Source organism: Pipistrellus kuhlii, unplaced genomic scaffold, assembly GCF_014108245.1.
Source record: "Pipistrellus kuhlii isolate mPipKuh1 unplaced genomic scaffold, mPipKuh1.p scaffold_m20_p_57, whole genome shotgun sequence".
Classification (NCBI taxonomy): domain Eukaryota; kingdom Metazoa; phylum Chordata; class Mammalia; order Chiroptera; family Vespertilionidae; genus Pipistrellus; species Pipistrellus kuhlii.
Genome location: NW_023425559.1, coordinates 413,654 through 477,497, shown reverse-complemented (window position 1 = coordinate 477,497; position 63,844 = coordinate 413,654). Strand labels below are relative to the sequence as shown.

The window sequence follows — 63,844 nt, the reverse complement described above, 5'->3', positions numbered from 1 at the left end:
TGCTCCCCACCCCGGTCTGCTCCCCACCCCGCCGCCTGCTCCCCACCCCCCGCCTGCTCCCCACCCCCGCCCGTGCTCCCCACCCCCCCGCCTGCTTCCCACCCCGCCCTGCTCCCCACCCACCCCCCCGCCTGCTACCCCCACCCCGCCTGCTCTCCCCACCCCCGGCCTGCTCCCCACCCCGCCTGCTCCCGCACCCCCCCCGCCTTCTCCCCCAGCCCGCCCCGCCTGCTCCCCACCCCGCCTGCTCCCACACCCACCCTGCTCCCCACCCCCCACGCCTGCTTTTTATCCCACCAACCCGCCGGCTCCCCCCCCCTGCCGCCGTCCCCACCCCGCCGGCTCCAGCCCCCCCCTGCCTCTCCCCACCCGTCTGCTCCCCAACACCCCGCCGCCTGCTCCCCCCCCCCCACCACACGCCTGCTCCCACCCCCCGCCTGCTCCCACCCCCCCGCCTGCTCTCCCCACCCCGCCTGCTCCCCACCCCCCCGCCCTGCTCCCCACCCCCGCCTCCTGCTCCCCCACCCCGCCTGCTCCCCACCCCCGCCCCAACTTCTCCCCACCCCGACTTTTGCTCCCCACCCCCCCGCCTGCTCCCCCCCCGCCGCCTGCCCCCCCCCCCCGCCTGCTCCCCCCCCCCGCCTGCCGTCCCCCCCCGCCTGGGCTCCGCCCCCCGCCGTCTGCTTCCCCCCCCGCCTGCTCCCCCTTCCCCCCTGCCTGCTCCCCCCCCGCCGCTGCTTCCCCCCCCGCTGCTCTTCCCCACCCCGCCTGCTCCCTCCCCACCGCTCCCCACCCCCTGCTCCCCCCCCCCCGCCTGCTCCCCACCCACCCGCCTGCTCCCCCCCCCGCCTGGCTCCCCCCCTCACACCGCTGCTGCCCCCCCCCCTGCCTGCTCCCCACCCCCTGCTGCTCCCCCCCTGTTCTCCCCCACCCGCCTGCTCCCCCCCCCCGTCTGCTCCCCACCCGCGGTCTGCTCCCCACCCGCCTGCTCCCCCCCCCCGCCTGCTCCCCACCCGCACGTCTCCCCCCCCGCCTGCTCCCCACCGGGACTGCTCCCCACCCGGTCTGCCCCCACCCCGTCCTGCTCCCCCCCCCCGCCTGCTCCCCCCCCCCCGCCTGTCTCTCCCCACCCGGTCTGCTCCCCCACCAACGGTCTGCTCCCACCACCGCCTCCCGCCTTGCTCCCCACCCCCAATCGGCTCCCCACCCCGCCTGCGTCCCCACCCCCCATCGGCTCCCCACCCCCCACCTGCTCCCCACCCCGCCCTCCGCTCCCCCCCCCCGTCCTGCTCCCCACCCCGTCTGCTCCCCACCCCCATCGGCTCCCCACCCCCAGCTCTGGAGCTGGAGCTGCCCTGAGCGGGGCCAGTCCGGGCCCACAGGCCAAGGGAGGGGGCCCATCGGCTGGCCTGGCAGTGGTGGGAGCAGTGACCTCTGACCTCAGTCCCCCCCCCAGGTTCCTGCAAGAAGGAGCTGTGACGGCCCACCTCCTCGCCAGCTCTGCTCTGCACCCCACCTCTCCCGGGAGGAGCGGGGCCGGGCGGGCTGAGGGGTCCTCCTGGGTGAACTCAGCCCTGCACCCAGCAGCCCGCCTCGGGCCCACTGAGCCGCAGGGTGTCAGCGGGGACCCCCTGACCTTCGTTAGAATAAAGAGACTTGAAGAGCTGCCGTGTCTGTGTGTGATTGTGGGGGGCGGGCGCCTGCTGGCCGGAGGGAGGGGTGTGGCCACGGGGCTGGAGCCCCCTGGGCCCACCTGGGGAGGGGGAGTCTTGGTCCCTCTCTGAAAGGGGCTGGAGCAGTGGCTTCTGGGAAAGTGACACAGGCCAGAGACGCTGCCTCCTGGTGGTGACAAGGTGCCTGCCCCTCGCCAGTAGCCAGACAGGAACCTTCAGCCTCCTGCCCCATGCCCGCCATGCCCCCTTCACCTGCGGGCCCAGCCCGGGGGGTGGGGGCTGGAAGGCTCCAGCCTGGGAGACCCCGTGCGCCGCCGGCGGAGCCATCCTGTGCCCCGCCCGCCCTCCGAGTGACCACACCTCACCAGGCACTTGCAAGAGTCCATTTATAAAAACAACCCTGTGCGCCCGGCTGGTGGTGCAATGGTCAGCGCGCCGGCCCCTGGACGGAGGAGCCCCAGGTTCGGGTCCCAGTCAAGAGCGGGCACCTCCGTTCCAGGCTCAGCTCGCAGCCCGGATCGGGGGGCGTGTGGGGTCGGGGGGCGTGTGTCTCTGCCACCCCCCCCCCTCCGGCTCTCGGAGAATCAATGGAAAGAAAATCCTGGGGAGGATTGACCACAACGGAAAGCCATGTGCCGTTCGGATTCAGTATTCGCGCCCCGGGCCGCCTGATGCAGGCGGGGGGAGTCCCACGGCCTCGGGGCTGGGGAGCCCGGCCCGGCAGGGACACCGGCGGTGGAGGCGGGGGGAGGCCCGCGCTGGCAGCCGGAGAGCGGAGCCGCTGGTCCCCCGGCGGCGGTCACTGGGCGGCCGGCTCCGGGGCCCCGTTCTCCTGCGGGGGCTTGGACAGGCGCAGGAAGGCGGTGCGCATGGCGCGGTGGCAGGTGTCTATGAGCGCCGGCACGTCGTCCACGGTGAGGCCGCTGGTGGGGATGGGGTCCAGGACCTCCACCTGGATGGTGCCTGCGGGGGGCTGGCGTCACGTCCCGCGCCCCCGCCGCCCCAGCGCTCCCCACCCCCGCCCCCCCCGCCACGGCTCCCCGCCCCCCCCCCCCCCCGGCCCCGGCTCCCCACCCCCACCCCGGCTCCCCGCCCCCCCCCCCCACCCGCCCCGGCTCCCAGCCCCGGCCTCCCCCCCGCCCCGGCCTCCCCCCCCGCCCCCCCGGCCCGGCACTAGCCGGACCCTCCCCGCCGCTCAGCCCAGCGACCCCCTCGTGGCTGGTTTGCGGCTCCAATAACTGACCCGCCGCCCTGGCTCCTGAGCGCACACCGGGGATGGGCAAGTGTACCCCCTCTCAGCACCCCGACCCAGAGCTCCTGCCCCGAGGGTCCCCGTGCCCCTCCCAGGCCCCCCCCCACTGCCATCCTCTGCCCCCTCGCCCCCCGCTGCCCTCCAGCCTTCCCTTGGGGGACCAGGTGCAGGCAGCAGGGAGGGTAGAAGCCCAGCTCTGAGCCCCATGGCGCGGGGGTGGTGCCTGGGAGGCTGCTGCCCTGGGGTGGGCCCAGCTCCAAAGCCCCCTCTGCCCGGAGCCACCCACCCTGAGCCCCGAGCGGTGGGCACAGCCTGGGCCTGGGCGTGAACTTGGGCCCAACCCAGCTGCCGGGAGCCTCCGTACCCTCCCCTGGACCACTCACCTCAGCCCTGCCGAGACCCCAGACTCGGCCCTCCCACCCCATCCCTGTCCCGTCCCTCCCCCGTCCCTCCCCATCCCTCCCCGTCCCTCCCCCATCCCTCCCTCCCCCTTCCCTCCCCATCCATCCCCCTGTCCCTCCCCCATCTCTCCCTCCCCTTCCCTCCCCATCCATCCCCCTGTCCCTCCCCTCCCCTCCCCCGCCCCCATGGTCACTGCCTGGCAGCGGGCCCAGGCGCTACCTGAGGTGAAGAGCTTCGTCCGGGAGTTGTAGAAGGAGGAGAAGCTGGAGTACACCACGGGGACCACGGGCACCTGTGGGGAGACGCCTCCTGAGAAGGGCCAGGTCCCCCCTCCCCAGGGCGAGCCCCCGGGGCACCTGCCTTGCCACCTCGCCTGGGGATTGCCCCCGAAACCCATGCCGCAGCACGTGCCCCGTCCCGCCTCAGCCCTGCCTGGGACACACAGTCCATCAGCTCATTCTGAACTCTCACCCGAGTCGCCGCCTCCAGGAAGCCTTCCTAGGTTGGCACACGCCCACCTGATTCAGACCTGTGCCCCCACTGGGTCCTGAGGTTTCCTCCCCGCTTCCCTCCCCCCACCCCGCCCCGGGAGGGGGGCGGCACTGGCAGGGGCGGGGCAGGGCCGGCAGGTGCCCCTGGATAGCACCAGGTCAGCGCACTGGCGCCTGCAGTGGAGGAAATGGTGCCTGGGCTAATCATTAACCCTGCGGTTACCTCTCCGGGGCAAGGCCACGGCAGAGCTCTGGGCGGGAGGGGGGAGGGGGGGGCGGGCTGGAACCCAGGGAGCCAGTCTAGCAGCCCGGAAGGGAGGTGGAGGTGACAACAGGAAACGATGCCCGTCCCCTGGCCGCCGAGGCCCAGGCTGTGGCTGCCCCTGTCCCAGCACCCCTCCCCCTCCCCACCACCCCTCCCCCACGCCCCCAGCCAAGGGAAGTGACTTCACCCACCTGCCAGCGTCTGCACCCATGGCATTAGCCGGCGGGAGGGGGCTGGCAGGGCAGGGGGTGGCTTTGCTCAGGGCCAGCACTGGGGGGCGCTAGAGGCCACCTGTCACCGGTGGAAGACAGACCAGCTGTCGCCCCCACCTTGGGTTTCCCTACACGAACCCCAGCATGGGGGGGCTGGGCCCCCCACCAGGAGGCCCTGCCCACCAGGGCACCACCTGATGCCAGGACCCCTCTGGACACACCCCCGCCCCGGAAGGACCCTCCTCCTGGGGCAGGCCCAGGGGGGAGGGTGGTGAGGCCCTGCCCCGCCCAGGAGAGGGTCCCCGCCTAACCAGACCGACACCCCCGCCCCCGCTCCCGGGGGGCGTCCCGCGCACCTGGGCCTGCACAGCCAGGTAGAAGGCGCCCTTCTTAAAGGGCAGCAGGTCCCCGTTGTCATTGCGTGTGCCCTCGGGGTAGATCCACACTTTGAGCTGCGGGAGAGAGGAGGAGGCTGTGGGGGGCGGGCGAGGCCGTGCCCTCCCTCCTGGGGAGCCCTCCCTCATGGGGACCCCTCACAGCGCAGCCCTGCCCCCTGCCTTCCGGCGTGCAGTCTGCAGACACCGATGGCGTGGGGTTTTTCGTTGTTGTTGTTTTTATTTAATATATTTTATTGATTTTTTACAGAGAGGAAGGGAGAGGGATAGAGTCAGAAACATCGATGAGAGAAAACCACAGATCAGCTGCCTCTTGCACACCCCCTACTGGGGATCGAGCCCACAGCCCGGGTACATGCCCTTGACTGGAATCGAACCCGGGACCCCTCAGTCCGCAGGCTGACGCTCTATCCACGGAGTCAAACTGGCTAGGGCTGTTTTTAATAAATTTGTATTGATGTCAGAGAGGAAGGGAGAGGGAGAGAGAAACATGTATGATGTGAGAACCATAGACCGGCTGCCTCCTGCACGCCCCCCATGGGGATCGAGCCCACAGCCGGGTGTGTGCCCCGACCGGGAACGGAACCTCTTGGTTCACAGGTCGATGCCCAGGCCCTGAGCCCCGCCTGTGGTTTTCCCGCCCAGGGGCGGCCTGTGAGCTCTGACCCCCCGCCTCCCGCCCGGAGCCGCCCGCCTCCCGCCCGCCGCCGGCCACTCACGTTCTCCCGCAGCATGAGCTCGCCCACGTCGGCCATGACGCTCATGGCGGTGCTGGAGCGCTGCCGGTTGATGAAGAAGACGCCGCCCAGGTACATGATGAGGCCCACGGGGCCCGTGAACAGCAGCTCCCGCTTGGCGATCTGCACACAGCGCGGCGGCAGCACCTCCATGAGGCCTGGCGGGGTCACGGGGGCGAGGGGGGGGGTGGGCTCAGCGCCGGGACCCCCCCCCAGGAGCAGCGCGGCCCTGCCCCGGACCGCCGCCCCGAACCGCCGCCCGGCTGCCTGGAGTCTCCCCCACTCGCCCGTCCTTCTGCCCGCCCGCCCGTCGGCCACGAGGGCAGGTCATCCAGCCCCAGCCGGGTTCCCGCCGGGAAAGGGGTGTGGACAGGGCGCCCGGCGGTCGGTGAGGAGGGCGGCCCGGTGGCAGCCGTGGTCTGCGGCCTGTTCCCCAGTTGGAGGCTGTGGCTGGAGGGAGGCAGCCCCCTGGCCTGTCGCCCCCTCCCCTGCCAGCTCCTCTGGGCCCGCCGCGGCCCCCCGGGGGACCAGGCCTGCCCGGCGCCTACCCATCATGTCCAGGATGCTCTGGTGGTTGGACACGATGACGCAGGGCCGGTCCTTCCACAGCTCCTCACGCCCCTTCACGGAGAAGCGGAGGCCGAACAGGTACTTGAAGGTCCGCACGAACCAGCTGATGATGCTGGGGGGGGAGGTGCCGGTGAGCGGGGGCCACGGGGACCCCCCTCGCTCTCACGGCCGGCGCCTGGCTCCGGGGCCAGAGCGACCTTTCGCCCCAGGGGCCACGAAGGCTGCCTGCCTCCCGCCATCGCGGCCAGACAGGAGGGAGTGGCCTCCGGGGACAGACGCCCCACGGAGAGGTGTCCTGCTTCCCCCCCCCATGTCCCAGGAGCCGCCCAGCCCTCAGCTCGCACCCCCTGCCCGCCGGAGCCCCACAGACAGGCTGGGGGCAGTTCTCAGCCCTGGCAGCCAACCCCGAGAGGTCCCTGCGCCCCTGGAGGCCGGGCCGCACACCCACACCGTCCAGGGGCCCCCCAGAGTGCCACACCAGGAAGTGAGGGCTGGCACCGAGTGGAGGAGCACGTGAGCAGCTAAAGCTACTGCTGAACCCCTCGGAGGCCCGGGAGGTGCTCACACCCGGAGGGACAGGCGCCTGGAGGGGCCGGCCCTCTGGTGACAGCCCAGGGCGAGCTCCCTGCGCGGCGGGTCCCTCCCACCCCGTCCCGCTCCTCCCGGAACCCCCGTGCCCGCGCCCGCGGCCCGGGTCCTGCCGGAAGGAGGGCTGCCCGCTGGGCCCAGGAGCGGCCCCCTCACCACCATCCTCTCCAGGGTGTCCAGCCCCAGGAAGCACCCGCCCACCCTGCCCAGCCCGCACCCTAGGAACCAGGAGGCACGGCTCCATGCCCGGCGAGGGCACAGGCCTGGGTTGAGGGTTCAAGCCCCAGTGGGGGGTCACGGGGGGGCATGCAGGAGGCAGTTGATCAGTGATTCCCTCTCCTCATTGATGTCTCTCTCTCCCTCTCCTTTCTCTAAAATCAATGAAAACATATTTTACCAAAACAAACACGTCGATGCCCAACACACGGGGAAAGCCCGTCTCCCGTCAAACAGGAACGCCTCCCCCTCGCCGGGCACCCCCTCGCCGGGCACCCCCTCGCCGGGCACGGAGAACAGGCGGCAGGCAGCGTGGGGCTGGGACGCGGACTGGGGAGATGCTGGCAGAGCTGGGCGCAGCAGATGCCCGGGGCAGCTGGCAGCACGTGGACGCCCTCAGGCCCCCTTTGCTCCCAGGAGGGCTGTCCAGCGCGGGCGGGAGGGCCGGAAGATGAGGGATCTGGACCCCTGTCCCGGGAGGGGAGGGGGGCGTGACCGTCACAAGGGTCCATCTCGCAGCCCCTGCACCACATGGGGCTCCGCCTGCGACCCCCTGGATCACCAAGGGCTACCCTGCCGCCCCGCCTCCGCACCCGGATCCTCAGCCGCTCTGCCCCCTGCTCCCCGCACGCAGACCCCGGGACCCCCGCCTCCGCACACGGACCCCCGGGCCCCCGCCTCCGCACACGGACCCCCGGGCCCCCGCCTCCGCACACGGCCCCCCCGGCCCCCGCCTCCGCACACGGACCCCCGGACCCCCGGGCCCCCGCCTCCGCACACGGACCCCCGGACCCCCGGCCCCCGCCTCCGCACACGGACCCCCCGGGCCCCCGCCTCCGCACACGGACCCCCGGACCCCCGGACCCCCGCCTCCGCACACGGACCCCCGGACCCCCGGGCCCCCGCCTCCCCACACGGACCCCCGGGCCCCCGCCTCCGCACACGGACCCCCGGGCCCCCGCCTCCGCACATGGACCCCCGGACCCCCGGGCCCCGCCTCCGCACAGGGACCCCCGGACCCCCGGGCCCCCGCCTCCGCACACGGACCCCCCGGGCCCCCGCCTCCCGCACACGGACCCCCGGACCCCCACCTCCCGCACACGGACCCCGGGCCCCCGCCTCCCGCACACGGACCCCCGGAGCCCCCGCCTCTCGCACACGGACCCCCGGGCCCCCGGGCCCCCGCCTCCGCACGCAGACCCCCAGCACAGCGTTCCTTCCAGAATTCCCAGGGGTGACGGGCGCCCCCATAGCAGGCCCTTCCCCACGGCCTGGGGCCCGGCTCCTCGAGGCCCTTCCTGGTTTTGTTCAGGAGCCGCTGCTGCCCGCGGCCGGCGCCTGACCCTTCTCGCCAGCTGGGCCTGCGGGACCCAGAGGGCCTCCTGGCACAGGTGCGCCCGGCAGGACAGCTGGCCCTCCGCGCGAGGTCAGACAGCCCTTCTCACCGGCTGGGAAGCTGGGCAGTGCCCTGGGCCTCCCTCAGTGCGTAGCCAGAGGGACTGAGCTCGCTGAGGCTGGGGTCCCGGGACATGGGGTCCTGGGCTGTGAGGACAATGCCCCGGGCAGACAGGAGCACAAAGGAATGACAGCAGATCCGCCCTCACAGCCGCAGGCACCCCCTCCCCTCCTCTGCTGCCCCCCCCCCCTCCACTCAGGCCAAGCCAGACGACCTGTGACCTTTGTCCTCGGCCTTAGTGGCTTTGGCCAACATGTGCCTGCCCTGGGCCAGCCCCCAGAGCTAGGGATGGGGGGGCAGCCCCGCCAGGAGCCCCCGTTCCGCTCCGCAGACAGGAGGCCCCAGCGAAGCTACCTGCCAGAGTTGGGGTGTTTTCCAACAGGTGTCATGTGAGCTGGGGCACCAGGAGGGGACGAGAACCGGGCTGTGTGGGGTGCAGAGGCCCAGGTGCTGAGAGGGGTGTGCAGAGCGGAGTCCAGGGAGCCCTCTGGCCTGCATTGAGGAGCATCTTGGGGGCCACTGGGAGCTCTGGCCCGCAGGCCCAAGGGAGAGCTGGTCCCAGCAGGGCAAGGGTGGCCGCCCTCCACGCCCCGCACCCTCCCTCCCCTTCGCCCAGGGCCACCAGGCTCCGGCCGCGCTGGCTCAGAGCAGGCCATGCGGAGGTCAGAGCCAGGGCAGCACACACCCCCCTCCTCGGTGCTTTGCGTGGGCACAGCCTGCACTGGCCGAGCCCCGCAGCCCGCCACTGCGCTCAGTGCCGAGCCCAGCTGTGGCCCTGGCATGGCCGCAGAGCATGTGGCCGGGCCTCAGGGCGAGAACAGCGGGCAGAGGGCTGGAGCTGCCCGGCCTGGGGCCGCCCGCTGGGGCTCCGGTGGTGTCTGAGAACGTGGACCCGGGTTCAGCTGCTCTCGGGGTTTCCGACCCACCACAGGCTTCCCTGGCCTCACCTTCCTCTGTCACACGGGGGCGCGGACACTTGACTCCCAGGACAGCACCCCCAGCCGGGCGCCCTTGGTCTCAGCCCGTCACTGCTCCCAGCACCCGCAGAGCACACAGTGGGGCTCAGGACACGGCTCTTGGAGGACAGCGAGCACAGCGAGGGCTGGGGCTGGAGACCGGCACCCGGGGACTCAGAACCGAGGCTCAGCCCCCCACACACACCTCTACCTCCTCCTCCCCCGGGCCAGGCCCCGAGAGCCACCCAGCACCTCTCACCTGTCTCACTGCAAACCCGGTGCTCAACCCCCGCCCTGCCGCGGCTGGGTCATCCCTGCGACGTGCCTGTGGAGTCTGGGGCACAGGCTGTGGGGGCCCGGCCCAGGCCCACCTTCTCCCTGGGGAGGGAGGGGCAGAGGGCTCCCGCCAAGCACCATCAGGGCCCCAGGGCCCCCAGGGACACCCGGCTGCACAGAGCCACACGTGTGGCCCGGGGCTGAGGAGAGCCCCCCAGGCAGCCGCGGCCAAGGCCGGCCAGGCCCAACCACCGCTCAGAAACTTTGGACTTGACCTCTTGACCCAGGAAAGCAGCTCTGACGTACAGGTTCCTCTTGACAGAGCCAGCGGGGCTTTTTTTTTTTTTTTTAATATATTGTATTGATTTTTTTACAGAAAGGAAAGGAGAGAGAGAGCTAGAAACGTCGATGAGAGAGAAATATCAACCAGCTGCCTCTTGCATACCCCCTACCGGGGATGTGCCTGCAACCAAGGTACATGCCCTTGACCGGAATCGACCCTGGGACCTTTCAGACCGACGCTCCACCACTGAGCCAAACCGGTTTCGGCCCAGCGGGGCCTTTTAACAGACAAGGGAGGCAACAGAGGCCACCGGATGGCACGGCAGGGGAGGAGGGAGGGGGGTCACCTCCAGGGCCTGCCCTCACTCTTGCTGGAAACCAGCTCTGAGCACAGCTGCCCTGCACCCCAGGGCCCCTCCTGCCTCTGAACCAGACAGGCCAGCCCTGGACCCAGCGCCCCCTGACCTCCAGGCCCAGGCCCGCCGTCCGGGTGGAGACAGCTGGGGCCTCTCCCTGCGGAGCCCGGGCAGCACCGGCCAGCACGGGCCTGCTGTTTCCGAGAACAGCCCCTGCCCGCCCGCCCGCCCGCCCGGAGGACTCTCCCTGGGAAGACGGCCTGGCTCCCTGGGCCGCTCCCTAGGACACTGCCTGGGCCGCGGGCGGGGGGCCTAGTCTCACTGAGCACCCCTACTTGGAGGCCCCCCACTTGGAGCCCCGTATCAGTCACTATTCCCTGACCATGGGGCCGGGGACCCTTGCAGCGGGTCCGGGAGGGGACAGAGACGGCAGAGGCCAGGCCACTGGGTGGTGGGGGGCACGGCCAGTGTCTCCACACAAGGTCACAGCCAAGAGGCTATTGCAAAACCCACATGTCAGCCACCGCAGTGCCGTCCAGAAAGGGGTGAGCAGAAAGGGCAGTATCGTAACGGCAGCCAATGAGGTTTATCGGAGGCAGGCGCGTTTATTGCTAATTGAAAAGTAAAAGAAACGGGGTGAAAGGGCAGCCGCCCTGTGCACCCCGCCCCAGCCTTTGCCCAGAAAGGCCTTGACTCCGGGGTCAGCCCGCCAGGGCCCTCCTCGCCCTGCCCTCGCCCAGCCCTGCCCTCGCCCAGCCCTGCCCTCACCCAGCACCGCTCCCGGCCCGGCGGCTCCCGGAGGAAAATTCCAGCCGCCACCCCTTCCTTCCCCGCGCTGAGGCCGGACCCCAAGGGCCAGCCCTGCCCCCTCCCCTCCCCGTCCCAGGCCTCCCCTTCCAGGACGGAGGAAGGACGCGGGAGGAAGGACCTGCCGGGGGAGCCGGGACCAGGTGCCAGGGACCAGGTGCCAGGTGGGCGGGCGGAGGGTGCAGAGGCGGGACGGCAGGTGCCCGGGCGCGCGCGGCCCAGCAGAGGGCGGTGTGGCGCCGTCCCGGCCTCGGTTTCCCCGCGTGGCCCGGCCCTTTCCTCCCGCCAAGCAGCTGCGCCACCTCCGCCCCGCGCCCCTCGGCCGGGCGCAGGGACCGGGCCGGCGGCGGCGCCGGGACCTGTTGGAGCCGCGAGCGCCGGCCGGGCCTCGGCAAGGACGCGGGGACATTGTGACGCCGGGTCCCGGGGACCCCGCCCCCGCCGCCTCCGGGGCCGCCCGCCGGGCCCCCGCGCCCCGAGCCCGGGAGCGGAGACGCGGGCGGGGCAGGAAGGAGGGGGAGCGGGGAAGAAAGTTGGGGAAGCGGAAGCCGCGGCCGGCGCTCCCTCCCTCCCTCCCCTCGGCGCCCGCCGCGCTCCCGCCGCCCGGCCCGGCCCCTCCGCCCGCCCCCGGCCCCGCCGGCCCGGCCCCCGCCGGCCTTGCCTCATGTTGTCCACGGTGCGGCCGCCGTGGCGCAGCAGGCAGACGGCGGCGGCCAGGATGGAGACGGAGAAGCAGAGCGCGCAGTACAGGCTGATCTTGGCGTAGAAGCGCGCCGCGCGGCTCAGCTGCAGCAGCAGCAGCAGCAGCAGCAGCGCCGCCGTCAGCCACGGCCACGGCTCCATGGCGCCCGGCCCGACGGCCCGCGGGCTCCCTCCGCTCCCTCCGCTCCCGCTGGGCAGCGGCCGCGGGCGCGAAGCCGACTCCTGGCGCCGGCGCCGCCGTCCCGCCCCGCCCGCGCCCCTTATTGCGAGGCCGAGGGGCGGGGCGCGCGGGGCGGGGAGCAGGGCGCCTAGGTGCGCGGCGGCCTCCGCTCCCCGCCGCCGGGCCCGTCCCGCCCCGCTCCCCGCCCCCGGCCCCCTCCGCCGCCCCGATCCCCGCCGCCGCCGGGCCCGTCCCGCCCGGATCCCCGCCCCCGGCCCCCTCCGCCCCCCTAGCCCCGCGCCACGCCCCCTCCGCCGCCGGGTCACCTCGCTACGGGCGTGCGGCCCCTCCCGGCCGGGCCCGGGCGTCCTGGCCGCCGGGTGGCTGGATCGGGCGCCACCCCCGAGGTCCGGCCTCTCTCCGCCCGGCGCCCTCTGCCACCGGCGCCCGCGCCCGGACCACAGCTCCCCGGCGCCCCAGGAGGCGGCCCCCTGGCCACCGGCGGCGACACCAATGGCCCGTGGGCCGCGCCCTGGAGCAACTTCAGGGACCAGCCGGCCTTTGGGGACCTCCCCTGAGGGTCCTGGGGGCACCCCTTCAGGAGGGGGAGCAGCTGGAACGGCGTGTGTCTGGGCGGGGCCGGGTCCCAGCGCTGGGTGCCAGGAGCAGCGTCACCCGCCGCTCCTGGGGCCGGGCCAGGGGCAAATATCAGGCGACTGTGTGTCCACACAGCCCGGGCCCAGGAGGACGGGGCAGTTAGCGGGCGGGCGGAGGGCAGGCCTGGGCCGCGGGCTCGCAGAGCAGATTGGAGTTCTGAGACCAAGTCGCCCCTTCCCCGTCCGGCCACCGGCCACCGCGGGGTGGGCCCAGCGTTTGGGGGGGCGGGGTTCACCGTGCCCACCTCTGGGGCATTGGCACTGTCCCGCCCCTTCCTTCTTCCGGTGACCTGTGGCTGGCATGAGTCACTGCCTCCCCCACCTCCAGCGAGTGGGGACTCTGGCCGGGCAGGTGGGGCTCCTGCGGGCTGGCCGGGCTCACAGGTGGCAGCTGTTCCGGGCGGGGGCAGGCCTGCCGGGCACCTGCGGGTGCTGTGCCGGGCGGCTCCGCGCCTTCTGGCCGCGCTCGGTACCGGCTCAGAGAACCGCTTGTTGAGATCAGTCGGAGGAAGGCAAGGATCACATGGTCACACTCACATGTGGACTCTAAGGAGTGGATCCAAGACGTGGGGGCTGGGCCATGGGGAGGGGTCAGCGAGAGATGATCAGCGATAAGGAGCCGTATGTGGCGGCCTGTGGCCTCAGACCGGGGTGGGGAGGGCCGGGCGGGCTGGGGGTGGGGGAGGGCGAGGGGACATACGTAATGCTTCCAACAATGGAGAATTCTTTTTAAAAAAATAAAAAGCATGCCGGCACCGGTTTGGCTCAGTGGTAGAGCGTCGGTCTGCGGACTGAAAGGTCCCGGGTTCGATTCCGGTCAAGGGCATGTACCTTGTTGCGGGCACGTCCCCAGTAGGGGATGTGCAAGAGGCAGCTGATCGATGATTCTCTCTCATCGATGTTTCTAACTCTCTATCTCTCTCTCTTTCTCTCTGTATAAAATCAATAAAAATATATTTTAAAAATAAATAAATAAAATAAAAAGCAAAAAAAATAAAGAGACTGCTTGTCCCTCTTTCCACTGCCGCCCCTGGGGGAGCCTGGGGAACCCCGGAGGACTGCCGCCCCTGGGTCACGGCGGGGGGGGGGGGGGGGCAGTGCCCTGCAGCCAGTGGTTCCGGGGGAGCCCCACAGGCCAGAGTGAGGGCCGGGCAGGCAGGCTTCCCGCAGAAGGGGGCGCGGCACCTCAGGTCTGCCCGGGATGGGGGGGCCAGGCCTCATCAACCCCAAAGGACAGCACCACCAGCCACCCCCTCCCATCCCTCCCTCCCCACCTCACAGTCGCCTCAGCACTTCCGGCTCCCAGGTGCACGTGTGTGTGGGGGGGGTGCTTGCTGCCCCCCTCCGTGGGAGGGCCACCCCGTGGGGACCGGTCTGTCCTGTCGCTGGTGACCAGCACGGAGAACCGTCGAGGCCTGGCACACAGCAGGTGCTCAATAAGTGCTCCTCCAGAGCCACTGTGCTCCCGCTGTACAGAGGGGAAGCCGGGGCTCCGGCGCTGACCATCGCCTGGCAGGAAGGGTCTGAGGACGCTGACCCCATGGCAGCGCCCCACGCCCACTGCCCTGGAGACATCCCGGCCCCGGGCACCAGCCGTCCTGGCGCGCCCGGGCGGTTCTGACCGGCGGTTGCATCCTCGGACGGGGAGAGGCTGTTGCCCAATGCCAACTCCTCCCCAGCTCCATCCTCCCCGGGGGCGTGTGGAAAGAGAACGTCCACTTTCCTCCGACCAGGAGGGGAGAGGCCGGGCGGGGGAGGCGCGGCGGGCCGGGGCGGCCGGGCCGGGGTCTCGGCCTGAGGCGATAAGATATTAAGGGTCTGACCATCAGGCTCCGTGTGGGGGCGGGTGTGCTCCCGTTTCTAAAGCTGGGGCCTGGGGGCCGGTGGAGACGCCGAGAGGAGGCGCCTCTGACCCTGTGACGCTCAGCTGAGCAGGGCCTGGCGTGGGCTCTGCCCGCCTTCCTCCGGCCGCCCTGGGCCTGGGCACCGTCCGTCCGTCTGACCGGCCGACCCGCTCAGGAAGCTGCGTGCGTGCGTGCGGGTGGGCTGGGGGGCTGAGTCAGCGCCCCCCCCTCCCCCAGCCATCAGCTGAGAGCCTCTGGGCATTCGCTGGGAGGGTGCCAGGCAGGGCATCCGGTGACACAATGAGGCTGGGCAGCACCACGCCCGGCCCTGGGGAGCCCGAGTCCCGGGGGGGTGGGGAGGCACCCGGGCACAGGGCACTCGGCTCTGCGCGGGGATTGGCCGGAGGCTGAGCAGGCCACCGCCTGTCCACCTCGCCACCTCCTGCGGCCGGGCAGGGCCGTGGGGCTGGTGGGGTGTGGAGGGAGGGGCAGAGGCTCCCATTCCTAGAAGCGATGGGTGACCTCCCGCCTCCCACGTGGCATCGGCAGGGCCGGTGCCAGCCTTTGAAGTCCCCAACTTCCTTCCTCTCGGGTTACCCGGTTACCGGGCTCAGGGCCGCACCTGAGCCCGCCGCCGCCTCCTCCTCGCTGGGACGACAGGAGTCCCGCCCCCTCCCCGCCCCCTCTCCAGGGCCACACCGGCCTCTCTTGTGCACGGGGCGTGGCTCTGCTCCCTCAGGCCTCCCCAGAGAAAGCGAGGCCAGGACGGAGGCCAGGAGGGAGGGGGCTCAGGGCCCAGAGACCAGGGGGTGTGGGCGGGAAGCAGCGATCAAACGGCTGGTGGGGGGCAGAGGTGGAGCCCCGGGGAGCCCCTGTGGCCTCTGGGCCTCTGGGAGGCTCACCTCCGGGGTGAAGGCTGGGGAAGCCAGGCCTGGAGGCTGAAGGGGCAGGGAGGCGGCTGGGGGGGCCGGCCTGGGGTAGAGGCCGGAGGGGGGGTGCTGAGCCCGGGCCCTGGTGCTCCTAGCCTGGCGCCCCCCCCCTACCCCCCCGCCACCTGTAAGTAAAGCGCCGGTGCCTCTTCCACCAGCTCAAGGCTCGCGTTGCGTTTAAAGATAAATGAGGGGAGGCCGCCCGGGGCTGGGGCCGCACGCTCCCCAGGGAGGCAGGGAGGGGCTGGCGGGCACACAGCAGGGAGCACGCTGCCAGTTCAGGGGCCGAGGGAGACCCCCTGGGAGGGCGGCTGCACGGCTGGCTCCCAGGCTGGCAGGGGCCGGCGAGGCCCTGGAGCCTGGCCATCACGGCCCCCGGCACCCTGCTCTACAGGGACGAGCACCCAGCCTGACGGGTCCTCGGAGATGGCCCCGCCCCACCCACTGCCGCAGGGCACAGGAGGGAACAGGGGCCAGCAGGTTAGAGGCCCCGTGGTGCCTGGCCAGCAGGAAGGGCGGAAAGACAGGGTGAGGGCCTGGGCGCCCAGCACCAGACCCAGGGCCCTGCCCAGCCGGCCCCCTCCACCCCCGCCCCCGGGATCTCAGCCCAGCCTTCCCCTCTGGGCCTCAGTTTCCCCATCTGTGCCAAGGGACAGCGGCCAGCTCTCGGGGCTGCTGAGGTGAAAGGGTCAGCTGTGTGTGAGATGCCAGCCGTCAGCAGCTCTGCCCAGGCGGCTGCCCTCGGCACTCACCCCTGGTCCAGTTGGCCTCCAGACCAGTCAGCTGCCCAGGGCTCCCCGGCCAGCCGGGCTCTGCCTGCCCACCGCCCGGTGTGGGCTGCTGGCGAGGGGCCGCCTCCCTGCGCCAAGGGGCTCAGAGGTGCCGCGCCCTCTGTCCTGCCTCTCGCCGCTGGGCAGGCAGGGCCACACGCCCGGGGCCCGGCTGTCCCTCCACTCGGAGGCCATAACCTGCCTCTGACCGGGGTGGAGGGTGGGGGGGCCCTCTGGGCTGACCAGCCTCCACCCCCCCCCCCAATTCGCTCACTGTCCGAGAGCTCCGAGCCGCCTGCCGTCCCCCAGGACTGTGGCCGGGCAGGACATCCTTCCCCTGGCACTGCCCGTGGCACCACACGGCAAACCCAGCCTGGGGGCCCGGGCTCGCCAATCTAGGGAGCGATGTCCCCTTGGTGAGGCGAGGCAGGGGGTGGGAGGCGGGACGAGGGTTCTGCAGGGACAGGGCCGGAGTCCTGCCCGCCTGTGGCCGAGAGGCTCCCCCTCTTCTTCCCCCCCCCCCCCCCCGGCTGCGGCTCCTGGCCACTGGGAGGCAGGGACTCGGGAGCCAGGCCCTCACCGGGGGCCAGACTTCACTTCCAGGGTCTCCTTGGCAGCAGTGTGTCCTCAGTCCCAGAGCCACACTCCGGGGGGGACCCGGGGACCCACAGAGGCCTTCCCGGGTGCCCTCCCTGCTGAAAGCCAGGCGGTGACGTGAGACACATCCAGACCTGAGGAGAATTCTAACGAGAGTTTATTGGGCCTGGCTGGTGCAGCTCAGTGGTTGGGCATCAACCTATGAGCCAGGTCACGGTTCGGTTCCCAGGCTGTGGGCTCGTTCCCCCGGTGTGTGTGTGTGGGGGGGGGGGTGCAGGAGGGAGCTGATCAGTGATTCCCTTTCATCACTGATGCTTCTTTTTTATATCTATAGCACAGGTGGGGATTTATTGAAGAACAAGTACAGGCCTCATCACTGATGTTCCTCTCTCTCCCTTCCTCTCTGAAATCAATCAATAAATAAACAAAATAAACATTGTAGCCGAAACCGGTGTGGCTCAGTGGATAGAGCGTCGGCCTGCAGACGGAAGGGTCCCAGGTTCAGTTCTGTTCAAGGGCGTGCACCTTGGTTGCGGGCACCTCCCCAATGGGTCGATGATTCTCTCTCATCGATGTTTGTAACTCTCTATCCCTCTCTCTCCCTCTCTGTAAAACATCAATAAAACATATTTAAAATAAATAAATAAAAATAAACATTTTGAAAAAGGAAGGCCGTAAGGAAGGTGACGTGGAGGCGCGGACGACGGGGCGGGAACAGATGCGGTGCCGGCCAGGGTGCCCCCTCACCGGGTGCTGTTCCTGGCACCCTCCCGGAGCCGTGCCCAGGCCGGCTCAGCACACGGCAGGCCCGGGCGCGGCCCCTGTGAGCTGGGCCGCAGGAATGTGAGCATCAGCCGCGAGCTGCTTCCCACACAGCTGCCTGTGCCCACAGGTGAGTGACCGGAGCCAACCACGCTGGCCGCACTGCCCCCGCCCCCCGAGGGGCAGGCCTGGCCTCTGGCCTTTGGCCTTCACCACACCCTCCGCCCGGAGTCCCATGTCACAGGCGTGAGTGACGGGTCAGCAGGTGCCACCGTCAGCTCACCTGACTCAGCAGGGCAGGCGGCCTCCTGGGGACCATCCGCTCATTAGTCACCGCTAATGAGCGTGGCACGCTGCAGCCTCCGCCCCACCCCGCGCCCCCGCTCACGCTGGCCCCGAGGAGGGCCCATCCCACCTGCCCTGAGGAGGCCCCCGTCCACCCGCCCCGAGGAGGGCCCGTCCACCCGCCCCGAGGAGGGCCCGTCCCACCCGCCCTGAGGAGGCCCCCCGTCCCACCCCGCGCCCCCGCTCACGCTGGCCCCGAGGAGGGCCTGTCCCACCCGCCCCGAGGAGGGCACCCCCCGTCCCACCCGCCCCGAGGAGGCCCCCCCCGTCCCACCCGCCCCGAGGAGGCACCCCCCGTCCCACCTGCCCTGAGGAGGCCCCGTCCACCCGCCCCGAGGAGGGCCCGTCCCACCTGCCCCGAGGAGGCCCCCCCGTCCCACCCGCCCCGAGGAGGCCCCCCCGTCCCACCCCGCGCCCCCGCTCACGCTGGCCCCAAGGAGGGCCCGTCCCACCAGCCCCGAGGAGGCCCCCCCATCCCACCCGCCCCGAGGAGGCCCCCCCATCCCACCTGCCCCGAGGAGGCCCCCCCCGTCCCACCCGCCCTGAGGAGGGCCCGTCCACCCGCCCCGAGGAGGCCCCCCCCGTCCCACCCGCCCCAAGGAGGCCCCCGTCCCACCCCGCGCCCCCGCTCACGCTGGCCCCGAGGAGGCCCCCGTCCCGTCCAGCAAACCGGGCACAGGGGCAGGCCATGCCCACGGGAGCTCTTCCAGCACAGACGCCGAGCACCGGGACACACTTGTCCTGAGAAATGTCAGTCTCGTGTTCTCATGGAGGGTGAGCCCCTCAGTTTTGATCTGCCCCCCCACTGCCGCCCTCCTCCCTCCCTCCCCCCGGGCCCCCCCATCCTGTCTCTCCCCGGAGCCCTGTGTTCACGCAGGTTCTCTCCACCCGGACCGACTGGGCGGCACTGCCCCCTAGTGGGCAGTCCCGGGAGGGAGGGAGGAAGCGGGCAGTGGAGGAGGGTGGTATTGGGTGGGGGGCTGGGGCGGGGGGAGGAGAGGCACCACCTGGTAATCAGCGCCTCCCCTCGCCCAGGCCCGCTGCCCTCCATGAGCACATGGCCCGGGCGCAGGCGGGGCCGGCCCAGCGCTGCCTGAGGCCTGGAGCGCCCGGCTCTGCCCGGGCCACTGGGAGGTCAGCTTCAAAGAGGCGCTTTTCTCCTTCTCTCTGTCCCGCTTCACTTTCTCCCTCCGACCCCGAGTGCGATCTGGGGTCGGAGCAGACTGCCCTCCCTGTCCCCTCAGGGCTGGCCCCTTGGGGCAGGGAGCAGGGAGCCCGGAGAGCAGATCTCTGAGGCCCCCTCCCTGCCCCAGGCTGCGTGTGTGTGTGTGTGTGTGTGTGTGTGTGTGTGTGAGGGTGTGTGTGTTTTTATGTTTTTATTGATGTCAGAGAGGAAGGCAGAGGGAGAGAAACATCAGTGATGAGAGAGGATCACGGATCGGCCGCCTCCTATACGCCCCACACGGGGGATGGAGCCCGAAACCCGGGCCTGTGCCTGACCGGGAATCGAACCCTGACCTCCTGGGTCAAAGGCCAACGCTCAGCCGCCGGAGGCTGTTCCCACAGCACGTGAGCGGGAAGCCCACACGGGGTCTTAGGCTCCACGGGTTGAGACCCACAGGCTGAGAACGGCCAGCAGGGCCATGGGAAAACACAGACATTTACATTACCATCCAAACCGGAGCAAAACTACATTAGGAAGTAGCGACGAAAGTGGCGTTACGGCTGGGGGTCACCACAGCCTGAGGAAGGCGGAGAACCGCTGTCTAGTCTGATCCGTCTGTAGAGCCGTCTCTTCTGAACACGTTAAATCCGGGCAAACAGCCCCTTTGGCGTCTGGCTGGTGCGTGTGGGAGCGCGAGCTGGAATTCCACTCCCTCGGCGCCGATCCTCCAGAGGCGCCGCCGGGAGGCTGGGACCTCGGCACGGAGGACGCGGCTCGCCGGTCCCAGCCCACCCCTGCTCAGCCCCTCCCCCCCTTCGGAGCCCCTCGTTCGGGCGTCAGTGCCGCGGTTCTTGTCCCAGCCTTCAAAGGGTTCAGCGCCTGGAGAGGGGGCTGCACATTGATGATTAAGAAGGAGTCTGTGGCCAAAACCGGTGTGGCTCAGTGGATAGAGCGTCGGTCTGAGGACTTAAAGGTCCCAGGTTCGATTCCAGGCAAGGGCATGTATGTTGGTTGCGGGCCCATCCCTGGTGTGGGGTGTGCAGGAGGCAGCTGGTTGACGTTTCTCTCTCATCGATGTTTTTAGCTGTCTCTCTCCCTTCCTCTCTGTAAGAAATGAAGAAGGAATCTGTGGACAAAAGGTAGTTTTGAGAGGCATTGGGGGTCAGAGGAGCTTCAGCTGGAGGAGCTATTAGACTCTCCTTGTCTAAGGACCCCGTGCTATTTATTAACACAATTTGTCCCAAGGCAAGGTGGAAATACACACTTCAAAGGGTGAGGTATCGAAGGGTACAGGGATGGCCGGTTTGGGGAATAGCCCACAGCTGTTCTGTGTTTGGCTAAGAGGAGGCAATAAAGGCCTGGGCTGTCTGGCAGCAGACACCCCATCCAGGTTGGCAGACATGCTTTGTAGCCGTTCCAACAAGTGAGCTCCATGCGACTCCAACCTGTGACTCCCCGAGCTTCGCCCATGTCATCATTACCTGCTGGAAGTGGTTCCTGGCACCCACCCCCTGCCCGGCGTCCCCCGCTCCAGCGGGTCCGAGCCGGCAGGGGCAGGCGTGGCGGCCGAGGGGTGGCCACGGCGGACACACTAATCGAACAGTGGCTCACGTCCTGTGTGGGGCTTGTCCAGACCTCGGGGTGCTGACCTGCACGTACGAACATTCACGGCACAGAACACAGGGTCCGTGGGGGCCCACGGTCTGTGGCCTCTGCTCGCCCCGTCCCTCTGCTGGACCTGCCTCCCTCCCGCTCCCCCGTCCTTTGGGTCCGAATGCCACATCGCCTTCCCCAGGCCTGAGGCACCCCCACCACACCTGGGGCCCCATTCTCTTCTCTCCCCTTTTTATTGATTTCAGAGGGAGAGGGAGATGGACGCCCCCTACTGGGGATCTAGCCTGCAGCCCAGGCCTGTGCCCTGACACATGGACTCCTGACCTCCTGGTTCCTAGGTCAACGCTCAACCACCGAGCCAGGCCTCCCTGAACACCTGTCTGCAGGGAATGTGTGACCTCTGACCTTAGCCTAAAGGTCATCATGGTTGGGGCAGCGGGCATGCGGGTTCTGAAGGGCACGTGCCGGGGCCTCTGTCCCCGTTTCTCGTTTGTCCTGTACACACGGGGCCTGAGCCCGAAGGCACCGGACCCTGCAGTGTCACCTGGATGCCTGGCTGCCCAGAGAAGACTGGTTTCCCGCCTTCTCTGCAGCGAGTCAGGTCATGTGACAAAGCTCTGGCCAATGGACTGTGAGCATTTCCAGGCCGACTCTACAGAGTCCGTTGGGCGCAGTGTGGGCGGCTGCTGGGTGCAGTGGAGTGCAGTGCCCCTCCCCCGCTGGATGCAGTGTGTGGGGCCCACTGGGCATGGTGTCCCCCTCTCCCCCCGCTGGGTGCAGTGGGGCCCCCTCCTGCTGGGCGCAGTGGGGGCCGCTGGGTGCAGTGCCCCCCCTTGCTGGGTGCAGTGGGGCCCCCTCCTGCTGGGCGCAGTGGGGGCCGCTGGGTGCAGTGTCCCCCCCCCCCCCCCGCTGGGCGCAGTGGGGGGCGGAGCTGGAGCAGGGACTGTGCGCAGGGTCCGGGCGGAAGGACTTTCGGACATAGCTCGGGCGGAGACTCGGCTCCTGGCCGGACTGCGCGGCCGTGAGCGCCTCTCGGGCGGTGTGCCGTACCCACGCCTCCTGCCTCCTGGGCCGCTGCCGCCCGGGCCCTGGGACTAAGCGGCGGCCTGGTGCCTCTTTGATTGCAAAAGCCTCCCCGGCAGGGCCAGGGGTCCGGAGGCTAGGCCCCCCCTCACCTCCACCGCCCCCAGGCCCTGGGCTGCCCAGGCCTCCTCCCCCCACACACACACCTCCTGGCCTTTCTCTCCCCCGGGCCTTCCCCTCCCAGCCCAAGCCCTCCTCCCCCCCTCCCAGCCCCAGGCCTCCCCCCTCCCAGCCCCAGGCCTCCCCCCTCCCAGCCCCAGGCCTCCCCCCTCCCAGCCCCAGGCCTCCCCCCTCCCAGCCCCAGGCCTCCCCCCCCTCCCAGCCCCAGGCCTCCCCCCTCCCAGCCCCAGGCCTCCCCCCTCCCAGCCCCAGGCCTCCCCCCCCCAGCCCCAGGCCTCCCCGCTCCCAGCCCCAGGCCTCCCCCCTCCCAGCCCCAGGCACCTTAGCATCAGCAGGCTCACTCCCAAGGGCTTCTGGCCCTTCCGGTACCTCCATACCTTGTTTCCTAAGTCCATTTCTGAGTTACTTTCCTTCCTCTGTGATGTACCCCCCATCCCATCGGAAAAAGAGAAAAAGAAAACCATTTCTGACACCCCATCCCCTCCTCCTAGGCCCCAGGCCTCGGTCGGCCGAGCAGCTGTCCAGAGGGGGGCGCTGTCAGGGGGCTGTCTGGAGGGGGTGCTGCCAGGCCCTCCGGATGTTCCAGGTCCCCCTGACCCTCCGTGGCCTCTCCAGGGGACCAGGCAGCCTTGGGCCTGAGGATGGCCGCCCCTCAGTCACCTTCAGCCACTACAGCCTCGAGGACAGGGGGTGTCAAAGTGTGGGGCTCACAGGTCTCCGTCAGCAAACCGGTGTGACGTCTGCGATCGGACACACGCGCGCGTGCACACACACACACACACACACACACACAATGCACAGACCGCAGAGGACACGAACGCAGGGCCCTCACCAAGACCCAGACCCTGAGCTCCAGGAAGGACGGCGAAGGGATTGAGGAGCCCTGGCGGGCGGCTCCGCGGGCGGGGGGTCCTTGGCCCCCCCAAGGTTGCCGGCCTGATTCCCACGGGGCACAGGCCCGGGTTGCAGGCTCGGTCCCCAGTGCGGGGCGGGGGGAGGCTGCTGGCTGGTCCATGGTTCTCTCATCATGGATGTTTCTCTCTCTCCCTCTCCCTTCCTCTCTGACATCAGTAAAAAGAAAAAGAACCCGGAAAAGACACCACAGACCGGGAGAACGAAGGCCTTTCCCGCCACCTGGCGGCGTGGACTGGCATCCCGCAGACACCAGCACCGCACCGCTCAGTGATGGGAACCGGGACGGAGAGGGAACGGACCGACACTTTGCCAAGAAGGTGCACAGGCCGCCTCTGCGCCGGAAACCTGCCAGCGCCCCGGGCGGCTCAGGGCCGGGCGGGGCGCGGGCCTCGGGATGTGCGGCCAGGACCGGGCTCGGGCCCCCACCCCGCCAGGACGGACAGGCGGCGGCTGCGCGCAGACACCCCCGCACCAGGTCCGGCCGCTCCTCCTCCGGGCCCAGGCCCCTGGGGGCAGGGCGGAAGGAGCCCGGCCTGTGCCAAGGCCGGGAGGGCAGGCGGGACGCAAGCCCCGGGGTCCCTCCGCGGAGCCGGGGCGGGGCGGGCGGGGAGCCCCGGACCCGGCGGCCGCCGGTGCGCGCGCCCGGGCTGCGCGGGGCGGGCTGCGCGGGGCGGGGGGCGTTCCGTCCAGACCCGGAGAAGCGGGGAACGCAGCCGGGCGTCCACCGCCCTCCGCGCGGGTAGGCGCTGACCCCGACCGCACTCGGACCGCTCCCGGCCCCGGCCCCGCAGGCCCCGCCCTGCGCGCGGCCCGCCCGCCGCCTCCTCTCCCCGCCCCCGAGCATCCTCCCCCTCCGCTGGGAGCCGCGGCCGGGCCTGGGCGCCCTCCTCCCCGACCGACCGGGCGCGCCGCGGGGGCGAGGGCACTGCCACCCACGGCCCCGTCCCCCTCCATCTCCCCAGGCCCCTGAGCACCCCCTCCCCGCCGTCCCACCCTCCCCACTCCCTCCCGCCCGCCTCTCCGTCCCCATCCCCCCTCCCCCCCCCCCCCCGAGCACCCCCTCCCCGCCGTCCCACCCTCCCCACTCCCTCCCGCCCACCTCTCCGTCCCCCTCCCCCCTCCCCCCCCAGCACCCCCTCCCCGCCGTCCTACCCTCCCCCCTCCCTCCCTCCTAACCTCCCCACTCCCTCCTCACTCCCTCCCGCCCCGCCTCTCGGTCCCCACCCCCTCCCAGAGCCCCCTCCCCCGCGTTCCTGCTCCCTCCATCTCCCCGCCCCTGAGCACCCCTCCCCGCCCTCCTACCCTCCCCACTCCTCCCCACTCCTTCCCCTCCCCGCCATCCTACCCTCCTCACTCCCTCCCCGCCCCGCCCTCCTACCCTCCCCACTCCCTCCCGCCCGCCTCCCCATCCCCCCCCCCCCCCCCGCGCCCCGGAGCACCCCTCCCGCCCCGGAGCACCCCTCCCGCCCCGGAGCACCCTCCCGCCCCGGAGCACCCCTCCCGCCCCGGGCTCAGGGGGAGCGCGCTCACGAGGACGCGGCGGCGGGAGCGACCGTTGGGAGCGGCCCGCGGCGGGGGAGCCGCGCTCCGGCCACCATGCGGCGGCTGCGGCGCCTGGCGCACCGGCTGCTCGTCCGGCCCTTCTCCCCGGGCCCGCAGGTGGGTGCGGGGCGGAGGGTGCGGGCGGGGGGTGCGGGCGGGGGGTGCGGGCGGGGGGTGCGGGCGGGGGGTGCGGGGCGGAGGGTGCGGGCGGGCGGTGCGGGGCGGAGGGTGCGGGCGGGGGGTGCGGGGCGGAGGGAGTGGGCGGGGGATGCGGGGCGGGGGGTGCGGGGCGGAGGGTGCGGGCGGGGGGTGCGGGGCGGAGGGTGCGGGCGGGGGTGCGGGCGGGGGGTGCGGGCGGGGGGTGCGGGGCGGAGGGTGCGGGCGGGGGGGTGTGGGGCGGAGAGAGTGGGCGCAGGGGGTGTGGGGCGGAAGCCGGTGCATGAGGTCCAGCCCGGGAGGGGGGCGGGGGCCGGGCTCAGGCCGCGGGGTGATGTCTGCGGGAGGCCGGGCCCTGGGCGGGGGGAGGGGATGGGGGCGCCACGGTGCACCCGCTCCTGCGCTGGCGAGGCCCATCCTGGGGCTGCAGGACCTGCGCCCCGAGGCCCAGACACCACCCCAGCCGCTCTGTCCTCCACCTGGAGACCGGCCTGCTCTGCAGCGGACACTCGGGCACAGAAACGCCCCCAGATGGGCCTCCCCCCTCCCCAGGCACCCCAGCCTGGATTCCGGTGTGCCTGACCCCGGGCTGACCTTGGCCAGGCCCTGTCCTCCCAGAGCCTCCGTCTGCGTCTGCCGGGGAGGCAGGCTGCCTGGGCGCAGCTGGGTGTGGAGGGGCTGTCACCTCTGCAGGGGTCCGAGCCAGGCCTCCCGGGGGCGCCGAGGCCATGCCCGCAGGCCAGCCCTGGCCCAGCCTCGGGGCCCAGCGGGAGGCCCAGGCCCGTGTCCCTAGCTGCTCCATGTCCCCCGCGCCCCCCCCTGCTCTGGCCCAGCTCTGCTGGAAGGGCGGCCAGGCCCTGCAGAGCAGGTGGGGCACAGCGGCTAGAGGGGGAGGGACCCAGGGGGGGTCCCCCTGGTCTGCACCCGGCTCCGCCCGCCTCAGTGCCAGGGACACCCTCCACGCCTCTGGGTTCTGCCAGGGAAACCCCTCGCGGGCGGTGCGTGTGGGCAGCCCCCTGCGGGCAGCCCTGGTGCTGGCCTGTCCCCTGAGCACCCTCTCCCCTCCCCCTTTCCCATGGCTGCGCACAGGAGTGAGGCCGGCCCACCGGGCTGCCTGGGGTCGGCAGGAGGGTGGGGCGGGGCTGCCCCTGGAGGAAGCCCATGGAGACCAGGACCTGGGTTGGGTCCTAGTTGGCCAGAGGGGTCAGTGCACTGGGTGACCGGCACCTGGAGGGCAGGGTGGGGAGGGCTGTGCGGGGCCCTGTGACACCTGCCCCCCCCAATCGGGGGTCCAGGCTGTCCTGCGCCCCAGGACCCCGATGCTGAGAGCCCCAGCCCCTCCCAGTGGGAAGTACCCAGCGGCCACTGCCACCCAGCTGCCCCCCCTGCTTTCCTGTTTTTTCTCGTGAACAAATCAGACGGAAACAGGCGCAGGGGCAGGGGCCAGCGGCCGAGGCCCAGCCTCCTCACCCGCTCCAGGCCCCTCTTATCCCCCCTGCTGCTCCTCAGTGGCCGCCAAGGCGCCCAGGCTCCCCCCGGAGCCAGCAAGGCCCTCCTGCTGCGGCCCTCCAGGGGCTGCCGGGATGGAGGCCGCCGTGCGGGGGGAGGCAGCCAGGACCTGCCTCTCCAGGAAGAGCCAGAGACTCAGTTGTCTTGGTGGGAGCTGGTGCCCCCACGTCCCTGGGTAGCCCCACCCCCAGCTGACCAGGACTGACCAGGACCCGGGACCGACCAGGACCCAGGACTGACCAGGACCAGGACCCAGGACTCAGGACTGACCAAGACCCAGGACTGACCAGGACCAGGACGGACCAGGACTGACCAGGACCAGGACCCAGGACTCAGGACTGACCAAGACCCAGGACTGACCAGGACCAGGACTGACCAGGACCAGGACTGAAGCTGCTGCCCAGCTGCAGGGTTGGGGGCGTGGCCAGTGCTGGCAGTGGTGCCCCCTCCGAGGACAGGCTGGCCTATCAGATGATGCTTCTCTCTCATGTTCTTCTATCTCTATCCTTCTCTGAAAATCAATGGAAACATATTTAAAAAAGAAAGAAAGAAAGAAAGAAAGAAAGAAAGAAAGAAAGAAAGATAGATCATCAGTAGGCTGCCCTGCACGCCCCCTACTGGGGATCAAGCCCACAACCCAGGCCATGCCCCATCAGGAATCAAACTGGTGACCTGGTTCACGGGTCAACGCTCAGCCACGGAGCCACACGGAGCCACACGGAGCCACAGGGCCGCTGTGCCCACTTCCCTCACGGAGCATCGGGACTGCGCGGTCCGGCTGCATGTGGCAGCTCAGGGTCCCCTCGGTTCTAAGGCGGGCGATGCCCCCGCCTGGAGAGGCCCCCTTGAGTCTGCCCAGTCTCCGGTCTCCGGTCTCCGGTCAGGGGCACTGGTTGTGCCCATTTGGCTGCTGGGAATGCGCTGCTGAGAGAGGGCGTGTGAGGCCGTCTCCACGGCTCAGGGCCCACTGTGAGGCCAGGCCCTGCCCTCTGCCCCAGCGCCTCCGAGGCCCGGGCTCCTGCTGGCCCGGCCCCACGGGAACTGCCCCGTTGGAGGGCATCGTGCCCGCCTGGCAATCTCCAGCCCGCCCCTCGGAGGTGACTAGGCAATGAGGGCACGACAGAGGGAAATGTGGAAAAAGTCTTTACTCGGGGAAAACAAAGATCTGACTCCGTGTCCCCCATTCTGAAACTGACTCCTTTCCCGCCCGGGTATTTATGTAAACGTTTTTATTGGCTGAACATCGACCTGTGAACCAGGAGGTTACAGTTCGATTCCGGGTCGGGGCACAGGCCCGGGGTGCAGGCTTGATTCCCATTAGGGGGCGCGCAGGAGGCAGTCTGTCCGTGCTTCTTATCATCAGTGTTTCCATCTGTCCCTCTCCCTTCCTGCCTTCTGCACACCCCCTCCCCGGGATCAAGCCCGCACCCCAGCCCTGTGCCCTGACTGGGAACCGAACCGTGACCTTCAGGTTCACAGGTCGACGTTCAGCCACTGAGCCATGCTGGCTGGGCTGCCCACGTAGTTACAGTAAAAGTCTGGGCGCCTGCCCCACCTCCAGGTGGGTGAAGTGGGGTGTGCAGATGGGGGGACCCCTGAGCGTGCCTGGGCCGCCCGTTTTCCAGACTGGAGCAGGGCAGGCCCGGGCTGGGGTCCGTGAGGGGGTGACGCCCCCAAATGTGGCGCTTCCTCCCGTGTCTCTCCCACAGCAGGGCCGGCTCCCAGGCCACAGGGTCAAGTTCGTCTTGCTGGTGTGGCTGGGCGTCTTTGCGGGCAGCTGGCTGGCCTACGTGAACTACACGTCCTACACGGAGCTCTGCCGCGGGCACGTGTGCCAGGCGGTCATCGTAAGTGTCCCCGTGGCCTGGGCGAGGCCCTGAGGGGGCCTGGGGGGGACCCTCTGGCTGCAGAGGAGGGGTGGGTGGCTGGAGGAGGGCGGGGCTGGGGAGGCCCGGCAGGCTCCCCGGAGAGCTCGCCAGTGCCCGGGATGGACGGGCAGGCGGGCGGGCGGGCTCCAGAGGTTGGGGGGAGGGTGGAGCGGGCAGATGTTGGTGACCGTGAGGGCCCAGCCGAGGTCTCAGAGGCTCCACAGCTTGTCGAGGCCAGGCCTGGAGGGCGGCCCGGGCTCAGGGATGGGCCCAGACTGCAGGCTGAATGGGCCTGGAGGACGCCCCGCCCGCTGCAGCCTCGTGGCCGCCCCCGCCCCGGGGGTGACCCCGCCCACGGTCCCGGGTTCGACGCACGGCAGACCCCTTGGGGTGGGGCCTCCCTCCGGGGGGGATGGAGGGTGCAGTTTTGGGTTCCCTCCCCAGCCAGGGCTGCCACAGCCAACGCCTTCCTCACGTAACGCCCAGGCCTGGCTCTGTCCCGTCCTCCCTCCTCCCTGCTGCCTGGCACTGTGCTCCCTGCCTCTGCCTCCTCCGGGCCTGGGCTCCATGGCAACCGAGTGCACCTCAGCATCCACTCCGGGATCTCGCTGCAGAGGGAGAGGTGCCCGGCTCCGGCTCTCTCACCTCCCGCCCCGTCCGGCCCAGGGCCCCGGTGGATCGAGGCTGGGAGCGCCCCCCGTGGCCCTGGCTCAGGCGTGGGGGCTTGGAGGGGTGCAGGGCGCAGACAGTCCACAGAGGCGCTGGGGGAGCCTGCCGCCTCCAGAGGGCGAGGCAGCCCGACCACGTCCCCCAGCTGGCACGTGCCCGCGGCTGTGGGCTCTGACTGGGCGCCTGGGCAGCGTGAGGGTGCGGAGCCCGGGGAAGCCAGCGCCCCGGGACGAGGGATGGTGGCAGGGACAGATGCCAGTTCTGAGGGCGCAGTGGCGGGAGGCTCCCGGCTCCAGACGGCAGCATCGGGCCTCTGAGGAGTGTGGCCCAGGAGGGGGCCACCGCCCAGGGGCACAGCGTGTAAGGCGGGGGGGACTCAGGGTAGCAGGGCTGGAGCCCCCGAGCCCCGCCTCCCAGCCACTTCCGGCGTGTCCTCCTCCCAGTGTGACCAGTACCACAAGGGCATCATCTCGGGCTCCCTGTGCCAGGACCTGTGCCAGCTGCACAAGGTGGAGTGGAGGGCCTGCCTGTCCTCCGTGCCCAGCCAGCAGGTGAGCCCAGGGCATCGGGGGCCTGGCTCAGGGCCTGGGTGCCGCGGGAGAGGGACTTCCACACGGGACCCTGTGCCCGTCCAGGTGTACAGCGGGCTCTGGCAGGGCAAGGAGGTGACCATCAAGTGCAACATCGAGGAGAGCTGGAGTGCAAAGGCCGGGCCGGAGGCGCCAACCCGGCGGGAGCTGGTGCTGTTCGACAGGCCCGTCCGGGGCACCTCCATCCAGGAGTTCCGGGAGATGACCCTCAGCTTCCTCAAGGTCAGCGGCTCTCGTGGGGGCGTGTGCACAGACCTGGGGGTCAGGCTTCTGGCTGGGCCCAGCTTCCAGTGTCAGGATCGCCCACGAGGCCGGGAGCACCCTGCTCCCGGGGTGTCAGCAGGGAGAGCTGGGTGAGCACGGGAGGTGGGGTCAGAGCTGGCGAGAAGCGAGCCCTGGTGGAGACACGGGGACCCCGTCCTCGGGGGAGCAGCTCCTGAGAGATGCTGGTGGGCGGGCAGTCCGGGTGGGCTTCCAGGAGGAGGCAGTCGGAGGCTGGGCTCCTCTAGGCTGTTGGATGTGCTGGGTCCCGGGTGCAGCCCACCCAGCCAGCCAGCCCGCGGGCACCTGAGGGCCCGGCACTCACCGAGGCTGGTGTCCTGCGGCCTCAGCCACGCCCTGGCTCTGAACCGCCGCCCCCCCTGGTCTGGCCCCGCCCTCAGGCGAACCTGGGAGACCTGCCCTCGCTGCCGGCGCTGGTGGGGCAGGTGCTGGCCCTGGCGGACGTCAACAAGGACGGCCGCGTGTCGCTGGCCGAGGCCAAGGCCGCGTGGGCCCTGCTGCAGGGCAACGAGTTCCTGCTGCTGCTGTCGCTGCGGGACAAGGAGCATGCCGCGCGGCTGCTGGGCTTCTGCGGCGACCTGTACGTCACCGAGGGCGCGCCGCCCGGCTCCTGGCAGGGCGCGGCGCCCCTGCTGCGCCCGCTGCTGCCGCCCGCCCTGCACCGCGCCCTGCAGCAGTGGCTGGGCCCGCCGTGGCCGTGGCGCGCCAAGGTGGCCATCGGCCTGCTGGAGTTCGTGGAGGAGCTCTTCCACGGCGCCTACGGCACCTTCTACATGTGCGAGACCACGCTGGCCAACGTGGGCTACACGGCCACCCACGACTTCCGCATGGCCGACCTGCGGCAGGTGGCGCCCGCGGCCGCCGTGCGCCGCTTCCTGCGTGGCCGCCGCTGCGCGCACAGCGCCGACTGCACCTACGGGCGCGACTGCCGGGCGCCCTGCGACCAGCTGCTGCGCCAGTGCAAGGGCGACCTCCTGCAGCCCAACCTGGCCAAGGTGTGCGAGCTGCTGCGGGACTACCTGCTGCCCGGCGCCCCCGGCGAGCTGCGCACCGAGCTGGGCCGCCAGCTCAGCACCTGCGCCACGCTCAGCGGGCTGGCCAGCCAGGTGGAGGCCCACCACTCGCTGGTGCTGAGCCACCTCAAGACGCTGCTGTGGACCACCATCTCCAACACCAAGTACTCCTGACCCCGCCCCTGCCCGCCCCCGAGCCGGCTCCAGCCGGACTGCGGGCGGGGCGTCCTCCCCCAGGGCTGCAGCCGCCCTGGCCAAGCCGCCGCCTCCTCTCCTGTCACCAGACAAAGGCACGGCTGCAGGGGCGACTCCCCCTCCTGTCACAGGACAAAGGTGCGGCCCAGCGGCCCCTTCACTGTCCCTCCTTCCCCAGCTCCAGCCCCCCAGGCGGAAGGGCTGTTCAGCAGGAGGGGCTGGAAGGGGTGAGGCGGGAAGAGGACGCGCCCTGGCGGAGTTGGGTTTTGTTACTTTGATCACCTGATGTAAATAAATTGGTTTTCTGTGAGTGCTCCTTCCCTGGCTGCCCTGGTCCCTCCCCAGGCCCCTGCCATCCAGACCACCCCTGGCAGCCTGGGCCTGCCCCCGCCTCCTGCACGGAACAGTCCGGTTCAAGGTCTGTCTGGCCCACTTTTTTATATTTTATTTTTTTACAGAGGAAGAGAGGGAGAGCTAGAAACATCGATGAATCATTGATCAGCTGCCTCTTGCATGCGCCCCACCGGGGATGTGCCCGCAACCAAGGTACATGCCCTTGACCAGAACTGAACCTGGGACCCTTCAGTCTGCAGGCCGTCGCTCTTATCCACTGAGCCAAACCGGTTTGGGTTGGTCCCACTCTTAAGAGCCAGCCCTGGGGAATTACCTGGGACGAGGGGGCGATGGGATGCTGGAGGGAAACTTCCTGGTCATCTCTGCCCCCACCTGGATGGGAGGGGGCGGGCCCCCCTAACACGTGTTGCTAGTGCTAACCCTCCCTCTCCCCAGAGGCCGTGTTTATTCCACGTGGATCCCTGTTGGAATGGAGTCCACCGTGTAGGACTGGGCTCAGGGCTGTTAAAGAGGTTCCGCCACTTAGATGTGAATTTTTAAAAGTATTATTTCAGAAATAGAAATGTCAATGAGAATCATTGGTGTCCCATCCCCCCCCCCCCCACACACAAACGGGATCAAACCTGCAACCTGACTGGGAACCTAACTGTCGCCTCCAGGACCACAGATTGACATCAACCACTGAGCCACGCTGGCCAGGCTAGATGTGCATTTCCATCAATAGACTATTGGAAATTTTGATTTTCCAATTTTTAAAAAATATATTTTGATTTTTTTACAGAGAGGGAGAGGGACAGAGCCAGAAACATCAATGAGAAACATCAACCAGCTGCCTCCTGCATGACCCCAACGGGGATGTGCCTGCAGCCAAGGTATATGCCCGACCGGAATCAAACGTGGGACCGGACAAGGTCAGGCCAGGAAGAGGCACAGGACTGGGCAGGAGACGCCCAGTGGGCTGTGCAGACTAGAACCTTCTTGGGGCAGCCCCAGCAATGCTGTGGTGCCTTCAGTCCGGGAGGACCTGGCCTGAGGGTCAGACTGCAGTGCCCTGGCCACCCAGAACCTGTGAGTGGAGAGTGGTATGGCAGCCGACTGGCCTCTCTGGACCCACAAGGCACAGGGCACGGAGGGGGGAGTGGCCAGGCTTCTCTGTGAAGCCCAGCTGCCCTCCAGGACCCACCACCCGAGGGAACCCGCCTCGCCAGCAAGCTTGTCTGGGGCTGCTTGGCTGTCCCCGCCACCCCAACCGGCAGCCTGTCCTTCCACAGGCACGGTGACACCTCACTGAAACTGGCCAGAGACCCTCACACAGGGCGGCTCAAACACGGGACGTCCCCCAAAGCGAGAGAACCATCACCCCCAGGCTCCTCCGCTCAGTGGACCATCCCTGTGAACAGGCGTGTTTCCTTTATTGGAGGTGGAGTCACCCAGCACAGCGCCACCTTCGCCAAGACAGTGCCAACAGCAGCCCTTGCCACCTTTCAACGGGCATGGGGGCCTCCGGGCCCCTGGGCCCGCGCCGCCTCTGGGCCTCTCGCTGCGCAGACGCCACGGGCAGCAGCACAGGTGCCCCCGCCGTGCGGCGAGCCGGGCCGTCTGTGCCGCGGGCCCCGCACCCCGGACCCGAGGCCGGGGGCCGGGTAGGGCCAGCAGCAGCCCCGTCTGTAAAGAAAACCAGATTGAGGACCCGCAGCAAGCCCCGTGGTGGGCCACCCCCCGCCCTCTGTGGCAGCAGCAACGTTCAGGGGGTCTTATCAAATGCCCCTCCCGCACCTGGACCGAGGGCCACCGGGCCAGGACCACACTTCCTGCCCCTCCCAGGAGCACCGCGTGCTGCGGCAGGCGGCCAGGCATTGTGAGGACTCGGCCTCCTGCTGGTGGCCAGAGCCTGCACCTTGGAAATCCCGGCCAGGCCACTCCTCCCCACAGCGACGGTTGGAACGGCGGGCGAGTCCTCGCTCTCGGGAAGGACGGGGCTCCTGGGCAGTCTGTCCCCGCCGGCAGGAACCGACCGCCCTGGGGGCAGGCGAGCAAGGACCGGGACAGTGATGGCCTCGCCAGCAACGGGATCTCAGCCTCCAGAGGTCAAGGGGCCCTCACTCCAGCCCCCAAACCCCTCCCCCCACAGGGCCACCACCCTTGTGCCCCCCGCAGACGTGCGCTGCGTGGAGGGCCACACAGTCACCCCCGCAGGGAACACTGTGGGACGGAGGTAAAGTCTCACCAGACTGGAACGGGGGGTCCTCGCCGTGAGCAAGTGGCTCCATCTTGTCCGGCTGCCGCCGCACCGAGCTCCCAACTGCAGAGGGACCAGGACAGGGGTTACCCAGCCCCCTCCCCGGCGCCCTGGCTGGGACGAGGGGGTCCACGTGGGGCCTGATGCTGGGAGCAGACCTCTGGCACCCCCAGCCCGCCCTCGCCCCCTCCCCCTAGAGCACTCTGCTGGTCTCGGTCTCCAGTGGGTGCTCACCTGCCAGGTGGCTGACCACCCACCCAGAGCCAGGGAGGGCCCAGCCCCACGAACCTCCGGAGCCCGGTGCCCATCAGTTCCACTCCCACCCACCTGCCCGCCCTGTCTGAGGCGGAGCTGAGGGGCCCGCCCGCATGTCAGGCTACAAACCATTCCCAGCGCCCACTGCTCGGGGCGCTGAGCGTAGGAATAGCCGCTTCCTCTGCGCCCTGGCCTGTCAGACGTGCGGCATGGCAGCCGGGCTGTGGTGCCGGCAGGTCCTGCACCCGCAGGGCAGCCCCCCCTTCCCACCCCCGACGGCACCCGCAGTGTCTGCAGAGCACGGGGAGCCCTCCTTTCAGATGACCGCACCCCCAGTGAGCCCCCCACCGGAGGGGAGGTCTCTGCACAGGAAGCGGGTCCTCGGGGACCCCAGGCCTCCGTCGCTGGAGGCTCCCTGGCCTGTGGCTCCGTCTCCAACCTCTAGCGGGATTGCCGGGCATCGGGCGCACGGCCCCGGCTTTGCTTTAAGAGGCAGCAGCTGCGCACTCGGCCCCTAAGACAGAACCAGCGGGTCGCGGGGGCGCCCCCAAAGGATGTCTGCTGCCTCCTCACCCACTCACCTTCCCGCCTGGGTCCTGCGCCGGCTCCTGCCTCCCGCACGCCCCGGACCTGGGGGACGGAGGAGCCGTTAGTTACCGGACCGGTGCCCCCCCCACCCCCCAGCGGCGGGAGCAGCGCCCAGTGTCAGGCCGACAGCCACCCAGGGGCCCACGGCAGGGCGCTGGGCGTAGGCAGCCCCGTGCTCTCTGCCCCCCTGGCGCCGGCGGGCACGGCAGGCCGCCCGCCCCGCACATCAGGATGGCGGCGCCCAGCCCCCGGCAGGCGGGCTCCCGGGGGGCGGGGGGTCCCGCGCAGGAGGGGATGGGAGGCGGGGGCGGCGGGGGGAGACGGGGGGCAGCACTGACCCGGGCCCCGGCCCCTTCCCGCCCCGCCTCCTCCCCACGGCGCGCCCCCCGGAGGCTCCGAACCCGCGGGCGCCTCGGCGGCGGGTGCAGCCGGAGCCTCGGACCCCGGGGCCGCGCGCACCCGCCACGACCTCACCTCCGCGCCGCTCCCGCCGCCGGAAAGACCGCGAGACCGCGAGCCGCGCCCTTTATAGCGCAGACGGCGGCCCGCGAGGCCCAAGCCCTCCCGCCCGTCCCCGCCGCCGCCGCAGCGCCCCCTGGCGGGCCCTCCCGTCCCCGCCCCGCGGGCCGGGACTCCCTCCCTCCAGCCTGGGATTGGGTTCGGGTAGTTGAGGTTGCAGGGCTCCAGAGGGTAAGACCTGCAAAATAGGGTTCCGGGGACCCTGCCTCCCCTGCACCCAGACCTGCCTCCCGGGCACCCAGGCCTGCCTCCCGGGCACCCAGACCTGCCTCCCCTGCACCGTGGCCTGCCTCCTGGGCACCCAGACCTGCCTCCCCTGCACCGTGGCCTGCCTCCCGGGCCCCCAGGCCTGCCTCCCGGGCCCCCAGGCCTGCCTCCTGGGCCCACATACCTGCCTCCACTGCACCCAGGCCTGCCTCCTGGGCACCCAGGCCTGCCTCCCCTGCACCGTGGCCTGCCTCCCGGGCCCCCAGGCCTGTCTCCCGGGCCCCCAGACCTGCCTCCTGGGCCGGCCATTTGGGCTGAAGTCTGGGCAGCACATTGGCCACCTGGCCTTGGGCAGGGGGTGCCCTCCCTGGGGAACTGCAGTGCAGAGAGACGGAAGAGGCCTGACTTGGAGGTGTTAACATAAAAAACAACAACATTGAAACCTGTGAAGAAATTTTGTGAGTTTATTTGAGCCAAACTGTCGATGTAAGCCAGGAAACAGAACCTCAATGAACTGAGATGATGCTCCGGAGAATGGCGGGTTACATTTGTATTTAGACATCGTAATCAAAGGAGGGACATAGGTGGATGACATGAAATTCATTGGTGATGGAGTGAGGAGGCGGGAGAAAGCGAAGCGGTGGGAATCCTCTGGGATTGGATAAAAAGTAAAATGATGGAAGCATACTTAGGTGAGAGGAAGAACAATTAACATGATAAGGAGGGAATCTGAGGCATCTGCCCTGTGGCCCTCCACATCTGGTGGTGCCCCAGGGGCTCCGGAAAAAGGGAAGTTAGAATTTACCCAGACTTCTCACCGGTATGTTATCTTAGAGGTGGACTGACAGGCTTGGTAAAGATCTAAGTTGATCTTTGTCAGGGAAAATATTGGCCTGGGACTATGACTGCTCACCATAACCTGTTTGTAGTTAAATATTTAATTTTTGGACAATTCTTTGCAGTCTTTTCGGACCAGACTTTCGGTCTCTGAGTTCCCAAGGCCGCCACGCAGGCCCCTGAGCTGGTCAGGTCAGCACGTGGCTCCTTCCGTCCACAGAGGGGGCGCTCGGGCTGGCTGGGTTGGGGGAAGGACTCCCCTTCCTTCCCTCTCACCGGCCTGGGAGGGGGGTCCCAGTGAGAGGGACCATTGGGAAGCTGCAGATCTAATTCTCCAACATGGAGAAGTTTCTAGAACTCTGCAGAGGACCTGGGGCCCTCCCAGGACTGGCCCAGGCCGCAGGGATCCATGCTGCATGCTCTTGTCCTGTCCCCACCCGCTCCAGGCTCCCAGACTGGCCACACTGGTGACTTGGGTGCTGGTGGCCGGGTGGGTGGGAGCCTGGGGCTCCTTGTCCTGCTGGACCAGGGGAGCACGGACAGTGGCGGGACACCCCCTTTTTGAGCAGTTCCTGGGCAGCAGGGCCGTGTCCCCTGGCCCGTCACTCCCAAGAGCTCAGTGAGGTGGCTCCAGCCTGTGGGAGCCCCTGGGAGTGCTTGCCCGCTGAGGGTGCCCAGCATGGCACAGGGCCCAGCAGCATGGGAAGGACCAGGCCCAGCAGCTAGGGAGGGCGGGAGGGGCACCTGGGAGCTGGGGTTCCGGCCGTTCCTATGGGCTTCACCGCACCTTTGACCTTTGCTAATATTGCCCAGTGAACGCGCTGATCACGGCCAGCTGCCTGCGTGACCTCATGAGCAATACGCGTGTAGCTTCCTCACCACGGAGGGCCTCGTACGAAAACCAGCCGCGCCAGGACGTGGAGGGGGAAGGAAGGAGCGCGCTGGCGGGGACACGCGGGGTCTGAGGTTCAGGACCTCGGTGTGGGCGTCGGGCCTCTGACTGCTCCTCCCTCTTCCCCGGGGAGCAGTCAAGGCCACGATCTCCCTGAGGACGTCAGGATTGGGGGCTCCTGCCCCAAACGAACGCTCCTGCGCAGCGCCCCCAGGCGGCAGGAACACCCGTGTCTGGGTCCCGGGACCTCAGCCGCGAGGAGAGGACAGTCACTGACATGGGGCCGGCCCTGCCTCTGAGTCTGTGTGTCTGGGCTCGGGGTCTTGGAGTCCCTCCAGGTTCTGGGGGGAGAGGACTAGGGAGGCTGGCGAAGCAGGTCCCCCAGGCTCTCAGCGTCTCTCATTCCAAAGCAGCCCCCACAGGAGGGTGGAGACCTGGCCGAGACGGGCCCGCCACCCCGCACCCGCTGCCCTGCCTCAGTTTCCCAACCGTCCCCCGAGGGCTGCATGTGGAAGAGCCTCAGCCAGCTCAGCGTGGACACGGGCAGGGTGTGAGCGCGGCCACAGCTTTGGGACGGGTTCGAGCCTCGGGCTGATGAGCGCACAGTCCTCCCAGCCACGTGCAAGGCCCAGCGTGGAGGGCGGAGCTCCCAGCACCGTGGTGGCCAGCAGCTGTGGTTGTGAGCGTGAGCCTGTGGTCTGAACACGTGGCCCCGCTGCCTGAGCGAGAGGCCGCGGGTGAACAGCTGGGTCAGCTGGTGCAGAGGCGTGAAACCCAGAGAAGCTGTGACACCTGACCCGCCCCCACTGCCGCGTGGCAGTGGCTGTGAAATAAAGACAGGGCTTGAGGTCCGTGGTGCTGGCTCTCCCCGAGAGGGCAGTGTCCCACTGAGACCCAGCTTCATTCTCCTCTGTCTTCCCGATTCGTCACCGCCCCCCAGGGCCCCCAAACCTGGCTGGTTGGCAGCACATAGGCACGGGGGCCAGCTCCCCACAGCGGGGCACCCACACGGGGGTGGGGTGGGCTGCATGAACCCCTCTTGGGGACACGGGGGGACCCAGGCGGCTCCCACGGGAGACAATTGGGCGTGGCCAGCAGTTGGGGGCCCATGTGACCCCCCTTCAATGTGCACATGCGCCTTCCCAATGACAACACAGCTACGGCGCCCCCAACAGGCTGGTCCGTGTCCCGGTCCAGGCCATGTGCTCTGTACCCCCTCATCCATGGGGGCGTTTGGAGGGCCCTGGATCCCGGGGCCTCGTCCTGTGCGCCATGGGGTGGAGGACGGTGTGGGGTGACCGTGTCCCCGGAGCTCCCTGGGCATCGCAGTCCGCATGTGTGAAGGCGTGTCCGTGTCTCCACGTGGCCAGGGCTGGAGTGACTGACCTCGGAGCCCGAGGAGCCACCTCCTTCCCGCGAGCTGGCTCCGTGGGGGCGTCTCTGTGCCTGGGCCTTTGTCTCGGCGCCCGGCCTGATGCATCCGGGACCAGGCGCCGCTGGGAGACCTGCTGGATCCGTGACCTCCCCGCGGACAGGGACCCTGTGGCGAGCGGCTGAGGTGAGAGCTGACCCAGGTCCCATAGGAGCCCCGTGCTGCCACCACTGGCACCCCTGGAGACGCCCACCCGTGTCCCCTGTGATGACTGGTGGCGTGTGCACACGTCCCCTCTGTGATGACTGGTGGCGTGTGCACACGTCCCCTCTGTGATGACTGGTGGTGTGTGCACACGTGTCCCCTCTGTGGTGATGGGCTGGTCGGGGGGCACACACCTGTGTCCTCTCTGCGGTGATGGTCTGGGCAGGGGCACACAACCTGTCCCCCCTCTGCGGTGATGGCCGGTTGGGGTGCACACCTGTGTTCCCTCTGTGGTGATGGGCTGGTTGGGAGCACACACCTGTGTCCCCTCTGTGATGACTGGTGGTGTGTGCACGTGTCCCCTCTGCGGTGATGGGCTGGTTGGGGGCACACACGTGTCCCCTCTGTGGTGATGGGCTGGTTGGGGGCACACACGTGTCCCCTCTGTGGTGATGGGCTGGTTGGGTGCACACACCTGCGTCCCCTCTGCAGTGATGACTGGTGGCGTGTGCACGTGTCCCCCCTGCTGTGATGGCCTGGTTGTCACACCTGTAGTTCGTTTTATGCACCATCCAGCCCCAGGGACACGTGGGCTCCGAGGGAGCCTTCTGCCTTGGGCTGGGAGGGGCAGGGCTGGTGCAGGAGGCACCCACTGCCGTCTGTCTCTCTCTCCCCCCCTCTCTAGAGACCAATGGGAAATGCACTCGTGAGGAGGAACTAAAGACTAAACGTTACCTACCGTGTGGTTGGAAGCTGTGAGGATTAGGTGACTGTGGCATGTTTTGTGCAAAGAGGTAAAGAGGTCGGCAAACTTATTGGTCAACAGCGGCTTGAGAAGTGCATGTGGCTTGCAAGCCACGGTGTGCCAACCACTGAACTAAAGGAACAAAAAGCCGAATGGGAAAACCCCATGCGGAAAGGCTGAGCCCTTCCTTCTGGCCGAGGGTCACTCGTGGGGCAGGGGGCACTTTTCGCTGAGCGTGTCACTGTGACCAGCCGTGCTGGACAGAGGAGGGGGTTTCTGATTAGAAAGGGCCCAGAATGACAAGCAGGAGAAGCTCCCAGCGCTCCTCCTGGGCCTCAGTCACCTGCCGGGGAAGTGGGGCTGGGACCCGGACGGGGAGGGGGAGAGGGCGTGAGTGCAGCGCTGCCTGCAGGCACACATGCTCCTCCAGCTGTGGCGGCGGTGCCCGCATTTCCCCCTTAGCTGGGCAATGTGGGGGCCGATCATGGAGCAGAGCCCCCCCCCCCAGCCGAGTCCCTGCGTGCCCACTGCCTCCTGCAGCTCCTCCTGGTCCCCATGGCGCCCTGTCCCCTCGTACACTTCCCAGGTCTTGGGAGAACGTCTGCACTGGGGAGGCCTGGCTGATGGAACAGCCCGGCCGGGGCCGCTGGGATCCGGAAACACACTGCCCGTGGGAACCTCACACCAAGGACACACCTCCGGCGGAAGCCATTCCGGGACAAGCGTGCTGCCCGCGGGGCCCTGCTGGCCTCTGTGCGCCTGCGGGCCCGCCAGGAGGGGAACACTCGGACTCCGGACCAACCAGGCTCGGCGGCTTTATTCAGGAGGGGGGACCGGTCACAGCGGAGGGCTCGCGTCCAGCAAGGCCCGTGTTCCCGGGAGAGGGGTCCCCGGGGCCCTCCCGGCCCTGCAGCCGGTACAGGGCCTCCACCTGCCGGCGCTTGTCCTTGGCGCGGCGGACCGCGGTGCGGAAGAGCCGGCAGAAGAGCTGGACGGCGGGCGGCGAGTCGTCGTTGCCGGGCACGGGGTAGGTGAGCAGGCAGGGGTTGCAGTTGGTGTCCACGACGCCCACGGTGGGGATGTTCATCTTGGCGGCGTCGCGCACGGCCACGTGCGGCTCGAACACGTTGTTGAGCGTGTGCAGGAAGACCACGAGGTCGGGCAGGCGTGCGCCGGGGCCCAGCAGCAGTGGTGCGTTGGTCAGCAGGCCGCCCTTGAAGTAGCGGGTGTGGGCGTACTCGCCGCAGTCCCGGGCCGTGTTCTCCACCAGGTGGCAGAACTGCCGGTGGCGGCTCACGAACAGGATGATGCCCTGGCGGTAGGCCACGTGGGCCGTGAAGTTCAAGGCCAGCTGCAGGTGCGCGGCCGTCTGCTCCAGGTCGATGATGTCCTGGCCCAGGCGGCTCCCGAAGATGTAGGGCTCCATGAACCTGCGGGAGACACCCCAGCCTCCCGCGGTGAGCGGGACCCCCTCCCAGGTGTGACGGCTGGAAACCTGCCCCTCGTCCGTCCCCTGGGGACCCCAACAGCTCCTCCTCCTCCTCGGCTGCCTGGACGTTTAAACCACAGTGTGCCGTGCTCCCTGCTGCTCACGTCGCAGCCAATTCTGTCATCATTGCTTTGTACTGATGTCAGGGAGGGCGGGGGGAGGAGGAGGGAGAGAGATGGGAGCATCAATGAGAGTCAGCGATCGGCTGCCACACTGGGGGTGGAGCCCGCAACCCGGGCATGTGCCCAGGAACTGAACTGTGACCTCCTGGTTCATAGGTCAACGCTCAGCCACCGAGCTGCGCCGGCCGGGCTGTCATCGTTGTTCTTGAGGCTTTATGACGAGGTCCCTCTGGTGGGGCTGGGCGGAGGGGCCCAGCTGCAGTGAGGGGTGGAGACGGGAGCCAGCCAGGCCTGGGGGGGAGCCCCGAGGGCAGAGGGCCAGTGGGCAGGGCAGACGTCACCCCTCAGCTCCATTTCTGCTCACACCCACCTGTCTCTGTCCCTTCCTCTCAGCAGACTCTGCCCAAGGCCCCCCGGCCCGTCTCACCCTCGCCCCCCACACCGTGCAGCAGCTCTCCCTGCCTGCCGGGCCCTGGGTGCTCCTCCCATGACAGTGCCCTGGGAGACCAAGGTGCCACCCTTCATGGTACCCAAGCTCCTGAGGGCCCCAGGCCTCCCTGGGTCTGGTCATCCTGGCATAGGCCACCGACACTGTGCTCTGACCCCGAGCCCAAACCCTGGACCCCGGCGCTGCCCCCCACCTCACATCCACGTGTTCTAAACCTCCTGCCCCGGGAGTCAGCCTGTGGCACCCCTTTGGGTACTGAGTCTGAGGACACGCGGCCTCTCCTGGGGCGCAGGGATGCCATCCGAAGAGGGAGGGTTGCACTCAGGCTGGCCAGTGACCCTGCGCCCGGGGCTGGGGCAGAGGGTGCGGGCTCGCCCACCTGTGCCGGCAGCCGGCCTTGTGCCCCAGGTGCACGCGGGCATCGAAGAGGCTCCGCACGGAGAACAGCTCTTTGACGTTGAAGAAGTCCGGGTGCCGGAGGGGCTCGCTGAGGACGTGGTCCTGGAGGTCTGGGTGGGAGGGGACAGGGTGCTGGGTCCCGCCCGCTGCGCCCACGCCCCGTGGCAGGCGGCTGTGGGTGCCCTCAGGCGGCGGTGCGGCCCGGGTCTCCGGGGTCCTTAGGGCCCCTCCAGGGCCGCAGACCCGCCCCCGAGGGAGCCCAGCCGCCCCGAGGGGGGTCACTAAGGACAGCCCAGGCCCTTCTCCCCCGGGACTCGGACCCTCCGAGCTGCAAAACCAGAACCCCTGGCGCGGCCGAGTCCAGCCCAAACCGGAGCCCCGCGCCCACCCCGCGCCCGGCCGCCCCGCACCTGCCAGGCCGCTGCCGCCCGCGGGCTCGCTCTGGGCGGCGGGCGCGGCGCTCCCCAGCGTCCTGCCGCGCGGCCCGGCGGGCCCCGGGGTCGCCGCCCGGAGTACCTGCAGCCCGAGCGGCCGGGGCCACGCACCTGCGGAGAGAGGGGCGCGGGTTCAAGGCGCGGCCTCCCGGCCCCCCCCCCCCCCGCCCAGTCTCCACGCGGCGGCCGGGCCGGGGGGCCCGGGGGCGAGCAGGGGGCCGGGGCGGGGGTCCAGGTGGAGGAGCCCGCGGGGCGGGACGGGGGCCCCGGACGGGGGCCAGGAGGCCGGGGCCCCGGGCTCACTCACCCGCGCTCAGCAGCCGGGGCAGGGCGGACGCGGGCGCCATGGTGCGGAGGAGGCGAGCGCGGGGCCAGAGCGGCCTCCTCTTCCGCTGCCCGCGCCCGCCGCCTGCAGGCCCGGAGGGGGCACTGCACCCCGCGCCCGCCGCCCCGCCGCCTGCAGGCCGGGAGGGGGCACTGCACCCCGCGCCGCGCTCCCGGGCCGTGCGTGTCCCCCGCGCCCCGCTGTCCCGGGACCCGCCGGCTCCGGGGCGGCTCTGCGCGCGCCCTGCCCGAGCCCCGGGCCCGGGACTGCTGCTCCGGGCCGTGGAGCCGGCCCTCCCCAGAGAGAGTTGACTCACCCCGGGATTTGGGATTTGGGATTTGGGATTTGGGATTTGGGAGGACATGGACCTCCCGCGTTAGCTTTTAAATGCGCTCGGCTTAGGGGCTCCACGTTAGGGGACCTGGAGCCGAAATGCAGGCTCTGGGCGCCGGGGGCGCGACCTCGCGGGGCCCCGGGGCGCCTCGTGCGCGGGGAGCGGGGCCCCTGCGGGCAGAGGGCCTGGCGGGGCCGGAACCCCCGCGGGTGGCAGCCTTCCCGGCCTTTGGGACAAGGTCCCGGGCGCTGCACCCCAGGAAGCGAGGTTTGATTCTCCCGGCCTCGGGGGCCCGGCGTGCTCGCCCCGAAGGCTCTAGACCTCGAACTTCAGCCCCTCTGGTCGGCAGGGGCGCGGCGCCTTTAAGGACCCGACCCACCCAGTCAGGTGACCAAGCCGTCGCTTAGCAACGGGACGCCACGCGATTCTGGTGGCGCGGCCTGCGGAGAGGCTGTGCCTGGCCTTTCTCGTCCCGTGGCTGCGGGATGTCCCGGGAGAACCCCGGAGAGTGCGCGGAGCCCGTGGAGCCCGTGGTGTGCGCGGAGCCCGTGGTGTGCGCCGAGCCCGTGGAGCCTGTGGGGCGCGCGGAGCCCGTGGAGCCCGCGGCCCAGGCCCCGATGGAGAAGACCAGCGACTACTACCGCGTGGACGAGGACCTGCCGGCGAGGTTCAACCACCCGGGGTGCTTCCGGGGCTACAGGTGAGGCCGCAGGTGGGGGCCCCCTTCCCAGCCCGCGGCCCTGCGTCCGCTCAGATAGTCCTGCGGGAGCCCCGGGGCCCAACCCGCCTGGCAAGAGCGAGGTCAGCTCTGCACCAAAGGCTGCCCGGGGCTGCCCAGAGCTGGGGACCCGTGTCAGTGGGCCCAGCTGCAGTGGGGACCGACCCCCACAGGAGTCGGGAAGCCCCGGTCTGAAGCTGGGGGGGGGAGGGAGGGAGCCCCCACTCCTCTCTGGCTGAGCGGAGCCTGGAGAGTGTGACCCGGCCCGCGCCCACCAGCGGAGCGGTGGCTGCGGCTGTTTTGGTGCATTGCAACCGCTACCCCCTTCATCCCTCCATCCCGCTGGGCAGTGATGTTTGTAGAGTTGGTACCAGGGACTGCAGGCCTCTTCTCAGGAGGCTGGGGAGGGGGGAGGGCCTGGAGGCGGAGCCACACACAGCTCCAGGCCTACCAGCACCCAGGAAACAACCACGTGTGCCTTCGATGGGACGTTCTCTCCGGCTTGTCTCTGCGAAGGGCAGGGCAGCGGTGGGCAGAGGGCCCAGGAGGCCGAGCCTGCACGCCCTGGAGCCCACATCTCCAGCTGGGGGCATTTCCCACAAGGCGCCCCCACTGGACCGTGAAGGCGGCTTGGGCAGGGCCGTAACAGAGGGTCTGTCCCCGCAGGAGGACCAAGGAGCCGGCCTCGGTGTACATGACCAGTAACCAGGCCTACGGGAGCCGGGCGCCCACCGTGCACGAGATGCCGGTGAGCGGGGAGGCGGCTGGGGAGGGTGGGAGCGCCCAGAGCTCCGGGCGGCAAAGCAGAGGCCCCGGAGCTGCTGGAGGAGGCGGGAGGGAATGAAGCCGCTCGCCCTGAGACCTGGCGGTGAAATTGCTCAAGAGTACTCGCCCACGGGGCCCGGGGGACCGGCCCCATCACACATGCAGACACACACACGCAGACACACAGACACACACACACACACGCAGACACACACACACACGCAGACAGACACACAGACACGGAGACACACGCAGACACACACACAGACATACACACACACAGACACACATGCAGACATGCGCACACACTCACGCAGACACACAGACACGGAGACACACGCAGACACACACACAGACACACACACACAGACACACACACACGCAGACACACACACGCAGACATACACACAGACACGGAGACACACACACAGACCCGCAGACACAGACACACAGACACACACACGCAGACATACACACACAGACACACATGCAGACATACGCACACACTCACGCACACACGCAGACACAAGTGCACATGCACACACTCCTGTGCATGGAGGCTGTCTGTTCTGAGGCAAACAAGAAAAGGTCCAATAGCTGGCCTGGCGGCACAGACTGTAAACCAGGAACTGGGGGTGGCGTGGGGCGGGACCCCCGAGTCAGGGCTGGTAGCCACACGCAGGCGCGGAGCTGACCCCGGTGTGACGGTGGGAGGCGGCACACTGGTCCTTGTCCTCACTGGCCTCGCTGCTTCCTAAGAACAAAGATTCTTTTACTCCCAAAATGCCCGATGGCGAGCCGGTAAGAGTGCCCCGGGCACCGCTGTGTCCCCTTTGCGCTTCCAGAAAGTGTTCCACGCATGTTCGAATAGCTTCTCCAGACAGCTGGCAGCTGCTGGAATGTTCCGGAACACTTCCTTGAACGTCCACGTGGAGAAGAGCAACGTGATGGGCGCCGACAACTGGATCACCTCCTTCGACCGGCTGAACTTCCACCCCAGCTACAACGTGCACCGGCCCTCCATCTGCAACGACTGAGGGTGTCCCCCCCCCCCCCCCCCCGCCCCCGGCTGCCCAGCGGGACGGTGCCGAGCGCTGCTGTCCCTCAGGCGCCTCTCCTGTGTGACGGCCACTTCCCGTCTACCGCTGAGCCGGGAGGGCGGCTGCCTTGTCTCTGCATTAAAACGTTGCCCCATCCCGAGTGCCTGGCTCACCTGGGGTCGCGGGCGGGTGTCGGGGGGGGGGGGGGCGTCGCCCTGACCGTCCCCCGTTTCTGTTGGGGGCCTTGTTCCTGCTCTCGGTGCTCCGCGGGGAGGGTCCCCCCGGGCGGGGCCAGGGAGGTGCGGCAGAATCCTCTGGAAAGCGCCAGGCAGGAGGGCTGTAAGGGTCCCTGAGCCACAGACAGACTCGGGTTCCCGCCAACACCCCGGCCACAGGGAAGCCGGGCGGGCGGCCGATGACGGGCGCGGTGGGCGTGTGCTCGTGGCTGGCAGGCAGGTGCCCACAGGCGAGTTCTTGTCTTCGTGTTCATTTAAACTTTTCAATAAAAAGTGAAAAAACCCCAAACCAAGCGGGCAGGGAATAGGTTTCCTCCGGAGGGAGTGGCGCAGCGGCAGGTTTATCTGGGTGGCCGGTCCTCGGCCAGGGTCCCGGCAGCTGGGGTCCTCAGTGAGAAAACAGCCTCATGGCGGCCCCACGGACCCCGCCTGCAGGGGGAACCCTGCCTTTAGGAGATGCGCTCCTCATAGGGGAAACCAGACAAGCAGCTGCAGCGCCTCTCCGGGGACTTTCCCCCAGAGAGAGTTGACTCGCCCCGGGATTTGGGATTTGGGAGGACATGGACCTCAGTTTATAAACCTTGGTGATCGGCACCTGAAGTGAGCATCTTGGCAGTCCCTGCGTGTCCAGTTCGGGACAACGTGGTGTCCAAAGAAAGCCAGGACACTTAATCAGAAGGGGCAGCCTGAGCCTGGCCGCCTGGCTCAGTGGTGGGAGCGTCGGCCACGCAGCGAGGGTCACAGGTTCAATTCCCGATCAGATCCGAGGGGCCGTCCCTGGGCTGCAGCCTCGATCCCAAGGGGCCATGTGAGAGTGGCAGATTGACCTGCCTCTCACATTGGTCTCTCCCTCTTGCCCCCTCCCTTCCACTCTCTGAAAATCAACGGGAAAAACAGAAATATCTCCGGATGAGGATTAACAAAGAAGAGAAAAAGGAATAAAAAGACACAGAGCTCCCGCAGCCGGGACCCTCGCGGGCCGAGCCGGGACACCCCCGGCCCCAGGCATCCCACTCGCTCAGCGCAGACACTGAAGTACGGGGACGTGGTCCGAGTTTGGTCTCCCGAGGAAATGGACAGAGAAGGCTGCACCGAGTCTGAACGCAGTGGAGGGTGGGCCTGGGGAGGGTGTCAGACCGGCACAGACGGCCTCTCCTTGTGCCCTGGAAGCAGCCGCCAGGACCCCTGTGACGAGGCGGCTGCCTGGCCAGGCACCGGGGAGACCCCCACCCGGACAGAATCCCCGTTCTCAGCACGGCTCTGGGCTCCCGCTGACGAGATACAGGGGCCCCAAACAATACACTTCGAGGAGTCAACGTGGGCAGTGCCTGGGCACCGTGGTCAAGCAGAGGTTTCTTTCTCTTTTTTAAAAATAGGTTTTTAACTTTTTTAGAGAGGGAGATGGGGAGAGAGAGAAACCAACCGGTTGCCTCCTGCATGCCTCCTCCTGGAACTGAGCCCCCCACCTGGGCGTGCGCCCTGACCGGGAATCGAACCGGTGACCTCTTGGTGCACGGATGACGCTCCACCAGCTGAGCCACACCAGGCTGGGTGGCGAAGGCTCCTCAGGAAAAGCCCGAGGAGTTCACGGCACTGAAAGGGAGCTGTCAGCCCTGGCTGGTGTTCTCCGGGGTGGGAGGTCAGCCCCCGGCCCAGGGTTTCCGGTTCGATTCCTGGCCGGGGGCACATACGGCCTGGGTGGCGTTTGCGCCCGCCCCGGTCAGGGTGAGTGCGGGAGGCGACCAGCCAATGTGTCTCTCAGATCAATGTGCTTTTCTCTCTCCCTGCCGCCCTCCCTCGGATAAGCAACAGAAAAAGAGCCTCCGGTGAGGATTGACAACAAAATAAGGGAGCTGTATTTTCCTAAAAAAAAGGGTGCCAAGCTCACCAACGGCATCGCCCAGTGAATGCGGGCACGGCGGGCACACGGGCACAGCTCCGGCTGTTCGTGGCCAGTAACTGCCGTTTCTCACAGCTGCTTCTGAGCGGCACGGCCTGGACTCTGACTGCGCTCAGTGGGAGGCGTGTCAGGAAGGAGGAAAACACACACCTTTGTGCACCCGCTTCTCAGCTCTGGCTCCGGTCCTCGGGCTCTGCCCGCCAGCTTCCTCGTCTCCTTCCCTCCCCTCCCCCCCTCCCCGCGGAGAGCGAGCCCCGGGGGAGGTTTGGGGCATCTGCTCATCACTCCGTTCAGCTGCCGTTTGCTTAAAGCCAGGAACTCCTTACGCTCAGAGCTGCTTTCACCTGTGCTGTTTTCCTTCAGCGACCTTTTCCTTTTCGTTCTAGTCAATCAGAGTAAGAGGTTTCAGATCTACTGACAGCTCAACGCTGGCAGCAGCACCGGCAAGGCCAGCCACCGAACGCCAGGCCCGCGAGTCCCTGGGCAGCCTGCCTGAGCCGCCGCGGGCTGCAGGCGGGAGGCAGGGGTTTGCCCGCTTCACCCTCTAGCGGCCCCTAAACCCGGGGGGATGGGATCAAGGTGATGATACTTAGTTGTCGTTTTTTGTAAATGTTTCTTTTAAAAATTTGACTTCAGAGAGAAGTGAAACATGGATGACCAGAGAATCATCCATCGGCTGCTTCTTGCACGCCCCCCACGGGGGATGGAGCCCACAACCATGGCACGTGCCCTGATGGGGAATCGAACCCGGACCTCCTGGGCACTTGAGACCTCATCATGCTCTGCACACGGACGCTGAGCGCACGGCTGCCTGCTCTGGGCAGAGCCCGGCTGGGAGCGGGCAGGGCTCCGGCACAGAGCGGCTTATGGGCTCTGCCTGCGCTCGCGGGACGGGAGACGGCAAGGCCGGGCGCCGGGCCCTGCCGCGTTGGCGCTTTGCCACGCGCTGGTGGGAGGCAGTGGCCACAGAGCTCAGAGGATGTGCTCAGCCGCCCGGCCCAGAGGCCCCTCTGACCTCATCCAGGAACCCCCTGACGGAGCTCTCAGGGCTGGGGGGGGTGGCGTGCTGGGGAAGCCACGGAACCCCCGCCAGGGACGCCCTACAAAACCCAACAGCTCTGGTTTCCAAAAATAGTTTTTACAGCACTTTAAATAACTTACCAAAAACAGCTACAAAGATCATATTTACCAGGACACACGTGTTAAATAAGGGCATCGCCTCCCGTTAGTGTACATATGTGCAGGGCGGTCACGGACCTGTCCCCCTGCCTGAGGGCCCGGACACACGGGTGCTCACCGCGGGAGGACCTTGCCCGTGGCCACGGGGCTGCCGTCCTCCACGGAGGTGTCGCTCAGCTCGCTGGTGTCGCTGCCCCAGGCCTCCCGGTCCTCGTCCCGGCCCGCCGGCCGCCGGCCCCTCAGGTCCAGCACGTCCTCGTCGGAGCCCGAGTTCCTGCCGCCGCCGAGCGCCCCCCGCCGGGGCCAGGCCCGGGCCTCCTTCCCCAGCAGGCGGGGGCGCCCGAAGCGGCGGGAGGCGGGGGCCTCCCGGAAGGCGGAGAAGGCGGGGCCCTGCAGCCGCAGGCCCAGGCCCGGGCTGAAGAGGCCGGCGGCCGGCGCCCCCCAGGCGGCGCCGCCCCCGAAGTGGAACAGCTGCGCGGGCAGCAGCGGCGAGAAGCCGGCGAAGGGCAGGCCCTTCCGGGGGCCGGGGGCGAGGCCGGCGGCGCCCCGGGCCTGGCCCTCCGGCCCCCTCTCCCTCTCGCCGCCCAGGGCCCCCTTCCACGCCGGGCCGCTGCCTCCCGAGCTCAGCGCCCACGGGCTCTGCAGGGCACTCTGCTGGGCCACAGAGTCGCCCCACGGGAGGGCGAGGCCGGCCTGGGGCGCCCCCTGCCTGTCGGCGCCCGGGCTCCACGCCGGTGCGCTCCGGCTCTGAGCGGGCGCGGGCAAGGCCCCCCCGGGACTCCGCGCCCGGGCCTGGGCCTCCGCCTCGGCCGCGCAGGACGCCCCCCGCGGGCTCTGGTCCCGGTGAGGGGGAAGGCTCCTCCTGCCCGCGGGGGCCCCTCTGGCCGACAGGGTCCCACCGCTGCCCCGGGGAGCCGCTGGCTGGCTTCTGGGCGGAGCGGCCGTGGGCTGAGGGGTCCCCCTGCCCCTCTGGCTCCGGGTGCACATGCCCGGCTGCGGGGCCGGGGCGCCCTTCCGGCACAGCGGCTCTGGCCTGGGCCCGCTGCCCGGAGCCCCTCCCGGAGCTTCTGAGCCGCTCTCCGTCTCCTTGGCCTTCTCGGCCAGAAACTTCCGGATCTCCAGCTCTATGCTGTCGTCGCTGTCCACGGAGCTGCTGTCGTCCGGCCGGAGGCCGGGGCGGGGGGCCGGACTCGGCCCCGCGCCGCCCGGCCCCGCCCGCTCCGTGGGGCAGCAGAGGCGGCAGGGAGGCCTCCCGGGCGGGCCGGCCCAGCCGTTCCTTCTGGACCCGGAGAGGCAGCTCTTCAGCACGGCCGGGCCGGCCTGGCCGCCCCGCGGACCCAGCGCCTCGGTGCCGCCAAACCTGACCCTCTTCCGGCCGCCGGCCCGGGGCTCCCTCCAGCGCCTCCGGAGCCTCCGCTTGGACCGCAGCAGGTCCTTGATGGCCGAGTCCAGGTCCTCGTCGCTGTCCAGCGAGCTGCTCTTGTCCTCCGAGCTCCCCCTCCCATCCACAGCCCAGGCCTCGGCCACCTTCCCGGGGCCCGGCGGCACCCCGCCCCTGGTGTCTGCGGCCCCGTGCTCATCCCCCGGCCCGGCCGTCCTGCAGGGGGGGCCCTGCCCCCTGGCCTCGCCGTCCCTCCCGGGGGCCTCGCCGGGGCCGGGGCCAGTGTCCGGGGCGCCCTCCTTCACCGCCTCTCTCGTTCTCTTGGGGATCGAGGACCGGACGGCGCCAACCACTGCCCTGCGCTTCCTCCTGCAGCTGGGCGGAGGCTCCGGTGCTTTAGAGGCGGGCGCCGTGAGGTCGCCCGCCTGCCGTGGGGGGCCCGGCGGTGGCGGCAGGGGGCTGTGTGTGGACGGCGGGCAGGTGTCCGCCCTGGCTGGCAGAGTCCCCGACTGTGCCTTCAGCGCCAGGAAGTTCCGGATCTCCTGCTCGATGCTGTCGTCGCTGTCCACAGAGCTGCTGTCGCAGTCCGCGAGGGAAGGCACACTGGGGGGGCCCGGGGGCGGGCGGGCGGGCGGCGGCCTCGCTCCGCCCTCCCCGGGGGCCGGCAGGATGGCTTTGGAGATGTCCAGGATGGCCTCGGCGCACATCAGCTCGGCAGAGGTGTCTGCCAGCCGGCTCCTGGCCGCCGCGCTGCAGGGGGCGGCCGGGGCTCCGGGCTCCTTTGGCGGCTGGGCAGGGGGTTCGGGGGCGAGGGGGCCCAGGTCTGCAGCCTTGGAGGCCGCTGGCTTCCTCCTGCCTGGCGCTCTCCTGGGGGCGTCGGGTGAGGCACTTTGGGCGGCGTGGCCGGCGCCCGGGGCAGGAGGGCCGGGCGGCTGCTCCCCCGGCGGGGCCTTCGGGGGCAGGTCCCCGCTCGCCGCCTCCCTCCTCTCCCGCTGGTACCGCTGGATGGCCTCCTCGATGCCGTCGTCGCTGCTGGAGTCGGCCGCAGTGCGGTCGGGGTCCGGGCCGGTGCTCCGGACGCCCGGTCCCCTCCGCCCGGGGCCCAGGCCCCTCCGGGCCCGGCCCTTCCCCGGGGCGTCCGCGGTGCGGCCGGCGGCGGCCGGCCTGGGGGGTGCCGGCTTCGGGCCGCCTACGCTCTCCGGCTCAGCGGCGGCCTTGGACCTCAGGCTCCGGGGAGGCGTCGCTACCGTGGCCGGCCGGGGAGGGTTTGGGAAAACAAGCTCCTTACCAGCGCCCACTGCGTCCTGCCGGGGCGCCCTGCCCGCTGGCTCCTTGCTGGGCCTGAGAGCGGGTGTGGCCAGGTGGTCACCGGGGCCCGGCTTCCTGTCCGCCGGCCGGCCGCCGGGTGGGGCCTCCAGCTGCCTCTTCTCGCTCAGGAACCGCTCGATCTCCGCCCGGATGCCCTGTTCGAAGGAGTCCTCGCTGCTGACGCTGCCCGGGGACGCGGGGCCCGGGGCCTGGCCGGCTCCCACGCGGCCGCCGGGGGTGCCTCCTGAGCCAGGGGCCCGCTTCGGGGGGCTCAGGGCGGCCGGGGCGCTGTTCAGGGGAGGCTCCGGGCGGCACGGAGGGTCCCGGCCGGCGGCTGCGGGCGGGACAGCCCCGCTCTTGGCCTTGAGGTACTCCTGGATGGCCTCCTCGATGCCCCGGTCCACGGAGTCGTCGCTGTCCGAGTCCCGCCCCGCAGGGCCGGGGGCCGAGGCCGCCTCCTTGCCCTTGGGGTCCGAACGAGCAGCGAGCCCGCAGGCGGGGGCGGCCGGCTGGGCGGGGCGGCCCCTGAGGCCTCCTCGGTGCAGGCCGCGCTCCTGGCTCCGGCCCCGAGCCGCCCGATCGCCCCGCAGCGAGCTGATGATCATCTGCACCCGGGCGCTCACCGCCGCGCCCGCCGCGCCCTCCGGCGGCTCTGGGAGGCGGCCGGGAAACCTGCAGCTCCCGGGCGGCCCGCAGGCCTCCCACGCGGCCTGGAGGGGGAGCACCGGAGGCGCGTTCATGAGGAACATCCTAGCCACCGACTGGGGCGTGCACCAGGGCCAGTCTGTCCGCCGCTCACTTCACATCCTGCGGGGAAGAGAGACGCGGTGAGACGGTGCCGGTGGCCGCCGGTCAGCAGTCAGCTCGGCCCCGGGCTGTGCAGGGGGGCTGAGGGGAGGGCTCAGGAGGAAAATGCGCCTTTGCCAGCCGCCCTGCCCAGAAGGCCCACGTGAACGCACACGTGTCTGCCCTTCCCTGTCCCCGCGCCCACGGCGCCTGCACCTCCTCCTGGACCTCCGGGGGCTGCCCAGGGCCCAGGCGGCGAGGCCGCTCACCCTTCTCCGCAGGTTCCGGGACAGGAGGACTCGGACCCTAGGGGATGAGCGGGCGGACCCCCGGGGGCCGGTTCATTCTTGACGGGAGCCGAGAGCCCCTGAGGGAGAACATGACAACAGGTGAGCAACTCAGCAATCACTGCCCCAAACGTCTTTTCCGAGTCACCTTTTACCTAAAAACCAGTGGCCTGGTGCACAAATTCGTGCACATTGAAAGAAAAGGAGTTAGAAGAAATATTTTAATATCACTGTTCGCCCTTTCTCTGTAATAGAAGTGTCAGCCAAATTCATGATGGATAATGACAGATCGAAACACACGTGTGGGACTGGAGCCAGCAAGAGCTTTATAAGTATCGTGCCTGCACAAGTCAACTTAGCCTTCTATAGCTATTGAGTAAACTTGCTTAATTAGAGCTGCTTTCTGATGCAGCTAAACTTTTCCAGCCCAGTGAAGCACCCAACTTCTCTTCCAGGTAATTGTCAGCAACACAGCAGTAAATACCAACACAAAGCAGATTATTATTGTAGATCACGCAGGGAGAACAAAGGGTGAAATATTTAACTGCAGCCGTGTTTGACTATATTCTGTGCAGTGAGAAAACCTGAAGTCATTGTCAAGGTCCACCATTTTTTTACTTCTTTTCAGTCGGGTCAAATTTCTAAGCTTTCTATATCTCTGTTTTCTGGCTAATGAAAAGAAAATAGGATTCCACCGAGTCTCCTATCTCCCTACTCCAGGACTAATGTGAGGGTCAATGAGATGAGGCACGTGAAAACACTTCACAGACATTTGTTTAAAGTGTAAAATGTTTCCACCTGGCTGTAAAGCAGGTCATGTTTCTGGGCTGGAAACTTCAAGGAGGCTGGTTCCTAGGGAGAGGAAGCCGGTGGTATTTTGCACCATGGGGTCTCGGCAGCATTGGCTGCATTTGGTGGGTTGACACTCTGGGTGGTGGCAGGGCCTGTGTACCATTTGGGGGAAACCAAGTGTTGCTTTGTGGGTGCCAGGTCCGTGTTGCTGTTTCTCTGTAAATGGCCAGTGTGCGTTATGGGGGCAGCTCCTGCATTGAGTGTCTGCCCCCGGTGGTCTGTGCATCATAGTGACCAGTCAGATGGTTGGACTCTTAGCATATTAGCCTTTTATATATATAGATGTCAAATGTAGCCCAGCTGCCTTGGCTCAGTGGTTGAGCGTTGACCTATGAACCAGGAGGTCAGGGGTCAATTCCTGGTCAGGGCACAGGCCTGAGTTGTGGGCTTGATCCCCAGTGTGGGGCGTGCAGGAGGCAGCCAATCAATGATTCTCTCTCATCATTGGTGTTTCTCTCTCTCCCTCTCTGAAATTAAAAAAATACATACATTACACACACACACAAACCAGGAACTATGGTGTCAAGGGATTCTTGCCCTTACTTGAAGCTCTCATCAAGTCCAGGTTCAGAGTTTGGATAAAGCGGCCAACGTTGGTGTGTCTCAGGCCTGACGTCTCTGTCGCCCCACCTGCCCGCGTGGGTCCTTTCCCACGTGTGAGAGACTTCGGGCTGCCAGGACAGAGGCAGACAGAGCTCACAGGCTGATCACAAATGTGTATCGTTATGGGAAGAAGCAGCATCCAATTAAGGGTTCAAATTAACTTTTGAAAGCATTTGCCCTGAGGCCAAATAGAGTTCATCAACACGTTTACCACCCCCGGGCACAGCGGGGCACCGGGTAGTGGTGGAAGCAGGTGGCCCAGCCCCAGCCCTGGCACCGCACCCTTGGCCTCAGGTCCCAGCCGCAGAGCCATGGCTGGAGGGGCCGGGCGTGAGGAGCCGCCATGGAGAGCTAACGCTCAGCACTCCGTCAGAGCGGTGTCCACACCGGAGGCGGAGTGGGAGCACCAGGGCCGGGGCTGACCAAGGGGAAGGCGCAGACGGCCTCGGCTGCGGTACCGCCTGGGCCAGATCCAGGCTAAACATCCCGGGCGTGTCCGGCAACGGCCTGTGCCTTCAAAGCAACTGCCCGAGGGAACCTGTCAGGACAACGGCCTAGACCACACTGCCCCTGCACCCCGAGCCCAGGCCAGGCCAGAGCTGGACCCCAAAGCCTTACGCTGCCGGAACTGAAAAGTGGTGACAGATCCAGGGCATCCTCTCAGGCTGGACACCCTCCTCCAGGCAAAGAACACAGCCTGGCTCCCTGCACCTAGTGCCCCCATTCATCCCCCAATGCCCATCCATCCATCCCCCAATGCCCATCCATCCATCCCCCAATGCCCATCCATCCATCCCCCAATGCCCATCCATCCATCCATCCATCCATCCCCCAATGCCCATCCATCCATCCATCTATCCATCCATCCCCCAATGCCCCATCCATCCATCCATCCATGCCCCAATGCCCCATCCATCACCCACAGTGGTCCAGCCCCTGGTGCCTAGGGGCGGGTGTCCCCGGGGATTATGGAGCGAAGGGCCAACCGGAGGTGGGAGGTGGGGGTGGGGGGTGGAACTGGGCCGGACAGCAGGCCAGACCTCACAATCCCAAAGCTCAGCTGGTCCCCTAGCAAAGCTGCAGGCCAAGCGGTGCCTGGGGCCCGAGGCGGGTGAGGCCCTCTCACCCCTGCCTTCCTGGGGGCGCTGAGGCCGCACCCTCTGCCGGGCCCCACCAGGTCCTGAGCCACGTGGGTGAGCTCCGCAGGGAGGGCACCGGCCCGGGCTGCCCCTGGGTCTGGGCGGCGGGGCGCCGGGGACCCACCGGAAGCTGCGCCGACGCCGCTGCCTCCCGGGCCGGGGCGGAGGCGCCGGACGCTGCCCCGGGCCTCACCTGCGCCCCACCTGGCGCACCCCCTCACCCCACCCACCCCGGCTTCCAGGACGCAGGACGCGGGCCCCGGGCCCGGGACGCGGGGCGGGGCCTGGGCTGCCGGGGCCGCGACTCCCGCCGGGCGGACCCAGCCCGGCGCCCGCGATCGCGCCTCCGCCCCGCGCCCTCCGGGCCCGCCGCTCCGGCCGCAGCCCGCCCGCCGCCGCCGCCCCGCCGCCCCCGCCCGGCCCGGCCCGGCCCGGCCCGGCGGCCCGGGAGGTGCGGGGCGGCGGGGCTGCGGGGCTGCGGGCGCGCGGAGGGGCCGGGCTCCGCTCCCGGCGCCGCTCCCCCCCCCCCCCCCCCCGCGTCCGGGGCGCGGAGGGCGGGGCGCGCGGGGCGGGGCGACCCCGGGGCCCCTCCCGGACCTACCGGCGGCGGCGGCGGCGGCGGCCGCTCCGGAAGCCGTGCCCGCGGCTGGGCATCATGGGAATGGCACGGCGAGTTCCGGGGAGGCGCCGGCCCGGCCGGACCCCCGCCCGCGAGCGCGCCCACCTGCCGGCGCCGCGGGCCGGCCGCCCCCTCCCGCCCGGCGCGTCCTGGAGCCGCGAGAATGGATTGTCGGGGTGACCCCCACCCTGCGGAGGCGGGGACCCGGGCTGCGGACCGCCCTGTCCTGTCCTGGCCACTCGGTGCTGCAGCCGGGAAGGCCCGCCCTGCACCCCGAGGTGGCTGCAGGCTGGGGGTGGCTGCAGGCTGGGGGTGGCTGCAGGCTGGGGGTGGCTGCAGGCTGCGGGTGGCTGCAGGCTGGGGTGGCTGCAGGCTGGGGGTGGCTGCAGGCTGGGGTGGCTGCAGGCTGGGGGTGGCTGCAGGCTGGGGTGGCTGCAGGCTGGGGGTGGCTGCAGGCTGGGGGTGGCTGCAGGCTGGGGGTGGCTGCAGGCTGGGGTGGCTGCAGGCTGGGGTGGCTGCAGGCTGGGGGTGGCTGCAGGCTGGGGTGGCTGCAGGCTGGGGGTGGCTGCAGGCTGGGGGTGGCTGCAGGCTGGGGTGGCTGCAGGCTGGGGGTGGCTGCAGGCTGGGGTGGCTGCAGGCTGGGAGGCGAGACTCGGGCGGCTACTTGGTTCTGGGGTCCAGACCCGGGCTAATGAAATATGGTAGCACTCATACTTGGGTAAAAACTGCTGTTTGAATTTTAACCTTGCTATCTGACTTCGACCTTCGATTGCTTGCTTAAACAATAGGGTAGTTACAGGAGATTGACTCCCACTGACTCAGTAGCTTCAGGGGTAGAAACTGTAGATAACCTTTAGTTCTGCTTTTGTATTATGGGCAGATAGGGCCACATTCCAATGTCAAGCAGGGTGTGACTGGGACCTACCCTGCAGGCTGTTCCCAGTCTTTAGAATTTAGTCCTGAGGGGCCAATCAGGGTTAGCCGAGGCAGTGACATCACCGACCTGAATAAAACTCCTGGACTGGGCGAAATTCGCTCTCTCCCGCCATGCTGCCGGCGTGAGTGGGACAGCCCATGCTAGCATGGAGATGGCTCTTTTGTTTATTGCATCGGACTCGGCTCCCTGGTGGTCCTTGGGGATCATGACTGGAATCCCCAGCCAGGACCATGAGGGACCCCGATCCGAGAGCCTGACTGGCCGCGGTAGGTGTGTGTTTGTCTGTGTTTTTGTGTGAGCGCTCTGGAGGTACTGCCCCTCCATCGGGGCTCTCACCTGGGTGTTTACCGGCTGCTGCGTCAGCCATGGTTTGAGTCCAGATTCGAATCTGTAATAAATTCTAGCATGCTTAATCAAATTGGCTCTGGTGGTCCATCTCTTGGGGACTCGCTCCGTAACAGCTATGAGCGGCCATGTCCCCAGGAACCCCTGCAAGTCCGGGGTCCCCGTGTGCCGCCCGAGCTGCCCCTCGGGTGAGCTCCGCGGCGGAGCAGGTAGATCCTGTCCCCCCCAAATATCCCCCCTCCCTCTGCCCAGCCCCCAGGTGCCCCCCAGTCTCTCTGCCAGGCCTCCCGTCCCTCTGCCCGGCCCCAGGTGCCCCCAGTCCCTCTGCCCGGCCCCAGGTGCCCCCCGTCCCTCTGCCCGGCCCCAGGTGCCCCCAGTCCCTCTGCCCGGCCCCAGGTGCCCCCCGTCCCTCTGCCCGGCCCCAGGTGCCCCCCGTCCCTCTGCCTGGCCCCAGGTGCCCCCAGTCCCTCTGCCCGGCCCCAGGTGCCCCCCGTCCCTCTGCCCGGCCCCAGGTGCCCCTAGTCCCTCTGCCCGGCCCCAGGTGCCCCTAGTCCCTCTGCCCGGCCCCAGGTGCCCCCCGTCCCTCTGCCTGGCCCCAGGTGCCCCCCGTCCCTCTGCCCGGCCCCAGGTGCCCCCCGTCCCTCTGCCTGGCCCCAGGTGCCCCCCGTCCCTCTGCCCGGCCCCAGGTGCCCAGCTGCGCGCTGCAGGGCCAGCTTCACCCAGGCAGCTGCCCTGGCCTCCAGCCGCCGTGGCCTCGGGGTCATGGCCCAGGAGCCAGGCCGGCAGGGTTCCAGCCCATGTTTCATAGAAGCCTCCCTCGGTCACTCAGGAACTGGCCATGGGGCCCAGCCGGTGTGGCTCAGTGGTCGAGATTGGGGCTAGAATCAGGAGGTCACATGTGGCGGAGGCCGGCTCCACGTCCATCCCTAGTGGGGGCTGTGCAGATCAAAGAATCTTATCATTGGTGTTTCTATCTCCCCTCCCTCTCCGAAATCAATAGAGAATGAATGGGAGGAAGGAAGGAAGGAAGGGAAGAGGGAGGGAGGGAGGACTGGCCACAGGGCCCCTGAGCGTGTAGGGGCGCTGGAGGAGGGGGTGGGGAACTGGTGACTGACACCCACCCCTCCTGTCCTGCTCACCTGGCCTGAGGGGGATGGGGAGGGGACACGAGGGTTCTGTCGCGGAATGGAGGCTTGGACCCTTTCCCAGTTTTACTTCTTTTTAAAAATATATATATTTTATTGATTTCAGGAGGAAGGGAGAGGGAGAGATAGAAACATCAATGATGAGAGAGAATCATTGATCGGCTGCCTCTTGCACGCCCCCCACTGGGGATCAGGCCCACAAACCAGGCCTGTGCCCCTGGCCGGAATCAAACCTGGGACCTTTCAGTCCGCAGGCTGATGCTCTATTCAAAGATCAGACCAGCTGGGGCTCCCGCTTTTACTTCTCAAACAACCCAGAGATCTCCGCTCAGCTGCATCCCGTCTGTCTGTCCCTGCGGCTGCGTCTGCGGCAGAGGCTGTGGGGGCAATCCAGGCGTCTGTTTCGTGTCTGGAAAACGCCCGCGTTCGGTGAAATAAAAAGCAGCGGCTTTTCCCTGGGCCCTGGGAGGGGTCCGTCTCGTCTCCGGCTCGGGAACCCATGGAAACGTGGTTTTAATAAACAATGTTTTCTCATTACAAGAGTCACGTTCTATTCCCCGTCGGGGCCTGTGCTAAGGTTTGGGGCTTGGCCCCCAGGAGGGGGCGAGTAGGAGGCAGCCGATGGATGTTCCCGTCGGTGTTTCTCTTTCCCCACCTCTTCCTCTCTGTAAACGTCAATTAAAAAATACAGAAAAGAACTAGGCAAAAACAAAAAAATAAGAATAAAAACAAACAAAAAGTGAGTAAAATTCCTTTCCCAGGGTTTGGGAGGTCTCTGAGGAATTGCTAACAGCCCGGAAACACAGACGGTAAATCTTTGGCGTGTGCTTTCCGGGTTGGCGGTGCTGGTGACCTTGGATAACGGGTCACCTGAGTGTGCCCTCAGGGTAGGTGCTTAGAAAAAGCCTGGGCCTAACACCGGGAAGCATTTTGCCAATCCCAGCCCCTCCGGCCACAGAGGGTGAGTGGCCTGAACTGGCGGGCCCTTCCTTTCCCTGCGCTCTCTTCTATTTCCGTTTGTTACTCCTCGCCTGAGGACACCTCTTCCCAGTGATTTTTAGGGAGAGGGGAGGGGAGGGAAGGAGGGAGGGAGGAAGAGAGAGAGGAACACACACTTGAGAGACACAGCAATTGGTTGCCTCCCGCAGGTGCCAGGGATTGAACCTGCAGCCCAGGTGCGCGCCCTTGACCTGGAATTGAACCTGCGACCCTGCAGGGCGTGGGCTGGCGCCCTCACCTCGGAGCCCGGCCGCACGGGCTGTTCCCGGGCATCGGGGCCAGCGCACGTGCTTGCCGACCAGAGCCATGCCCACGGCGGGGCTGCCGCTGGGAGGCCGGCAGCTCAGGGTGACGGCCGATGGCGGCGCCTGCTCTGGCGCTCGCGGCCCTCACCCCAGGGGATCAGCTCCCGGGGGTGGGGCGAGGGCTCCGGCCGGGTGGCACCTGGGCAGCGTGGCCTCTTCCGTGGGTGTTGCCGTGCTGCGGTGGCAGGGACCCCAGGGGAAGCAGCGGCCACGCAGCTGCTGACCAGAGCCTGAACCTGGCCCCTGCAAAGGCCCGCCTCCAAGAGGGAGCCCCGCCATCATTAGTCGCCTCCTCGGGGAGGTTAGCAGCACCCCTCTCCGGGCTGCGTGTCACTCCGTGTCTCCGTCACCAGGCCGGGGGCGTGGCTGTTGGCGTGGGCCGCCGCGCGTGAGGAGCCGTTCTGGAAGCGCTTTTCGGGCGCCTGCGCTCAGTTCTGAGGGGAAAGGACTTTCCCCAAAGAGGCCGGGGCCGTGCATGGGGGAGGCCGTGCGGGGTGTGTGCGGGGGAGGAGTGAGGGGCTGTGAAGGGGGTCCGTGCAGCCCAGGCCGCTGCCTCAGACACGGGCCTGTCCGGGGGGCTGTCCGGGGGGCCCTGTCCGGGGGTCTGTCCGGGGGTCTGTCCGGGGGCCTGTCCGGGGGCCTGTCTGGGGGTCTGTCCGGGGGCCTGTCCGGGGGGCCCTGTCCGGGGGGTCTGTGTCCGGGGGTCTGTCCGGGGGTCTGTCCGGGGGCCTGTCCGGGGGCCTGTCCGGGGGCCTGTCCGGGGGTCTGTCCGGGGGCCTGTCTGGGGGTCTGTCCGGGGGCCTGTCCCGGGCCCTGTCCGGGGGCCTGTCCGGGGGTCTGTCCGGGGGCCTGTCCAGGCCCTGTCCGGAGGTCTGTCTGGGCCCTGTCCAGGGGCCTGTCCGGGGGGGCCTGTGCGGTCTGTCCGGGGGCCTGTCCGGGGGCCTGTCCGGGGCCCTGTCCGGGCCCTGTCCGGGGGCCTGTCCGGGGGTCTGTCCGGGCCCTGTCCGGGGGTCTGTCCGGGGGCCTGTCCGGGGGGCTGTCCGGGGGGGCCTGTCCGGGGCCCTGTCCGGGGGGCTGTCCGGGGCCTGTCTGGGGGCCTGTCTGCGGGGGCCTGTCCAGTCTGTCCGGGGGCCTGTCCAGTCTGTCCGGGGGCCTGTCCGGGGGGGCCTGTCCGGTCTGTTCGGGGGCCTGTCTGGGGGTCTGTCCGGGGGCCTGTCCGGGGGTCTGTCCGGGGGCCTGTCCGGGGGGGCCTGTCCGGTCTGTCCGGGGGCCTGTCCGGGCCCTGTCCAGAGGTCTGTCTGGGGCCCTGTCCGGGACCTGTCCGCAGGCTGCCTGGGGGCTGGGTCCGGAGGCGGGAGCAGGGGGCCGTCGCCCAGTCTGGGTACCACTGGGGACCACGGCCCTGGGTGGGGAGTCCTGAACTCCAGCACCTGTCAGCACGGGGTCCCCATGGGGCAGAAAGGGCCCCTCCCATTGTCAGCCCTGCGTCCGGGATGCCGTGCGGGGACACCCAGGATGGCTGTGTGCCCACTGACCCCCCTTGACCCCTGTCAGCCAAGGAGCGGGGTCCTCGGCCGCCCTGAGGTCCAGCCCGGGTCTGATCCCCCTCCAGAGCCACAGGGAGCTGTGGGGGGGACGGAGGGCGCAGCAGCTGTCTCCTCTTGTGTCTGCATCTCGAGCTTCTGGGCAGCACTGCGTCCCCAGCATTCACACCTCGAACCCTAACCGCCCTGGTGGCGGCATTGCAGGCAGGGCCTGCGGGAGGGGCTGGCCAGGGCACGGGCGGGCTGCCGGGCACAGCGAGGGCAGGTCGGGAAGGCCGCCTCCGTGCCAGGGGCAGAGCCTCCCGGAGCCTCCCTGGCCGCCCCGGGTCTGGGCTTCTGGCCTCCGGAAGGGAGGGCTCCCCGAAGCCGAGGACCCCACCCCACCTCCAGGGCCAGGCGAGGGGAGGTGAGGTCAGAGCATAGGTTTTATTTTTAATATCTTTTTATTAATTTCAGGGAGAGATAGAAAGATCAGTGATGAGATAGAATCATGGATTGGCTGCCTCCTGCAGCCCCCCCACTGGGGACTGAACCTGCAACCTGGCATGTGCTCTTGACCGGAATCGAACCCGGGACTCTTCAGTCCTCAGGCCAATGCTCTACCCACTGAGCAACACCGGCTGGGGTGGATCCCCTGTCTACTTAACCTTTGATCCTTTACACATGGTGGATATTTTTGCATCAAGTTTGATTTTCACAAATGACACTGAACACTTTGTGGAAAACCTGATGGTTGAATTTATTGGCGTCCCCTTAACGCATTCTGTGCTGCGGGCAAGGGGCTCCCTCTCTACCCCGCCAGGCCCTGCTTCCCAGGGCTTGGTCACCGGGTGCAGAGATGCCCGCTCCCGCCTCTGGGTGCCAGGGTTCCCCGCTGGAGAGGTTGGGCGCAGGTAGGAGAGCGTCCAGCAGGGGGCAGCCACGCTCTGCCTCAGATGAAGGCCAAAAGTGGAGAATTGCTGTCACTCAAATGTTTGTAAAACCAGTCCCCCTCCCACTCTCTGCCCCCACCCGCCGTGTCCTGGGGAGGCGAGCCCCCGCCAAGGCTGAGCCCAGAAATGCCCTCCTGCCACTCCCGGTGCTGACCACTGACCATCGCTCCTCTTTAGAGAAGTGCTTCAGCCTGGGTATGACCCGGGGGGGGGCAGTCTCTCGCCCTCTGCTCTGGGCAGCTGACCTCCAGGGCAGCCGGGGAGCGGGAAGGGGGGATTTGAAAGTCCTTGGTGCGTGGAGCTGTGGCTTTTTCGTGGTGGGAGGTGGGGCAGTGGGGGGCTCGGGCCTTTGAATCACCAGGGCAGGGACTGCCCGCTCTGGGCCTGGACGTCGTCTTCGCTCTGGGCCTCTGCAGGCGGCGTGGCCCAGGCTGAGAGGGACCGGAGAGACACTTCCTTCCCCAGGGCGGGGCAGCTGTGCCCTAGCTGTCCATCCTGCTCTTCATGGAGATGGGCTGCGGGTTCCGGTGAGCACGCGCTGCCTTATCGGGCCCAGGCCCTGCCTCGTCCACCACCGTCCCTCCACTCAGGTGCTGAGCATGTGTGTGTGTGTGCCCATCCGTCCTCCCGTTCATCTCTGTCCATTTGTCTGTTCTTCCATCCACCATCCATCCACCGTCTATCATCCATCCACCCACCATCCATCTATTTATCCATGTGTCAGTCTATCCGTCATCCGTCCATCCATTTATCTTCCATCCACCATCCATCCATCCACCCACCATCATCTATCATACATACACCATCCATCCATTTGTCCATGTGTCTGTCCATCTATATCCATCCATCTATCCATCCATGTCTCCATCCCTCCATGTGGATGCATCCATCCGTCACTTATCCACCATCCATCCATCTACTATCTCAATATGTATCATCCATCCACCATCATCTATCATCCATCCATTTATCCATGTGTCTATCCATCTACATCCCTCCATCCATGTCTCCATTCTTCAATGTGGATGCATTCATCCATCATTTATCTACCATCCAGCCATATATCTACCCATCTATCCACCATCCATCCATCCATCCATCCATCCATCATCCACCATCCACCATCCCTCCCTCCCTCATTCTGAAGATGCTTTCTTTGAGTAAGTGGACATGCTGTTTAGGAAGCTGGGAGCAGGTTTGGGAGAGACCCAACAGGAGAAACCAATCTGTCTCTGCCCTCACAGGGCCACAGTCTGGTGGGTGACGAGTGGGGGAGGGCAGCTTGGAGCTCAGGGAGACCCCGGGGGGTCCCTAGAGGGGAGACGATGGGGCTGGGCTGGCAGGCCTGTCTCCGGCCCCCGGTGCTCTGTGGAGGCCCCGGATGTGGGACAGCGGAGGCGGCACGCAGCTGTCTGTGTTGACGGCCCACACCGCGGTGCCGCCGGCCTGCCCACCAGCCATCTGCCTCGTTCCCGCCTCCCCAGCGGGCACCAGAGCCCCGCTGCCCGGCTGCCCGCACCGCCTCCAGCTGCCGAGGGCTCATCCTGCCAGCACGCCGGCGCCTGGGGCCTGTGGGGGGGGGCGCGGGCTGGGCCTAGAACCCGGGACCAGGGGGACGCCTTCCCGGCCCTTTAACAGCCCCCAGCGGGTCCATGCCCCTGGAGACAGGGTGCCCGTCGGAATAGCAGTGACCTCAGGGCGAGGGGCCCCAGGAGCGGCTTCCCAGCAGCCTGTGCGGCCCTCACACCAGGTCTCGGAGGAAGCTCCCTGGCCGGCCTCCGAGCCTCCCGCCCGAGCTCACGCTGACTTCCTTCCGGGGCTCCGAGCTGTGAGCCGGGCAGCCCCCCGCACTGCCCCGGGGAGAGCCCCCCTCACTGCCCCGGGGAGGGCCCCCCTCACTGCCCCGGGGAGAGTCCCCTCACTGCCCCCCTCACTGCCCCGGGGAGAGCCCCCCTCACTGCCCCGGGGAGAGCCCACAGCCCCCCTCACTGCCCCGGGGAGAGCCCACAGCCCCCCTCACTGCCCCGGGGAGGGCCCCCCTCACTGCCCCGGGGAGAGCCCGCAGCCCCCCTCACTGCCCCGGGGAGAGCCCCCTCACTGCCCCCCTCACTGCCCCCCTCACTGCCCCGGGGAGAGCCCACAGCCCCCCGCACTGCCCCGGGGAGAGCCCACAGCCCCCCGCACTGCCCCGGGGAGAGCCCACAGCCCCCCGCACTGCCCCGGGGAGAGCCCCCCTCACTGCCCCCCGCACTGCCCCGGGGAGAGCCCCCCTCACTGCCCTGGGGAGAGCCCCCCTCACTGCCCCCCTCACTGCCCCGGGCAGGGGCGGCGGTGAGGTCAGCAGTGAGTTATTCAAGGTGATGAATAGCAAGAACCTCCAGCCAAAAATACTCTACCCAGCAATTGCTGGCCTCTCCGGGGTCAGGGAAGCCGGGCCGGACACTGGTCCAGAGAGCGCCTGGGCCGGCAGACAGTGCGGAGGGCTGAGGAGGCGGCGGGACGGGTTCACACCCCGAATCCCGACCACGAAGGGTCCGTGTGGCCGGAGGCTCGTCAGGGACCTCCCGACCCACAGCGCCCGCGTTACAGCTTCCAGAGGCGGGGTTTCTGTTCGGTCTCACCGCCCCCGGGGCAGGCCCTT

The 63,844-nt window shown here is 68.7% G+C and overlaps 7 protein-coding genes and 1 non-coding gene across 14 annotated transcripts in view; 3 read left to right on the top strand and 5 right to left on the bottom strand.

Moving 5' to 3' along the window:
- The window catches only part of EGFL7 (EGF like domain multiple 7), a 10,754-nt gene extending 9,168 nt beyond the window's left edge, over positions 1 to 1,586 (top strand). For all 3 annotated transcript variants that reach the window (XM_036416944.2, XM_045573919.1, XM_045573920.1), the window contains one exon: positions 1,457 to 1,586. In XM_036416944.2, coding sequence (XP_036272837.1) covers positions 1,457 to 1,479 — 23 coding nt within the window. In that variant the 3' untranslated portion in view covers positions 1,480 to 1,586. The remainder of the gene's footprint in view (positions 1 to 1,456) is intronic.
- A 456-nt stretch (positions 1,587 to 2,042) lies between these two features.
- Positions 2,043 to 11,827, bottom strand: AGPAT2 (1-acylglycerol-3-phosphate O-acyltransferase 2). Its single transcript, XM_036416943.2, has 6 exons — positions 11,596 to 11,827; positions 5,976 to 6,109; positions 5,410 to 5,585; positions 4,652 to 4,747; positions 3,547 to 3,619; positions 2,043 to 2,636 (listed from the first exon to the last, which is right to left on the bottom strand). Exons 1-6 carry the CDS (start codon positions 11,775 to 11,777, stop codon positions 2,473 to 2,475), a joined length of 825 nt encoding a protein of 274 aa, XP_036272836.1. The 5' UTR covers positions 11,778 to 11,827; the 3' UTR covers positions 2,043 to 2,472.
- Positions 11,828 to 24,094: 12,267 nt separating this feature from the next.
- On the top strand, positions 24,095 to 30,730 carry DIPK1B (divergent protein kinase domain 1B). Of its 2 annotated transcripts, none has more exons than XM_036416920.2 (5): positions 24,095 to 24,255; positions 27,516 to 27,650; positions 28,784 to 28,891; positions 28,976 to 29,152; positions 29,593 to 30,730. In XM_036416920.2, the coding sequence occupies exons 1-5, from the start codon at positions 24,193 to 24,195 to the stop codon at positions 30,397 to 30,399; spliced, it is 1,290 nt and encodes a 429-aa protein (XP_036272813.1). In that variant the 5' UTR covers positions 24,095 to 24,192; the 3' UTR covers positions 30,400 to 30,730. The 2 variants fall into 2 exon arrangements, with proteins under 2 accessions (XP_036272813.1, XP_036272812.1); XM_036416919.2 differs by having other exon boundaries at positions 27,513 to 27,650.
- Positions 30,731 to 31,351: 621 nt separating this feature from the next.
- Positions 31,352 to 34,417, bottom strand: LOC123651462 (collagen alpha-1(I) chain-like). Its single transcript, XM_045573908.1, has 5 exons — positions 34,331 to 34,417; positions 33,850 to 33,898; positions 33,002 to 33,076; positions 32,551 to 32,793; positions 31,352 to 32,439 (listed from the first exon to the last, which is right to left on the bottom strand). The coding sequence occupies exons 3-5, from the start codon at positions 33,042 to 33,044 to the stop codon at positions 32,201 to 32,203; spliced, it is 525 nt and encodes a 174-aa protein (XP_045429864.1). The 5' UTR covers positions 33,045 to 33,076; positions 33,850 to 33,898; positions 34,331 to 34,417; the 3' UTR covers positions 31,352 to 32,200.
- On the bottom strand, positions 33,380 to 33,516 carry LOC118707115. Its single transcript, XR_004984190.1, has one exon. It is a non-coding gene; the product is annotated as a small nucleolar RNA SNORA43 (small nucleolar RNA).
- Positions 34,418 to 39,431: 5,014 nt separating the features above from the next.
- Positions 39,432 to 41,980, bottom strand: MRPS2 (mitochondrial ribosomal protein S2). 2 transcript variants are annotated; one of them, XM_036416934.2, is made up of 4 exons: positions 41,832 to 41,980; positions 41,501 to 41,635; positions 41,071 to 41,200; positions 39,432 to 40,062 (listed from the first exon to the last, which is right to left on the bottom strand). In XM_036416934.2, the coding sequence occupies exons 1-4, from the start codon at positions 41,869 to 41,871 to the stop codon at positions 39,453 to 39,455; spliced, it is 915 nt and encodes a 304-aa protein (XP_036272827.1). In that variant the 5' UTR covers positions 41,872 to 41,980; the 3' UTR covers positions 39,432 to 39,452. The 2 variants fall into 2 exon arrangements, with proteins under 2 accessions (XP_036272827.1, XP_045429860.1); XM_045573904.1 differs by lacking the exon at positions 41,501 to 41,635 and having other exon boundaries at positions 41,832 to 41,886.
- A 433-nt stretch (positions 41,981 to 42,413) lies between these two features.
- PIERCE1 (piercer of microtubule wall 1) lies at positions 42,414 to 63,049 on the top strand. 3 transcript variants are annotated; one of them, XM_045573930.1, is made up of 4 exons: positions 42,414 to 42,730; positions 42,767 to 42,883; positions 43,568 to 43,649; positions 44,512 to 45,403. In XM_045573930.1, the coding sequence occupies exons 1-4, from the start codon at positions 42,669 to 42,671 to the stop codon at positions 44,701 to 44,703; spliced, it is 453 nt and encodes a 150-aa protein (XP_045429886.1). In that variant the 5' UTR covers positions 42,414 to 42,668; the 3' UTR covers positions 44,704 to 45,403. The 3 variants fall into 3 exon arrangements, with proteins under 3 accessions (XP_045429886.1, XP_045429885.1, XP_036272869.1); XM_045573929.1 differs by adding an exon at positions 63,037 to 63,049 and having other exon boundaries at positions 42,415 to 42,883; positions 44,512 to 44,705; XM_036416976.2 differs by adding an exon at positions 50,134 to 50,146 and having other exon boundaries at positions 42,415 to 42,883; positions 44,512 to 44,705.
- PPP1R26 (protein phosphatase 1 regulatory subunit 26) lies at positions 47,963 to 53,506 on the bottom strand. The gene is made up of 4 exons (XM_045573933.1): positions 53,144 to 53,506; positions 51,766 to 51,863; positions 50,808 to 51,517; positions 47,963 to 50,753 (listed from the first exon to the last, which is right to left on the bottom strand). Exons 3-4 carry the CDS (start codon positions 51,457 to 51,459, stop codon positions 48,136 to 48,138), a joined length of 3,270 nt encoding a protein of 1,089 aa, XP_045429889.1. The 5' UTR covers positions 51,460 to 51,517; positions 51,766 to 51,863; positions 53,144 to 53,506; the 3' UTR covers positions 47,963 to 48,135.
- Positions 63,050 to 63,844: the final 795 nt, after the last annotated feature.

Excerpts from the sequence above, each read along its gene's own strand:
- AGPAT2 (XM_036416943.2), bottom strand. The coding sequence starts at position 11,777 with ATGGAGCCGTGGCCGTGGCTGACGGCGGCGCTGCTGCTGCTGCTGCTG. Across the intron at positions 5,586-5,975 it reads GAGCATCCTGGACATGATGG|GCCTCATGGAGGTGCTGCCG; the intron begins GTAGGCGCCGGG and ends TGACCCCGCCAG. Across the intron at positions 2,637-3,546 it reads GACGAAGCTCTTCACCTCAG|GCACCATCCAGGTGGAGGTC; the intron begins GTAGCGCCTGGG and ends AGCCCCCCGCAG.
- DIPK1B (XM_036416919.2), top strand. The coding sequence starts at position 24,193 with ATGCGGCGGCTGCGGCGCCTGGCGCACCGGCTGCTCGTCCGGCCCTTC. Across the intron at positions 24,256-27,512 it reads CCTTCTCCCCGGGCCCGCAG|CAGGGCCGGCTCCCAGGCCA; the intron begins GTGGGTGCGGGG and ends TCTCTCCCACAG. Across the intron at positions 27,651-28,783 it reads ACGTGTGCCAGGCGGTCATC|TGTGACCAGTACCACAAGGG; the intron begins GTAAGTGTCCCC and ends TCCTCCTCCCAG.
- LOC123651462 (XM_045573908.1), bottom strand. The coding sequence starts at position 33,044 with ATGGAGCCACTTGCTCACGGCGAGGACCCCCCGTTCCAGTCTG. Across the intron at positions 32,794-33,001 it reads GGACCCCCCGTTCCAGTCTG|GGCGGTCGGTTCCTGCCGGC; the intron begins GTGAGACTTTAC and ends GCCTGCCCCCAG. Across the intron at positions 32,440-32,550 it reads CCCGGTGGCCCTCGGTCCAG|ACGGGGCTGCTGCTGGCCCT; the intron begins GTGCGGGAGGGG and ends TTTTCTTTACAG.
- MRPS2 (XM_036416934.2), bottom strand. The coding sequence starts at position 41,871 with ATGGCGCCCGCGTCCGCCCTGCCCCGGCTGCTGAGCGCGG. Across the intron at positions 41,201-41,500 it reads GGGCGGCAGCGGCCTGGCAG|ACCTCCAGGACCACGTCCTC; the intron begins GTGCGGGGCGGC and ends CCTCCCACCCAG. Across the intron at positions 40,063-41,070 it reads AAGGCCGGCTGCCGGCACAG|GTTCATGGAGCCCTACATCT; the intron begins GTGGGCGAGCCC and ends TGTCTCCCGCAG.
- PIERCE1 (XM_045573929.1), top strand. The coding sequence starts at position 42,669 with ATGTCCCGGGAGAACCCCGGAGAGTGCGCGGAGCCCGTGGAGCCCGTG. Across the intron at positions 42,884-43,567 it reads GGGTGCTTCCGGGGCTACAG|GAGGACCAAGGAGCCGGCCT; the intron begins GTGAGGCCGCAG and ends CTGTCCCCGCAG. Across the intron at positions 43,650-44,511 it reads CCACCGTGCACGAGATGCCG|AAAGTGTTCCACGCATGTTC; the intron begins GTGAGCGGGGAG and ends TTGCGCTTCCAG.
- PPP1R26 (XM_045573933.1), bottom strand. The coding sequence starts at position 51,459 with ATGTTCCTCATGAACGCGCCTCCGGTGCTCCCCCTCCAGGCCGCGTGG. Across the intron at positions 50,754-50,807 it reads GAGGCAGCTGGAGGCCCCAC|CCGCTCTCAGGCCCAGCAAG; the intron begins CCGGCGGCCGGC and ends ACCTGGCCACAC.